Here is a 72089-nt window from a genome sequence, read left to right as displayed (position 1 = left end):
GTCAGTGGTTCAGAAGATAACTTAGAAAGTGTAAGTAAAAGATTAATAAACGGTTTAAATACATATTATTATTCAGACATATAGTAATAGTTACTTAGTGTGTTAGTAAATGCTTTATTAACATGTATTTCTACTGTAATTCAGGGTTAATTCAGGTAGTTATAAAGCATTTAGTAGTGGTTTGTTAACTATTTTTGTGAGCTCATCTAAAGTGAGGACTAGTTATGCTTTGTAAAGCGTTTATAAAGGAGATTTAAAGGCTGTTAAATGTTCTGTATCACTGTGTGTGTTTGTTTCCTTTTTCAGTTTAGAAGATAACTGAGTCTTTACATCTCCTTTATAAACGCTTTACAAAGCATAACTAGACCTCACTTTAGATGAGCTCACAAAAATAGTTAACTGACCACTACTAAATGCTTTATAACTCCCTGAATCTACTACATTTACTTACACTTTCTAAGTGATCTTATTAATCACTGACAACACCTAGTTTGTAAATAATGGTAAATAATGTAACTGGTTTGTAAATAATGCAATACTTCATTTAGAAATGATAAATTGATAATTAATAAAGTATCAAAATACAATTATTAAACACATTATAGATATGCTTATAAATCAAGAATAAAGCATTTATAGCTGTATTTATAAACTGCTTATTAATGTCTATTAATGCTTTATAAATGATGAATTAACTGTTTAGTAATGCTTAACTAATGATTAATAGCGTGCAGTTATTATAAAGTGTTACCATTTTATTTTATTGTTGCAAACTTCTCATTATCCTCATTTTAGATTTCTATTAGTGTAATAAATTTGTTTACTATATTACAGTAAGTATATAGCATATAAAAGTATAATTACTTAGCATAAATTATATTTTTGTAATTCTCATTCTCAATAATGATGATATCTATAACGGTAATACAGTCATTTTTTACCATATTACAGTAAAAAAAAAACATGACTTTTTTATTTATATCATTGTAAGCGAAAGTATTTATTCATTATTTATTAAAAAACAATCTTCTGATTTTGGGGTCGAAATGTTCTTAGCAGGTTTTGTGAGATCCGCTCATAACTCTACATGGAACACATTCGAAGTGTTTGATGACTTGGTTTCACTGCTGCCCTCGGCTCAATTGCCGCCTGCCTGTTAGTAATGGTCAGTAGCCAAAGAAAACATGCTAAACCGAAATAGTGAGTGGGCAAGTGGAAAATGAAGGACACATAAAAGGGGGACCCTGCTCATGCCCGTCAGTGACAATGCTGCAACCCAAGTGGAAAGAGCCACAAAATCGATGACGCCCGCTGCAGCGTGAGCTGCCATGCGTGCAAAGAGTGAAAAGTAAGTGTGTATGACTTGCGCTGAAAAAGCATGAGTGTGACGTTCCATGAATAGAGTCCTCCGGTGCTGAGTGCAGGAGGAAATGCGAGTCCGAGGGACTGGTGTTATTGATTCCAGTCAACAAATGAGTCCATGTAATCCGTCTGCCTTTGTTCCGTTCACTTGGCCGAGCGCTCTCATTAGCCCCCCGTGAACGGTCAACCTGTCAGCAGGTCGGCTCTCCAACCGACTGACCTCTGACTCCGGCTCATTCTTGGACAAATTAAATCTCACAAATGACAAATCCGGGCATGCAGCGCTCCCTGTGCCGCGGACTCGCTCCAGCTCCAGTGCCCATTAGGCAGGGCAGGCAGAAACCCCCTGTCACTGGCACTCGCTGGACCTCTGTGAGCGTTAACGTTCATCCCTCCTGACAGCCAACAGAGGTCTCAGAGAACAAACGCCTGGGCCCGGGAACGTGGCGGCCTGATCTGCTCTGACAGCGTTGCTTTGTGACGGGACTTAGAGCAAGTGCGCTCTGTTTGTTTTTGTCCTGGTGGAGAATGTCACTGCATAACAAAAGGAGCCCTGCCATTGGCGAACGCTTGCTGCTTTTGCGGCATGTTCCTTGCTCTTTAAACTATTGCTATTACTGATGTGCGTAAAGCTACCATATACTCATGGTGAAGTTATTTTCCGTCCTTCGCTTAGGGGTAAAAAGAATCTCGAAATACCTTTGCAGCGACATGCTGTTAGCGAACATCCCGACATCGCCCGCACTGCTGAGAGCAGCTTTTAGGTGAATATGGAAGTAAACACACAACGAAAATGACAGCGGTGAGAAAACAGCAGTTTAGAAAGCATCTGATTATAGTCATGTGGAGGTTTGCACAACCTCTGCAATTGACCGTTCGCAAAGACCGATCATCTCTTCCTTCTACTTAATTTATTGCATCAAATAAACATGAATGAACATTAGAAGGAATGTTGTTTCAACCGCAGAAAGACGTCAGTACACACCGTTTTTCAAGTTCAAGTCCACGGACGTTAATCTACTAACTTTGTCGGACAAAATGGCGGATGGCGGATTATGATTGGTCAGATCGCCTGTCAATCAAACTCCCTGTGAAGGGTGAATACGGCACTGCAGTAAAGTCACGTTTATTTATATACCACTTTGCACAATAGATAGCTTTGTGATTAGGAAGTATAGTATTAAACATGAAAAAGCAGTTTCTCTTTCTCTTGTACTCTTTCGATTAGAAGTACAACTTCAATTTTTACTACAAAGCAGCTCTCCAGTTCATGTTTTTACTCATGGACGTCTGACCTCAACGGACTGAACTGAAAAAATGAACCGTAGAAGATTTCCACCTCAAAGAAGGCGGAGCCTCAGAGCCACACCTACCTATTATGTGATCACCATGGACCAATGGTACTTCAAAGGTGTTTACCAGCCAGAGCAAACTTTTCCAGAATGTTCACTTTGGCAAGATCCAAACAAACATGTTCAAAATTATGTAAAAAAAAAAAAAAAAAGTTCATTCTTTGCTTTCACTTGAAGTATATTGGGGCCTTATTTTGTCCCATGCAGGCATGATACCTCAAATCAAGCAGCTTGTTGAGAAGAGATGTGCTATTACTATTCTAAATGATCTCAATTGTGATTTTCACCTGTATGATGAAGATGATGATGATAAACTGGCAAAAAAAAAAAAAAGCCAGATCTAGAGACCAGTACATCATAATAGCTTTTCAGACTTGAACTAGATAGCCCTTGGTCATTGTAGGGTAAGCAGAATCCTGGGTTATCTTGTTTTGCATTTCACATTGCTTATAATTAACCTGGGGTTAACAATTAATCCTGGGTATTCATGAGATGACATTTCACTCTTTAAGTTCCTAAACCCTGGGTTAGCAAACTCATTTGGATATTTGCAGTATCAGTGTCATTATCAATGTCATTGACTGTACAAACACTGCATGCAACCAGTTTACATGGCTCCAGCATTGCACATCCTCATATTATATATTGCCGAAGCTCCAGCATTGCACATCCTCATATTATATATTGCCGAATGGACTAAAAGGTAAGAATGAAACAAACGGTCTCTTCTTTATTCCAACTAACACGTTTTCCGTCACCATTTTGAAACTACTGTTTATACAACATGCAGTGTTTCAGTGACTGTCCAAAGCTGACCATGGTGGGAAATGTTCCCTTACCCGGGGTTAAAATCGGTGTATAGAACAACAAAAACATGTGGTTAAGCAAAGCCCTTAAGACTTTGAGATGGGCTCTTTTGACTTTGGCCAGTAACCCTAGCAACACCTTGGCAACCACCCACAACACTGTTGTGTTGTCACTGGGTGAGTTTTGCACTAGCCAGTACTGTCGCATTATCTTCAGAAAATATAAAAAATCTTCTCTGTCATAATGCTATTTTAACAGGAGAAGTAATATTAAAAAAGAAGACTTACTTTGTGTTTGGGTGTAAAATGGTGATCTTCTAATCCATACACAAATCAATCGCTTTGTTTTTACTCTGTTTCTGGGACTCCAGGGAGGAAACAGGCAGAGTTTCCTGCAGCAGTAACACTGGTTGTCTGCTATCACTTCTCAGCATAACCCATCTTAATCAGCAACTCTCTGTTATTCTACCACAAGAGGAAGCATTGCTGTTTGCCTGGAAGGTTGTTCTATCACCCGCCAAGGGGTGGAACACTTCAATATGAAACAAATGTATTTTCCAAAAGTGTTTTCTGTATTACTTTGGGATTTTAAGAGCATAGGCCTGCTCATCCTTTGAAATGACAAAAAAGTTCAAAATAAAGTTCATAATTTTAAGAAATTGTTTTAACTACTTTTGTGATGCCTCTAGATTTGTGTTCCAAGACCAAAAGAGGAACTAATGATCTAATTAACAAACAACAGGTGAACTGAATGAAACTGACAGAAACTAGGACACACAGGCAAAACACAATAAAACATAGCATACATGTTACACATATAATCCCAGTTTTATCACCTCTACACTGGTTACCTCTTAAGTTCCGTATCGATTACAAAGTATTGCTACTGACCTATAAGGCCCTGAACGGTTTAGCTCCTGTGTATTTAAAGCTGCCGTCGGCAACATTTTTTTGATCAAATTCAGTGAAATTGACACTATAATCCGACAGAACAACATAAATAAGGTGGTTTTAGAAAAAAACCCGAGCTTCTAACTCCACCTGGAGCGTGTTATTTGTTTTGCAAAAATCCACCGCTCCCGTCTCATCGGGTCCAATCAGCGCAGGGGGGTGTGCGATCTGACTGTCAATCACAGTTCGTGCACACGCCACAGATCCCCCCTCCCTCGCGCAGACGCGCACATTACAATATCACATGCACACGACACGCCTGAAGTTCGCCTGAAGATTGTACGAAGCGTGATGGCGGAGAGAAAATCTACTAACAAGCTTCCAATTCCTCGGTTATTGCTATCTATGGATAGATTAGCCAGGGCAGCCTACCTCCGAGTCCATGGTGTTGATCGATGCTGAAGAGATGTGTCTTTAATCTAGATTTCAACTTGGAGAGCGAGTCTGAGCCCCGAACATTATCAGGAAGGCTATTCCAGAGTTTAGGAGCCAAATGCGATAAAGCTTTCCCTCCTTTAGTGGACTTAAAAATACTAGGTGTTACCAGTCCTACTCGACCCGCTCCAAGTGGGATTCGACCCGGGGTTCACAGAAACGGGGTTCACGACGCGCGCGTTCACAGAAAATCAGGTACACACGCACTGACGATGGGCGGGTGCTCGTTGGTAGTGGGGGAGGGGCATGAGAGTTGTAAACATTCAAAATTTTGGCTAAGTCCACTCAATCTGCCAGACTTGCCGACTGCAGCTTTAACTGATCTTCTATCGCCCTACAATCCATCACACTCTTTAAGGTCACAAAATTCTGGGCTTTTGGTAGTACCTATGTAATGGTCGTATCCCAGTAAGAGCTGTGCGTGTAAACCTCACTCCCCTGACGGCAGACTTGACCCGCTCCGAGTGGTTATATTTGGTTCCATGACCCGGATAGGAGTGAGGTTTAGGGGGGTGAGTGTAATGGACGTAGGCCAGTAAGTGCTGTGCGTGTAAACCTCACTCCCCTGACCTTAAGAGGTGCGCTAGCGACTGATGTAAGCGGCTGCTGTCTTTAGCGTCCTTGTTAGTGCGTACGCCTCCTACGCCGAAGACCCCGGGTCGAATCCCACTTGGAGCGGGTCGAGTAGGACTGGTAACACCTAGTATTTTTAAGTCCACTAAAGGAGGGAAAGCTTTATCGCATTTGGCTCCTAAACTCTGGAATAGCCTTCCAGATAATGTTCGGGGCTCAGACTCGCTCTCCAAGTTGAAATCTAGATTAAAGACACATCTCTTTAGCCAAACATTCACATAATGCATCTCATAACCTTGCACTCCAGTTCTATCAGATCAAATGCACATGATCTGTTGGATCCAGCCTCTTATGAAGACTTCAGATGACCCAACCCCTGTGAGGGCTTCAATGATGCCAACTCTGAATCAACTTACACCACTGCCAAATTTTCTATATATTGTAATCATTATGATCACAACTTGTAATAATTGCTTTAATGAGCTCATTGTTTCTGCCTAAATGAATTGATGATGTTAGCTTACGGCATGATCTGTATTATCTTAGAACTGTGCATTTCTGACATATGGACATTACTTTGACACAGTCACCTCTGATAACAGATTATTCTAAACTGTAATGTAGACACATGCATTTTTGTGTAAAGCTGCTTTGAAATGATATTCAAATAAATGTGATCTGAAATTAATCGAATAGTTCCGATCCCAATCTTTTCCCTTTTCCCATTGCATATCAGCTCAGAGAGGCGTTTATTTTACCTAGAAATGAAGAAAATGTTCCAAAAGTTTAAATAAAGTGCCTTATGGGTATTTAATAGATCTATTATTGAAAATGGATGTGGTGTTCTCGTAAACAAAAACTAGTTGTAGTTATACAAACCGTAAACAAAGCAGCGTACTATTCAATCAATCATGCTGATCACTTTCTTCATTCCAGTCGGCTCATGTTATTATGAAAATTTATGCAGCCTTCTGTCTGTGCCATCTTGACTTATTTACTCGCTTTCATCACTTTCGCTTTTATACTCACGCACTGATTCATTTGCTAAGCTGAACAGCCAATCAGAGTTCTCCAACTCACTGACGGCCAGACGTCGATTCAACATGCTAATTAAAAAAAAACTAATTCGACCGACCCTTAAAACGGCATTTATAGTTACACTGTTGACCTTTCCCTTACCCCTTAACACACCCTTAAACCTAACCAGACCAGAAAACCTGTCCCTAATCTTACTCGTATCCCACCTCAATAGGCAATTCCACATGCAAAAGTGTTCTGAAATACAACAGCAACACAAGAAGTACATCTCTTCAACGCTTTCCTCTGTGAGGTGAGTTGACTAATTGATTGTGCCATTGTGTAATATCAATTCTGCATTAGGAATTCTTGGAAGTAAGACATTATATCTTAGGCTTCATCGCAACATTACACTAAACGCGCAGAGATAAAACGTTTGGCGAACAACTGTAAATATATGTCATTGATTTAATGTGTTTGTGTCTCGTCTAAGTCTATGTTTTCACAATGAAGTCTGTGGGGAGGAGTAGAGATTGGGCCCTGCCCCCCTTTCGCACTTCTGTCTCCCTCTGAGCGGCCTCCTCTCATTCTATTCATATTTAGATGAAAGCAGGCCTTCTCTGTCTGCTTATTTACATACTCGAGAAGTGAGAGAGCTAAGAGCTGCCATCACTGTTGGGGAGGGGGTTGAGGATGAGAAAATGCCAGCACAGGCCAGCAGTTACCAGGGCAAGGACGGTGCAATGCTAGTCATCCCATTATTGTGCGGTGCTCACCATCTGTTCTCTGCGGTGCTGGAGCAGCCTGTAGACCCGAGGCTCGGACTGAGGAGTAGGCAGTCTGGAGCCAAAGCGTTCTGCTTGTTCTTTCACTAGTTGCTCACTAACACATACACAGAGGCTGGGATACCTGGTGACCAAGAGGAAAGGCCTGTGAGCTAACCTGTGTCTTTACACCGCTCTGGAATTCAGTGTAAAGACGCAATGCCGCATAAATTTAGCTGGACTAATTAATCCTAGCTCAAGCCCAAGCATCAACCTCAGGCCCAAGCATCAAAGTATACCATTGCAAGTGCTGTGTAACTGCATTTATAGCACCTCTGAGCAGCAATACGCAGTCTCTGTAAAGACCGCTAAATTCCACATAAGAAGCACTTCTGTGCCAGTTTGCAGTGTAGATTTGGCACTACGACTGCCTTTCTGCATTGTAAGGGAGCATCTTAACTGAAATATAATCTCATGAGTAACAGATTCGAAAGAATATAAACAGGCGGCAACTTTGAGAGACTTCACTCATTGTTGATTTTTTTTAAAGAACTAGCGTTAGCATGTTGCTATGCTAACAGGCAGCATGATACTCTGATTATTAAAAGATACATAACATCCTTCAATATTAAGTAAATATAATTTGAATTTGATTAGATTAATTTATACTATTTTATACATTTTTTATACAGATTTTTTAACTCATAATTAATCACTTTTTAGAGTAACTTAACCAACAAATGTGTGTGTGTTTATATATATATATATATCCTAAATGCCACATATTTAGGAGTCACATATATGATTGGTCAGATATTTTCAAAGAAATTAATAGTTTTATTCTGCAAGTAATGCGTTAAATTGATCAAACGTTATAGCAAATATATTTATATTGTTAAAAAAGATTTCTATTTAAAATAAATGCTGTCCTTTTGAACTTTCTATTGATCAAAGAATCCTGAAAAAACATTTAATAATAAGAAATGTTTATTAGCATTTTAGAATTATTTCTGAAGGATCGTGTGAGACTGAAGACGAGTAATGATGCTGAAAATACAGCTTTGTCATTGCGAGAATAAATTACATTATATTCAAATAGAAAACAGTTATTTTAAATTTGAATAATATCTGTATTTTTTTTATCAAATAAATGCAACCTTGGTGAGCAGAATTTTTTTTTTTTGATTGATTGATTGACTGATTGATTGATTCTATAGAAGTTTATTTTTAATTACCATAGTTTGTTTCTTTCACCATCTTGAATGGATTTTTTCACTAACAATTCATCATAGGATACATGTGAAAGAAGGCATTTTTGTTTCAATAAATGAAATAGCTTAAGTTTCACTGCCCAGATTATACATAAGGTAACAAGACGCCAACCTCCGAAAACAACATTTTATACATATTCTTTTTGTCTAAACTTAAGTTTGTTTAATGCTTTGTGGCCAGGAACCAACCCCCACTCCCATCATTCTCATGTTATGGCTTCTGTCCACTCAAATATTTATTCATAAGCACAAAAAGAATTCAAACAAAGTCTGTAAAGAGGATCACAGCGAGATGTTGCTAAAATGCCATTTTCTGTAAACACAAAGCTTCCACCCATTTCATCCAAGAGTTGTGCAAGAGCCTGTTAGCTGGCTTCCCTCCTTTGTCCCTCGGTCTAAAGAATTGTCATTCATTGTCCTGAAAGTTACAAACCTCAACTTTCCCCATCTGGCATTGGAAATGATTATCATGTGAAGAGAGCACAGCATTCAGTGTTTGCGGTCATTAATCAGGCGTCAGTCCACTTGTCCATTCCCACTGATCACACTTGATGCCGTCTCAAAAGAGCCATGCACCGCTACTCCCCTCTCAACAGCCAATCAGAAGCCACGCATGGACCAACACTTATTGGGAGCCGAAAAGCCAAAGTGCTTCAGTCGTACAGTGGACTTCCTGTGTTTCCATGACACTTGGATGCCATCGGATGAGCTTTGAGAGTTATATGTCGATTGAAGTCTCTTTAAGTCATTATCCAGTGACCTTCACAGGTCACTGATGGTTCTTCTTATTCAAGACCAGCAGCTGCTTATGACTCTCGAGTTTGGTTCACACAGGCCAAATGTCAACAGATAACAACCATAAAGAATAAATAGGTATTAAATCTTTGTGACAACTACATTTCACATGCTCCTAATTTGCATTTTTTGGTGTCTCTGAGCATTTTCTGCATGGCTTTTGTGCTCTTTTTGAAGAATGCATAGCGCAGATGCATATACATATTTTGTGCACTGGTGAATTTATTGAATTGCTCTTCTTAAAGTTATTATTGGGTGGATTCACCTGTATTTGTTTCTTGATGCATGAAAATGTCACCAAGCACTATTGAACATGACCTGGGATTGGTATCAGTTTCTCTCTTCCTGTTTAATATATATGAGCTTTGTTTAGCCAATGTTTGTCATTCTTTAGTTCTGATTTTGACATCTGTTTTTTGTCATTCAATTTTGATTTTGTTTTAGAGGGTTATAATAATAAAAAAAAGAGTTGCACTACACACTCACAACTCAAAAAGAACAAAAACATTATAACCAGACCCATATGGATCACAAGAATGTTTAAAACATTAAATATTACACACTACAGGCAGTGGAATATAATGAAATACAAAAAAAAAAAAAAACATACATACAGGTAAATAAAAATGGATGGATGGATGGATGGATGAATGAATGGATAGATGGATGGAAGGATTGGTGGATGGATGGATGGATGGATGGATGGATGGATTGGTGGATGGATGGATGGATGGATGGATGTATGTATGTATGGATGGATGGATGGATGGATGGATGGATGGATTGGTGGATGTATGTATGGATGGATGGATGATGGATGGATGGATGGAAAGATTGGTGGATGGATGGAAGGAATGAGTGGTGGATGGATGGATGGATGGATGGATGGATGGATGGATGATATATGGATGGATGGATAGATGGATGGAAGGAAAGATTGATGGATGGATGGATGGATGGATGGATGGATGGATGGATGGATGGATGGTTGTTTGGATGGATGGTTGGTTGGATGATGGATGGATGGATGGATGGATGGATGGATGGATGGATGGATTGGTGGATGTATGAATGGATGGATAGATGGATGGAAGGATTGGTGGATGGATGGATGGATGGATGGATGGATGGATGGATGGATGGATGGATGGATGGATGGAAAGTTTGGTGGATGGATGGAAGGAATGATTGGTGGATGGATGGATGGATGGATGGATGGATATATGGATGGATGGATAGATGGATGGAAGGAGAGATTGATGGATGGATGGATGGATGGATGGATGGATGGAAGGAAAGATGGATGGATGGATGGATGGATGGATGGAATGAAAGATTGGTGGATGGATGGATGGATGGATGGATGGATGGATGGATGGAAGGAATGATTGGTGGATGGATGGATGGATGGATGGATGGATGGATGGAAGGAATGATTGGTGGATGGATGGATGGATGGATGGATGGATGGATGGATATATGGATGGATGGATTATTTGATGGATGGAAGGAATGATTGGTGGATGGATGGATGGATGGATGGATGGATGGATATATGGATATATGGATGGATTGGCAGATGGATGGATGAATGGATGGATGGAAGGATGAATGGCATTAACTATCAACGTGATTCATGTGAAGTGTCAGAATACGTTTAATTTTCATCATTTAAAACCTTATTTTTGTGAAATATTTAGCTTGAAATGAGCTTGTGAAATATACTTTAAAAACTGTGTTTGGTTTTTTTGTAATGTAATGCAATGACACTGAGACATTTGTAAGTGTCCAACAACTTGTTGTTTCTACTGAATGACCGCAAATATATGCTAGCGTCACGACAGCAGAAGTTTAACGTCTTGGTGCTCTGAGATGTTCACAAAGAACTTGTAGAACACTCCGAAACAATTATAAGTACACAAACATCAATCCCCACACAATTTACTGCTGTCTCTCTTTTATAGCAGAAACTCCTCTGCTATTATTTGTGTGCGTGTTCCCTTCGCCCCCTACTCTAATTCTTTTCTACGCTGGGCTCGGGGATGTGTGCTCGACTCGTCCTGCCTGAATGCTGGCTTTAGAGGCATCTGTCGCTTATAGTCTTCACAACATCTGCTGCTATTGCTCCTCTTTCCCAGCATGCCATGGGATATGGTTTCTCCCAAAGGTGGCCTTTGTATGCACCATTGTGAATTCAATCATTGTCTTCTTCGGGCAGTTCCCACGATGCAGAGGAAGTTATTGCCATGCCTACAGACCTGTTGCCACACAGCAACCGTCTTATCATGGAGGCCTAATCTGCTTTTCAATATCATCATATTATTACTATTTTTGATGCTGTAGATTAATGCGATGCTGTGTGAAATAATGCTTGAATGCAGCTGAATTTGTTATTATCATTGGCTCATGCCTTGCCATCAGCATCATGTATGTTTGTTTTATGATGACACTTCCAGGAGTCTCTTATAAGAAAGAGAAGCACGGGGGGCTAAAAGACACTTTGACCTTTATCTTCTGACAATGTTCACAATGCTCCAGTCACTATGTGAAGACGCGGCAGATGTTAATAATAAACTTTGCTAATAATAAACTTCATGAGCGCTGGTCACTCTTTAAGAGCTTATGAAGACTTTATCATAAGTGTTCCCAGACCACTTGTTAAATAAATAAATAAATAAATAGATGAATGAATGAATGAATGAAAATAATAAAAACAAACAAATAAAAAAAAAAAATAGATGTATGTATGGATGGATGGGCGGATTTATTTATTTATTCATTCATTCATTCATTCACTTTTTTACTAAAAAAGTTTAAAATAATTACGAAATTTTATGCTCACCAAGGCTGCATATATTTGATCACGAGTACAGTAAAAACAGTAAATATTGTCAAATATTATTACAGTTTAAAATAACTGTTTTCTATATGAATATATATCAAAATGTATTTTATTCTTGTGATCAAAGCTGAATTTCAGCATCATTACTCCAGTCTTCAGTGTCACATGATCCTTCAGAAATCATTCTAATATGCTGATTTGCTGCTCAGTTATTAATAATGGTTCTTATCTTATCTTGTCTTGTCAATGTTGAAAACGATGTTTGCTGCTTAATATTTTCATGGAAACCATGATAAAAAAAATAAAAATCAAGATTCTTTGATTAATAGCATTTATTGGAAATGTATCTTTTGCATTATAATTTTTAATGTGCCCTAGCTTTCTGAATAAAAGTAATAACCCCAAACTTTTAAATGGTACAGTGTACCAGAGTTTCCACAAAAATATTAAGCAGCAAAAACTGTTTTGAACATTGATAATAATAAGAAAGGTTTCTTGAGCAGCAAATCAGCATATTAGAATGAAGAAACGCCGGCCGGTGGCACTTATTTATTTAGTCTAGTAATTATCAGAAAGTGTCTGCTTTGAAAGCGTGAATAAGCTTGTGAGGTTGGCGAACGCACCCTCGGCTGCTTTATCCTTCAGCTGTGACAAGCATAAGGCCCTTCTGTATGTTTTAAAAACAAAGACGCCACCCTCTCCAGATCAGTGGCTCTGTTTTGGAATAGGGTTCACATCAGTCAAGAGGTCTTTAGGTCCTCATCGAGAGCGAGAGTGATTGATGATCTCCAGGGCTGAGGTGCACTGTCTTCTCCTGGCTGGGTGGTCTGACTCTCCTGGGCAATGTCAAGGGGCACTTTCAGGACAGAATGGAGAAGGTCATGAAGTGTCCTCGAAACCTTACCTGGGTAGCGTTTAAGATAAATAAATCCTTTGGCCAAACACTGTGTGGCCTTTGAAAACACCTCAAACCAGTTTGAATGTTTGAAATAGTTGTGCTAATTGCAGAAGTGTAAATCACAGGTCCATTTGGCTAAACGTGTGTCAATGGATAAGTCAGATGCTGTGGTCTGAGACCTCCTGATGTCATCAATGGGACCACCACATGTTTGAAGTGAACGCATTCCTCAAGATGTTCAAGCTTGGAGTGACTCGGACACATGTAATGAGGAATGGGATTATGTCAATGTTCTGAATTTTATAACAGTCAATACTTTCATTAGCTTATTCTGTTCTTTAACCTACCATATACTATATATAGCGTAGCATTTGATGGTAGAAATGTGTCAGTGTGGAATGTGATGTGAAAATCAGAGTAGGACGTGTCCCAAACAAAAGTCAAGATATAAGGAAAGGGCTATTAAGGCATCAAATCAAATTGACACTATATACTTTTTTAATGCACCTTTCTGGATTTATTTTGCATGATATTTTGGTGCATGTTATTTCAAATCTTCATATTCATTTACACTCTTGTGAAAGAGAAGTACACTTTAGCGAATTTTTTAAAATAATATACACTCACCTAAAGGATTAGGAACACCATACTAATACTGTGTTTGACCCCCTTTCGCCTTCAGAACTGCCTTAATTCTACGTGGCATTGATTCAACAAGGTGCTGAAAGCATTCTTTAGAAATGTTGGCCCATATTGATAGGATAGCATCTTGCAGTTGATGGAGATTTGTGGGATGCACATCCAGGGCATGAAGCTCCCGTTCCACCACATCCCAAAGATGCTCTATTGGGTTGAGATCTGGTGACTGTGGGGGCCATTTTAGTACAGTGAACTCATTGTCATGTTCAAGAAACCAATTTGAAATGATTCGAGCTTTGTGACATGGTGCATTATCCTGCTGGAAGTAGCCATCAGAGGATGGGTACATGGTGGTCATAAAGGGATGGACATGGTCAGAAACAATGCTCAGGTAGGCCGTGGCATTTAAACGATGCCCAACTGGCACTAAGGGGCCTAAAGTGTGCCAAGAAAACATCCCCCACACCATTACACCACCACCAGCCTGCACAGTGGTAACAAGGCATGATGGATCCATGTTCTCATTCTGTTTTTCGCCAAATTCTGACTCTACCATCTGAATGTCTCAACAGAAATCGAGACTCATCAGACCAGGCAACATTTTTCCAGTCTTCAACTGTCCAATTTTGGTGAGCTCGTGCAAATTGTAGCCTCTTTTTCCTATTTGTAGTGGAGATGAGTGGTACCCGGTGGGGTCTTCTGCTGTTGTAGCCCATCCGCCTCAAGGTTGTGCGTGTTGTGGCTTCACAAATGCTTTGCTGCATACCTCGGTTGTAACGAGTGGTTATTTCAGTCAAAGTTGCTCTTCTATCAGCTTGAATCAGTCGGCCCATTCTCCTCTGATCTCTAGCATCAACAAGGCATTTTCGCCCACAGGACTGCCGCATACTGGATGTTTTTCCCTTTTCACACCATTCTTTGTAAACCCTAGAAATGGTTGTGCGTGAAAATCCCAGTAACTGAGCAGATTGTGAAATACTCAGACCGGCCCGTCTGCCACCAACAACCATGCCACGCTCAAAATTGCTTAAATCACCTTTCTTTCCCATTCTGACATTCAGTTTGGAGTTCAGGAGATTGTCTTGACCAGGACCCCACCCCTAAATGCATTGAAGCAACTGCCATGTGATTGGTTGATTAGATAATTGCATTAATGAGAAATTGAACAAGTGTTCCTAATAATCCTTTAGGTGAGTGTACTTTAATGTACAAACTAAATGTAATGTTTTCGGACATTGAATGTTAAATACATTTTAATGAAAATTTTAAATTTATATTAAATGCAGGTAGCTTGAACTTTAGAGTGCTTTTTTGACCCACTTAAGTAGGACTTGTTGTCTTATCTGTTGTCTATTTTGTTGACTACTGACAAGCATTTATGGTAAACTAAAATATACTTTAATGATATTTCTGACACTGAAACTTTAAATGACATTTGAATGATTTTTGGTGGATAAAATAAGTGTACAAATAAAACTAATTAAAACAGTTATTTAAAATGTAATTTACAGTAAAGCGTCTAATATGACTATTAGAAAATGCACTAAAGTCTGTTAAGAAAGAGTCATGAAAGTGTAAATATACTTTTTAAGTATACTTAAGATGCCTTTTATTTCATTAATATTGTCTGCAATAAAAAAAAAGTTAAATATAGGCCTACTTTTAATAAACATTGTTAAAAACATTTTTTTGTTTTACTATAGGAAATCAGAATGTAACCGTATTAAAAAGTCAGAATCTGTTTTAGAATGATCAATTTGATTAATTTATTCTGAACTCAAGTTTGAAGCTGAGTTATCATTAATTTGTTATGAATAACATTTATCTTTTCTTTTTTTTTCATCAAGCTCTAAATAAAATGAGAAAACCATCAAAGATGTAGAAAGACGAAGTGCATATTGTCTTCACATAAAAAGAAAAAATGACCATACCCTGTGTGTTTAAACCCTGAGTTCTGTCAGTTTATGTTGTACGTGGTTGTTTCCTAAGAGTATAATTTCTTGTGATCACCTGCGTTGTCCGAGTTGGATTTGTTATTAAAGCCTGTTTTGTTTTGTTCAAGTAAGGTGTACATTTTCAAAACTCTTAGTACAAAAATCCAAACTAATCACACAGCTAGTCATTCTTTCAAACCCTGATCCCATGCTTTCATTACAGTTATACACATTTCAGTCCACATAACCATTGTTTCAAGCACAAGATTATTGTAATTATGAGAACATTTGCTTTAATCACAGAAACACAACAGTATGATCTTCTTTCAATTTAGTACTTTTAACAACCAGTTCATTCAACAGCAAACAATGCAAGATACACGTTTCAAATCACTCTTGTTGCTGAAATGATTACAGCAATACAGGCTACAGTTGCCACACTTGCATTACCTAACTTATGTAATTGAATCCATAATGTTTGTTATAGTATCTATCTAGTGTGTTATCAAAAGGTGTGATGAAGTATGACACAGCCATGAGGTTCAGTGCTAGATCAGAGTTTGCTGGCAATACAGTAAATGATTTCACTGTGCCATATGACTGAATCTATACTGTAGTTGACCTTTACAGATGAAGGTTGAGTTACAGTAATGTGGCAGTCTCCACCATGGTAATCTGTTTACAGTATCACATGGCATACATACTGCAATGTAAAATGCTGTATTTGATGCCATCTGTCTCCCTTCTACTGAAGCATTTGATGTTTTACTGTTGAAAAATTTGACTGTTTCCTCTCCCTTATACTCTATTCTGCTTTATGTTCATAAATGGCAAATTTCTCTCTCTCTCTCTCTCTCTCTCTCTCTCTCTCTCTCTCTCTCTCTCTCTCTCTCTCTCTCTCTCTCTCTCTCACACACACACACACATGCATGTGCACACACTTTGAACAGTGGTGGTTATTATCTATAAATCACTTATGTAAAAATAATTCATTACATTTGGTTATCCATATCGGAAATTTCAAACAACCTCTATAGAAACTGTATATAGAATCAATATCTATAGAAATCATTATTCATTATTCAAATTATTCATTATTAACCATTAAGATCAGTTGGATTAAATAATAGACCATTGTATTAAACTGAACAAGAAGAGATGTAAATCAAAAGTTTGATAGTAAGAACTTTCTGAAAGGTAGTTACTGTGAATGAAACACTTATTTTGTGTTGTGAAAAGGATACCTTGTGATTTTGTGTATTGTACTGACACAATTGAAAACATGATGAAATGTTTGAAAAAAGTGCACTTTTGATGATCTGTTGTGACTTTAGCACTAAGAGTTTTGAAAATGTACTTACTTGTGAAAATAGTACCAAAGCGAATAAAAAAAAAACTGTATGCTGGTTTGATCACACTGAAATGCCTGAGCCAATGTCTGTCATCAAAATGATTTGGTATAATGACATCCTAGAAGTACTATCTCACATGATTGTGTTCCAAACACCAGCATCCACATCCAAACCCAAGACAACATGACAGCGTTTACATTTACATTTATTCATTTAGCTGACGCTTTTATCCAAAGCGACTTACAATTGCTATATATGTCAGAGGTCGCACGCCTCTGGAGCAACTAGGGGTTAAGTGTCTTGCTCAGGGACACATTGGTGTCGCACAGTGGATTCGAACCCAGGTCTCTCACACCAAAGGCATGTGTCTTATCCACTGCGCCACACCACACCAGCGTTTATTGCGTTTCGTCTGAAATGCAAGTCATTTATGTGGTGTGAAAAGAACCACTGTGGCATCACAGATTCAAGAAACTTCCATTTTTATTACAGATATTTTGCACCATTTTCCCCAGGAAGTGTCGATTATGTTCTTTTGATCTTTTTGCAAATGTTTTATGCGACATTCCAGTTTTGCGCATAAGTTAAGTTCGCAACTTTGGATGGAAACGCAGCTACTGTTGATAGTAGAAGATGAAAGTTTTCCTCCAGTTCCAGATGTCACATTGGTCCATTTTCCTGACATTCTGTGTATAACAGCAGCTCTTCCACCCACTGACTTCTTTTTGTTTGCTCTCAATTGCCCTGGATGAAACCGTTTTGTTCCCTGAAACTTCCCTTGCAGGACTCTGAATCGCTTCTCTACCAAAGCAAATGAGATCTAAGGGCCCAGGTTGCAACAGTTGAAAGGGGACGGCTCTGCATTGTGAGGACTGACAGGTGACCACTACGCCTGAACAAAGGGTGGGTCATCGCTGTGGCGAAATCCCTTTACTGATGCTCGTGTTCCCCTCTCACCACAATCTGTCAAAATTTAACTTGCCATTGAAGGGATTGGCAGCAGAACATAGCTTTATAAGGACTACGCCAAGCAGAAGTAAGGTTGCACATACAGGCTGATTCCGAGGCATGGCGTACACTACTATCACTCATCGCTTCCCTGAACAAAGAAGAAAGACGGCGACTATACGACAGAAAAAGGGGGCTATAATCTGTGACGAGATCTGCCCGTGAAGTGGAAACACTTAAACAACCAAGCTCAGCTGAAATTCTTCTCTTGTCATGTAAATGTACTTCACCATGAAACGTCTTGTTTCGTCATGGTAGCGTCCTGCAGATAAAAGACATAATAACCTGAAGAGAACAAAGCTTCTAGTTAAACAGCACATGGAAACCCTATAACATATTATATGGCCTGAAAAACAAGAAAAACAAGCCAACAAATTGGCTAAAATCACGATCAGGTTTTCTTTGAATATTACTTGTCTTCACTAAGAACAAAAATTCTGCGTTACACTTTATTTAAAGGTGTATTTGTTACACTGTAATTAAACATACTGAGTAATATGAATTGACAACAAAGGGTTTGGTTTATGGGTTGCACTTTATTTTACAGTACTTGCACTTACGTGTACTTACATTGTATTGTCCTACTGTAATGGAACTATATGGGTTAAAGTTAGGTTTAGGTTCAGGGTTTGTACCTATTTATTACCCAGTTATTGTAACTACTATAATAAGTACATAGTATGTATGTACAAGGGGAACAGGATTGTAAAATAAAGTGCTACCAGTTTAACGTTAGACTTATTACTATAGTAACTACATGTTATAAGGACACTGTAAAATAAAGTGTTACCAAATTCTGCATAACGTACCACAGTCAGGATTAACTCTTTCCAAGCCACTGACGGAATTTTCCGGCAATCCCTGTTTTCACTGTTATATGGTAGGGGGCGCTATTATGCATCTTCTGAAAGAGTATAATCTCCAGATCAAAACACAGGCGAAGAAGAAGCAGAGAGAAATCGATAAAAGCATTGATTTTGCATTTTGTAATCATTGACAAAAACGCAATTTTTTTAATCAATTTAAGTGTTGAGTTTTAAAACAAGTAATAAAAACTCAGTGAGTGTTTTAGCGCAATTTTCTGACGTCATGGGATCACAACACTAAGAGATAGTAAATCTTTTCCTGGATTTTTTTTGTGCGTTCCCGAGATTAGACCTTCCTTAACATAATGCCGAAAACCCGAAGTCTCTAGGTGGTCTGGTTGAGGAGTAGATAGAAGTGCAAGATTGGTGCGCACAGACAGAACAGAAATCATGAGTTAACAATCGCAATTTTGTCCGGTGGAAAATTGCGCTAAAAAGTAAGAACTCTTTATGATATATGGCATGTTTAGATATTCATACATCAAAATACTCTGGGGGACATGAACATTTTGTGAAAATATGATCAAAAATGCTGGCGATGTCTGGCAATTAAAAAAAAAAGCTGGAGGGGAAAGAGTTAATATACAGTACCAATGAGATTTCACTGTGGGCGGAGCTATTCACTGTAACACCTGGTTAGAACGCATTATGAGTATTTTACCTCATCTAGCCCTTCACATTTTATCATTAAGATCAAAATACTGTTCAAAAAGAACTGTACACTGAAACCATGTTTTATACATTGTTCATTAGGTCGCATATCTACAAATCTCTCAATAGACCCTATACTTTGAATAATAGAACAATACTTTGTGTTATATCACCTTGGCATTACATTTCAGAAAACCAGTTAAAGCTGCATAAGTGTTTGTAGCCGAGGGAGTGATGGCAAATTTGCTATCTATCTTTCTCTTTTGTGACCACCGTAATCAATCTCTTAATATTTTTTTCCTTTTCGTAGAAACGCTATTTTTTGCCTTTGAAGCAAATGGGAATGCAGACCTTATATTTGTTGCAGTATCTATTCACCACAACTATGATGAGTTCTGCTTCTGAGAACCCTAGAAATGTGAAAAGTGTCCATTGCATCACATCTTTTGGTCTTTATTGAACAGGACAAACTAATGAGGAACACAATATGGATTTGGACTGCTGTGAACAACAGCAAACTATACAAAAACTGTTTACACTATAGCTTACCACAAATGTTGGAGAAATGCTTAAGCACGACTTGCAAACATTTTCACCCTGAGCCTGATTAGACTATTAAGAACATTCTGAATTTTCTTTTTTGTTTTAAAATAAGATTATAGCAGAAGTATTTTGCTAATGAATCACACACCAAACACAATGTTGAAAACCCACACAACTGAAAAAGATCTAATAGAAGATATTTGCCGCAGTGCGTCAGGCCTACACTGAATGAAGAAACAAAAGAACTGCTTTAGGCCTGTCTCCTGTTATTTTCCAACTCAGCGAAATCCTATTGTGCGAGTGAAAAAAGTTAAGTTAAAAGCTTAGCGTGGTATGTGAAAGCAACTGTCCAACAGTTGGCTAATACCAGTGAATACTTTTCACTGTATCCTCCCTGAACCCACAACCAAAGACTCTACAAGTTCTACAGAGCTCAAGTCACTTCTCATTTTTACAGTTATTGATCTAAAGGAAAGATTGGACTGTATAATTACTTTCCATATTGAAATAACCTGAGCAATCATTATTCACTTTTATACCATTGTACTCTCCTTCACCTGCTATATATCAAACATTTCACAAATACATTATTCAAATTTATATCTCACTTCTTTGAGTTGACAGAAGTTACAAAAGTGTTTAATAGGTGTACTGTAGAAAAACCGTTGGGCGATGATTTTTTTTTTTAAAGCATAATGATATAATGTAATGCTCTTATGCTCTGAATACCCATAAAATGTCTTTCCTTAAATACAGTTTAATAGGTTGAAAAGTCACATCACCAGAAGGACTTCAATAGTTCTAGTCAGTGGTCTGCTCGAATAAGTGAGCATATGTTAACCCTTAAATATATATGCTTGCAGATTGTTTTGACTGATAAAAAAAGAAAATACTGCATGTTTAATACATCTTAAAGTGCTAAGGGAGTTCTCCTTTAGCTTTATAAAAGTCACATAATGAGCTTGGCTACAGCTTTGACATAAAACGTTCCACCAAACAGAAACTTCACCCAAACCATTTGCAAAAAGTGGTTTTGATGTTTTTGTCAAAGAGCTCTTGCATCCCAAAAATACCCTGCCATCAAGATCAAGGCTGTAATTTGTCTTTACCGGGTGTGTCTTTGTCTTACTCAGTGAGGTTAAAAGGGAAAACATGCTACATTTGCCACATAAATCTGGCAAAATTAACAAAATGATTTAAAGATGGCAAACTCGGTACAATAACTCAGTAATACCTGACCAATTTTGTGATATTTCATACAGGATTTATTTGGAAAAATATTAAGGTGATTTTTTTTTTTCATGGGCAACAGTCATAAAAACAATTCCTGTAAGTTTTGACAGCGTGTTTAAATACATTTACATCAGAAAAGTCACATCGACCCGAAGTGCCTTATTTACAATAGACAAATTTGCAAAATGAAAAAGATTTTAAATTACATCAAACTTCACGCACACGAAAAAAGAAACCACAAACACATCGATCACAAATAACATTTAAATAAAAGAAATACAAGCTTTCCAAAAACAAAATCAGTAACAAACATATTTGATGGCAGTGTTTTTCCTCAACTGATCTATGTAACGATCAGAGAACTTCCAGATACACACTGCAGTCAGTGCATATGCATACACAGTATTCGATTCAAATGTGTGTTAAATACATTAAAAATACAACCCATCATAGTGCAATGAGGTAAAACCGTCCCTACAGGAAGTGCAGCGAGTCCACTTGGCACGTTCCTGGGAAACAAACTTTGAGAGTCCGAGCCAGTATGGCCCAACGTCCTTTCCTGCAGTCACTGTGTTTACTTCAGTTGAGAACCAGCTCATTCTGAATATCACCTTCAACATAAGTTTCACAGCAGCAGTCACATGAAGGAAACCTTCCCTCTGGTTTGAGCAGCATTACTGGAGTAAAACCTCCTGTAGAACAAGATGAGCTACAGCTCCGTTGTGGCGTTACACCTGGAACAAGAAGAAATGGCATACATTTAGCGTTCAGAAATCTAGATTTGCAGACTAACGTCTCAAGACTGCAAACAATAGAAAGCCTCTGGACTTACCTCGGTTGCAATAATACATTCATCCTTCTCCTCTGATAAAACAAAGACTGACTGGTACTTTGTGTCTTTGCACAAAGAATCTGTATGTTTCCTCTCTGTAGAATCACTGAAAATGAAAAGAATCAGCTTTAGTACTGCATAACAACACCTCGTCTAAAGTAACCAAAATCCACACACAACAATATTTACCTTTTTAAATGATTTCTGTGTTTCTCCTCTGAGTCGGACTCGAAATCCTCGCATTTTGTTGCTTCGCTCTTCTCAGAGTCCTCTCTACCCAAGTCCTCTGGCTTTAGCTCATGAACAAGATTGTAATCCACTAGAGAGTAACGAGATTTGAATCCGTTTTTTTCTCCGCCTGTGGCGTCGCTCTGAAAGTCCACTTTCTTGTTGATGTTCTTTACTTGCGTGGTTCCGATGACGCTTACGGACAAGTCCTTGTCTCGGCTGCAGTTGTTGGTCAGGTTGTTCATGGTCTCGATCTCACTATGGCTGTCGACTTGCTGGCTCCTCTGCTGCAGCTTAAGACGGATGTAGACGACCAAGATGGTGCCTCCGATCAGGACTAAAAGCACTAAAATAATCCCAGCACAAACCGCCGTCCAAGGAAAGGCTCCATCGTCCTCGGCGTAAGAATATCTTTTGTCGGCTTCCTCAACAACGGCTTGTCCCTGTGAGTTCTCCGGGAGCAAGAACTGACAGTTACGTCCTCCGTAACCCGGGATGCAAGCACACACATAGCGTCCGTCCCTCTCGTGACAAGTGGCACCGTTGTGGCACGGGTTGTGGAGGCACTTGTTGGCCGTGGAGGTGCAGTTCTTCCCGTTGTATCCAGGTGGGCATGTGCAGGTGTAGTCGTTGAGTCCGTCTTGGCACGTGCCGCCGTTCTGACAGGGATAGGCGGCACACTCATCGATGTTGTCTTCACAGTGCGTTCCAGTGAAACCCTCAGGACACTGACAAAGATAGGAGTCCACAAGATCTAGACATTGGGCACCTGCAGAATAAGAGTAAGATAGAAGACATGAGACAACTGATTCAAGCACTCCCTCTTCAGCATGTCAGGGATTTGAATGGGAGCAATCAATGTACCATTCGAGCAAGGGTTGGAGCTGCAGTGATCAATCTTCTTTTCACAGTTGAAACCAGCGTAGCTCGTGGGACACTGACAGAAGTATCCTCCATCAGGGTTGTCAGCGCAGCGTCCACCGTTGAAGCAGGGGCCGTCGGCGCAAGTCATGGCGCTCAGCTCGCAGTTTCTTCCGTAGAAACCAGGAGGACATGTGCAGCTGTACGTGTTTTCAAGATCCTGTGAAATCCGAGGAACGATTGAGAAGAAGTTAGGGCACTGAACAAAACTCAAGTCCTATACAACACATAAAACAGAGATTGAATTGACTCGCATATTTATTAAAACTCACAGTGCAACTTCCTCCATTTCTGCACGGGCTGCCAGAGCATTCGTTGACCTCAATCTCACAGCTGTCTCCGGTGAAGCCAGGTCTGCATGAGCAGGTGTAGCTTCCCTGGCCAGTATTGGTGCAAGTGGCCCCATTCTGGCACGGTTTGTGATGTGTGCAGTAATTAAGATCTGCAACACAAAATAAAACATGTAGGTTAGTCTTCTCTGCTGCGTACAGAGTCAATGGACAACTCTAAACCAACAACTTGTTCAACTACTCAGTTTACGATGTCAAAAGGCTCACCTTGGTTACAGAAGAGGCCTCCCCAACCCTCTTGGCAGTTGCATTGCCATGGCTGTTGGCAGGTGCCATGCAAGCAGCCCGGATAGCGGATGCAGTCGTCACAGTACTTTCCATTAAATCCCACTCTGCATCTAAAAACACCACAGAGGACCAGTTAGTATGTTGTTAACTTCCACAGCAATGAAGGTTGAGAGTTAAAAATCTCCATCGCACTTACTTGCATTCACCGGGTTTGTCGCAATACCCATGGTCTTCGTCGCATCCCGGAAGACAGATTGCTATAAAGAGAAATATTTATTTATTATTACCAGTTCCTTTCTGACAGACTCCATTATTATTATTCTGGCACAGCTTTACCAAGCTGCTCACTCGTACTTTGTGAGTAACAACAACGACAAAAAAAAGTTCTCCTCACAACCATTGGAAGGACACTCTGGTTAACACAGTTGCACTCATACAAAAGCTTCCTAAACAAAAGCCCCTTTTTTCTCTAACTGTGGGTCAGAAGTCCCCTTTTTCACTCTGTTCATCCAACCCCCTCCCCATAATGTCCCAGAGTCGGCGCAGATAAGGGTGGACAGCTGGTGTACATGGTGCCAGTGCAGGACAGCTGCTCTATTGTCTACCTTCACTCTGCAGCTGCCCCCTTCCAACAATACCTCACCGCTCAGAGCCAATCAGCGCCCAGCGCTCTGCCAAGTAACCAATCAGGCGTTACATTTAATCTATGGCACGCGTGCCATTATTTGGCCAACGTCCCTCATTTGAATCACACAAACGCCTGTTGCTTGCTACCATAGCGACGAAGTTTGTTATTGTTGTTTTTCCTCGCGAAATACCGAAGCATGCATGCGCACTAAAAACTTTCAAAACACAGGTGCAAAATATAGTTTATACTTACGTTCTGTGCAGTAATGCCCTTTCCAACCGGAGTTGCAGATGATTTCTCCGCGCTCTCCGCAGGTAAAGTGGCCGAAAGTGTCGTCGCGGGGACGGCAGAAGACAGAGCAACCCTCGCCGTAGTAATGCTCATCACAGACGAATCTGTACGAGTACTTCAGCTCTGTCCTCCCACCGACCTGTAGATCTTGGGACCATTCCTCGCCCACTGTCAGGTGCCTTTGGGTGGTCACACGACTGATCAGACGTTCTGGGTTTTCTGTGGACGTTTTAAATTGCGCGTTAGCTCATTGCCGCACCATGATGAATAAAAGCGTAACTTCTGTTAAATGCATTTCGCGTTACCTGTCGACAGATCATCGTTGGCATCGGTGTGCAACGCTTCGATAATCAGCGAAAATGTTCCCTGAAACATAGAAAATTACATGTTAATATAAGTTGAAATGTTAAGATTAGACTAGAAACGCATTCCTCCACACTTCCCTGCTGATTTACATATAACGGAAGATGTGAATGGCTTGAGGTGTGATCGCACTGGGGATTCGAGCTTCATTTTTCCGATTTCACACTTACTTACTGCAGTAAAATGAAAGGTTTCGGAATTTCACACTGAGCTGACAATTATATTTCAACCCAGGGGATGTGACTTTTCCCACCCGCTAAAGCGTCTAAATACCCACATCCTGAGTCATTATAAATCATTATGCTGTAATAAACCACATCAAAACGGACAAATGTAGGCTATCAAGATATACAGTAGCCTACAATGTAAAAAAAAAAAAAAAAAAAAAACCCGCAAACTACTCACCGGCCATGTGAATCCAAAAGAGAACTGAATGGGATTGGTGAACGAGCTGTCAGGAAAGCTCTCGGGAACTTGGAAGGAGTTTGATCCGAGCACTGGGGTAACGGACCCACCGTAAGTGCACGGAGGATCTGGAGACACATTGGCTTGGTAATGTTTCAGGCAAATCCTAAAAAAGGTTTTGCATTCACACTGCTGAGCCTCTGGCGCGGATCCTTTGCAGCAGTTTGCGTTGCCTGTCACCCCTTTCTTGTTAAGAAACTCCTGCAACTTTAGCTCGAAAACCCCAGAACAAAACCCCTGAAAAGACATGCAAATAGAATCAATTACTAAAAGTTGCCATCATAATGTGAGATCATTGCTCACTACAGTAAATCAGACGTTGACTTTAATTACCTGGCTTATCACGACACACAGCAAAGCCGCTATCATAAGTCGTCCCATGGTGGAGATGATCTGAACTGTGTTAAGCTTCCACGGGCCAGGCGATTGTATGAGACCGTGTCTCAATAAATCATTGAGGCTCGAAGTTCTCCACTCAGTGGGAGGCAGATGCTCTGTTGCGTTCACTTTATCTGCTCATGCAAGCCCATGAAAGTCTCCCTTGAAAAAAAAAAATCAAGCAATTAAATCCCAAATACGAATATAAAGAGGAAACCCCGATGCGCAAAAAATGGGGACGAAGAAATTCCCTCAGAAGGCGAATACTCCAAGTTGTCAAAAGTTTGCAGTCCACTTAGTTTAGGAAGCAGGGGAAAAAATGCAGAAAACCTAGGAACAGGGTTCTTCTTATCTTATTTTCCGTTTATACAATTGGCGTGGAAATGATCCAAACTTTCCTCCCGTGTACTCTTGTTTCCATGTGAGAGACTGACTGGATTGTGCGTGTTTAGTGTCCCAGTCCTCCTGCGGCCGGTTATATACAGGCAGAGACTGCTAGGGTAATGAGATGCAAATGAGCTACTCCCCAATCTGGCTCTGGTTGTCACAAAGGGACACTTTTCAATCCACACCATCCCCAACCCCCCCAAGAAAAGAAGAAAAAAAATCGGCAAATGGTCACTGAGCTGTAAAATGTGCAACTCTTTGCCACTGGGAGAGAGTGTGCGTGTTTGTGTGTGTGTGTGTGTGTGTGAGAGAGAGAGAGAGAGAGAGAGAGAGAGAGAGAGAGAGAGAGAGAGAGAGAGAGAGAGAGAGAGAGAGAGAGAGAGAGAGAGAGAGAGAGAGAGAGAGAGTAAAAAAAATAATTTACATGCAGGAAAATAAGCAACCTTGAGAATCCTGTACATCCCACTCTGACCTAAAACCACAAATGACATCACACATTGCAGGAATGTCGCATTCCTGATAACGGGACAAATAAGTATAGCCTACAGCGGGGTGTTTCTGGGCTGTTCATTGCAATATGACTGAAAACTCTGTGGATCTGTGTGTTGTCTTTTATTAGTCATTAAAAATAGGCTACAGGCTATACATTACATGTGTGCTTACATTTATTTTATAATTAGTTCGTTAAAAGGTGATTGTAATGTTCATCACTGTAAAAAAAAAAAAAACATTTTCACGATTTATCACAACTTTTTATCTTGTCCAATCAACTTAATTAATGTGGTTCAGATAACATAATATTTTGAGTTTCTACCTTTTAAGGCAACCAGGTAACTTACTTTTTAAAGTTAACCCAAAAATAAGTATTGCATATTTGAGCTAGTAAAAGGTTTGTTCTTGTAAAACATTATAATAACAACAGAATATCATCCCATGATTCTTTTCAATTTTAACAAAACTTTTTTTTTTTTTTATCATAGTTAACCTTGCGATCATTTTCCCCATAAATTAAAGCAATATAGGCTATATTTGTTGCTTATGCTAACCAATTTTTACCGTGGCATTTTACTTCCGTTCAGATGACAACATTTTTACAAGTCGAATTAGGGCCTATAGCTCCTCGCATAATCAGGTCATGCAAAGTGAACATGTTTATGAAACTTCTGCGCTTTTTTTAACAACACAACTTTCATTTCAGTGGTTTGAGTTTTGGTGACTCTGTAAGTTCGAGTTTCCATCTGGATTGTAAACGCTGAACTGGTGTGTGTCGTTCGCGTGGCTGTCATTAAGGCACTTTGTTATTGTGTGTGAGGGGAGAATAAGTTTTCTCTCTCTCTCTCTCTCTCTCTCTCTCTCTCTCTCTCTGTGCTCTCAGCTGTATGGTAATTCACACAGCACCTGCTCCCCTCACAATGAGAATGAGCTCCCCTCTCTACACGTCATCCCTCACAAAAGTACCTAGCAGCTTCTGTTGTTTTGGTGTTTTATCAATTATTTTGCGTTTAATTTGACGAGGAAGTTTCCAGTGCGTTTTTTAATCGTTCATATTGTTAAATGAATCGCGCTTGCCCTCTTTTCGCTCTGTCTCGTGAGCGTTTGTTTGTGTGTGTGTGTGTGTGTGTGTGAGAGAGAGAGAGAGGGTGGTCTTCATTAGTGCGTTAATTAAAAGCGCTCGCGGTTTTCAAATCCAGTGGAATGCAACAATACGTGCATCGGTGACACAGTTACGCGTTGTAGGGAGCCAGATAAGCAGATCTGATGAATGATGAAAGTAATGCGTTTAGAAAATACTTCAGTCCTACTCTAAGCATGCATTGTTGTTTAATCGAACGCGTTTGCTGATGCGATGGGATGTTATCGCGCGACAGGTGTCATTGCATCACACTCCGGAGCGAGTTATTGAACCGCTGGCCGTAAATAAGAGCGGAACCGTGTCACCCAGCTATCATCACACTATTCTTTGCCCTGACGTTGCACACATTTCCCGATTAGCCCAGCAAAGCATCACTGAAAAGCATGCTGAAAACCCTCAGATTTATGCCCACTTCGCTTATTCTTTTCAAGCATAATTTATGCCACGCGATTCTGTCCTGGTTAAATCAAGCAGAAAGCTCCTTTCTCGCATTCCTCCTCTTTTCTGAAGGTGGACTATGGGGAGACTGTTTAACTTAAGTGTTTCTATAGGGGGCTGTTGTACTTTAACTCCTGCCCACCAGTAGCTCTGACAAACAAAGCCGGGACTCGAGCTCTGACTCTTCATCTTTCTTTGCGCTTTAATTTTCATTGATTCTGAATACAAGGGGAGCCCTCGGGGACTCTCTCTGAAGACGCGGACAGCCCCCTCCCCAAGCCAACCATCTGCTACCAACCAAATGGCGTTTTTTCACATCACAACTGCATGTCTCCACTGCCTCTCTGGACAGTGCGCGCGCACGCGGGCTTCCTCCGTATGAGACTGGAAGCATGTAAAGAAGCAGCACATGAATGCCGCTGATGGGCCATATGGTTAGGGAAGCTGCTGGAAGTGGCCGTGGGAACGCAGAGTAACGGCTTGTGGGAGAGTGTCTGCGAATCGCCGCAGATCCGTCAAAAATTAAGTAGAGCGCAAATGTTTGATTTTTTTTTTCTCTCTCTGAATGAGACGGCGCAGTCCTATATGAAAGTGTTGTGGCATCAAGCACGTGAATACGTTTTAACCTTATTTTGTGTTCGGGAAAAGGACAATACAATATAGTGATAGTAGATTCCCCCATCGTGACGCAGCAAGGACTCGCGCTGATTAAAATAACAAAGGATGTGTCGCGTGCATGGCTCGGGTGGCGCGCTCATTATGAAAAAAACAAAACAAAACAAGAAGAAACAATAAAACGCACTGTGAATCAACTGCATCCGGTCTTGGAAGTTACTTTTTCTTTTTAATTACTTGAATCAAATTCTATTTTGAGAGAGAGAGAGAGAGAGAGAGAGAGAGAGAGAGAGAGAGAGAGAGAGAGAGAGAGAGAGAGAGAGAGAGAGAGAGGTAGGTGAATTCTTCAACAGGCTCGAGGACTGTCGCGTGCCGTCGTCCTTTAGGGAACATCTGCCCCTTTCCCTGGGGTGGTTTTGTTTCTGTGAGAAACTTTGGTTCAAAGAGGAAGAAAAATCAATAGTTCACCCGAAACAGAAAAACTTGTGCTTCTCAACATTGAATTCCTGCTTCTGCCAAATGTGACAACACATCTGTTGTTTCTATTATATTATTAATAGCTTTAATAGCTGAAGAGTTGAGAGGAAGAAATATAAATACATAGTTTATTTCATTCTTGTTACGTTTTCCCTCTCAGTTTGTGAAACTCATACAATACATGACAATACTGGAGAGGTCCGCTGCCCTAATTTAGTGCAAAGTTTTATGTAATGGGGGAAGATGCTTTTTCAAGATTACTTTTCAATTGTAACATATTTTAGATATAAGTTTAGCATGCATGTGCAGGATAATGTGTTATTATCTGAAATAAATGGGACACATTTGCTAATTTTGTTGTTAGCACAAAGTGTGACCCCCCCCCCCCCCATAAATTACTTTTTACATAATTATTATTAATATTTAGACATTTTTTTCAAAGTGTCAGTAATGTAAAATACTAAAAAACTAAATAAAATAAAAAAAATGTACTTTGACAATTTAGTTGATAATAGTTAAAAACGCAATGACAGACAAACCAGAATCCCTGTAAAAGAGACTCGTCTGAAAGGTAAAATGATTCTATGACTTATTGCAGGCATATGAATATTTACTTATTTAATTGCCCATCTTTTAATTGAAAAATATGTCATAATAGTAACACTATGAATGCAAATTTTCACTTAGCCTATCTAACTAGATTTTAATGAAAGTGAAGATGTCTTAAATGTACATCTATGGAAATACTGAATAATAACCCCACTAATTATTAAATTAAAAAAATATTTACACTAGTAACAACTTGCCACTTGAGGCCTTCTGTGACAATTCTCCACACATCTAAAAACATGAAGGTGTCCACAAATCCCTCATTAACAGACACATTAAAAACTTTGATATTCAACATAATACACTGTCATAGATCACTATTTTCCAGAGACACAACATTAGATCAATTGAGCCCAAAACTGTTTCAGCTGTCTAAATCTCACAAAAAAAAAAAAAAAAAAAAAGATCAGATGAAATGACAAATTTAAAAATAGCATAGCCATTTATCATAAGTGCTGAGATGAAATTTAAAGAAAAAAATTAAGATGGGGGCATCTTTCGCCAACCTACCCTATTTTTATCCTTATTACTAATTTTTGATAGTGTCCATTCATTCATGGTCGGCTTATTTTTGTATTTAAAATATGTATTTTGCACAACATACAGAGGAAAAAATGCCTACTAAATACGGGGAGATATTTTGGGTGTTTTTTCATACAATAGTAAGTCTTTACATAATAACATTTCTTTATTAACAAACACAGTTCTCACATTTAAATTAAATAACTTACTAATCTAGTAAGGATAGGTCAATTTAAAAGAATTTATCAAAATGTGTAACTGGCCACTAAGTGCCAGAGTATTCAGCGATTCCTAATCGATGGTTTAGTTTTTTATTTCGGATCATTAAAGGAGTGTGCTGATTGGCTGCTGAGATCGGCGGAACAGGAAGTGAGCGCAACATTGTAAACAAACACTCCAGTCGCTTCATGTAGCAGCCGTTCGCCAGAGAGTGTTCAACGCGAACTAACCAGTCAATTCTAGTCATATTATGCGTGACGCCCCAACGAATAGTGAGTCAGCTTTTGTTTCTTTAGCAGCATTAGGTTAAATATCTGTGACATTAAGTGATAAAATATACTAGTTGTCCATATCCTTACTGGCAACGACGCAGCATTAATGGCGAAATTCCCAGCATTCACACACACAGGTGGTCACAGTAAAGGGTTTCATTCAAATTACCTGAGAAATGTTTCTCAGGATTCAAAATGATTATAATGTGTGAAGAAAAATAAAATAATTAATGCCTACTAAGAAAGATTATAAACTCCTTAAACTGTCCGCAGGTTACTGATTGACGAGACATGGACCATAATGTGTTGTCAATATTGGAAAATCTAGCTTTCCCTTCAATGAATGAACGGATTGAGACTACAGGATGGGTTCAAACTGATTTTAGCATGGTCTACTTAATCGTCCCTTGTCGATTCAGACTAAAAATCTTGTGTTGATAACATAAACATATAATTTATTAAATGCATTAGCTATTTTAATTTTGAGGTAATAATAGTAACTACGTAAAACGAGGGAACGTATTTAAAAATCCTCTAAAACTCTCAGTAAAAATGTTATGGCTTGATGTTGAAGTCCTAGCAGGTGAAATATTGAAAGGACCCTCTGGATGAAGACATTTCATATATATTGAATAAATGAATATTGATATTAATAATTTTATAAATATCTGACCGTGTGAAGTACTAAATCTAGTAATGTTTCTTTACAAATTCACATGCACATTTTATGTCTAAAGTTTAATGTATATTTTCATCTATATACATTATTGGTTGACTTAGCAGGTGCACTGAGATTTTACATTGTCATAAGAGAGAAAATCTAAAGAAAGGGTGCATTAATGTTCATGTACTTATTTTTATGTTTCATTTTAGGCGCATGACCTTGCAGATGACCTTTTTGCGCAGCTGAACATGGGTGTGAAGGGATTGCAGTACTTCATGGAGACATGTTGCCCAGACGCATGTGTGCCAGTGGGCCTGAAACAGATGGCATTGAATCATGCCAAAGCCCATCCGGACAGCGCCGCCACGCTCGTAGTGGATGGAATGGCCTGTTTAAGGTACTGGTATCGCTGTCAAGCTTGGGTTCATGGTGGTCAGTGGCAAGAGTATATGCATATCCTCCAAGAATTTGTCGATGCATTCACGGCTGCGGGCATACGCTTAGTCTTTTTCTTCGACGGAACGGTCGAGGAGCAAAAGCGGGCAGAATGGGTGAAGAGGCGTCTGAGAGTCAACCAAGACATAGCAAGAATATTTCAGCACATTAAGACTCACGGTGAGCAGCCAAACAGCAGAGACCTTTTCTGCCTGCCCTCTGGACTCGCAACCTTCTCCAGATTTGCCCTCAAAAGCCTTGGTCAAGACACAAGGTGCTCGGTCCGAGAAGGAGATTATGAGATATCCGACTATGCTTTGTCTCACGACTGCATGGGCATCCTTGGGCAAGATACAGACTTTGTTATCTACAACACAGCCCCATACTTGTCCATCAGTAAACTCAATTTAAACAATATGACAACAGTGCTGTTGTCCAGAGAGAGGTTATGCCAAGTTTTGAAGCTTCATATGACTGACCTTCCTCTCTTGTCCTGTCTGTTGGGTAATGACATAGTGCCAGAGCATCAAATGCAGCGTCTTCGCAACAGTGCTTTGGCGTCATATCGAAAGAAACACATGCAAGTTCAGGGAGACAAGGTCTACGCTGTTGCAGAGTTCATTACTGCTCATCATCCCGGCAGGGAGGAGACACTGATGTTAGTTGAAGCAGAGGAAGAAGCTTTAGAAAAGGGAATACGCATATATTTACTTCCAGGGCAAACGTCCCCTTGGTTAAAGTGCTGCCGTCCCTTTCCTGAGTCTGTGCGTTCGATGGACAAGTATGTACCCGGTGAAATATTACAGGTAAGAAGGAAAAATGCAGTGTTTGAGACCATATTGAAAATATGGCATTTAAAATAAACTTGTTAATGTTTAGAAGTTTTTACTCTGATAATATGATTTGTATTCAGAAACATTGAACATGGAAACCTTTTCACTGAGACTTGTATTGAACAAACACACCAGACCCACCAGAAGTAACATGACTTTGTTTCTGTTCTTACTAAGTGTTTCCATGTCTCAGGCAGCGATGGAGAAGCACACGCGGGCAGAGTGTTTCCTGGTCTATAACGTGTTGTATGATGGAGTCGTGGACTGCAGTAACTCATTGGAGGATGAGGATGAGGTCGAGTTACCACCGCAGGCCGTCTTATATCTGCCTGTCCGAGAACGCATCTATGGCCTGATACTGCCAGTCCAGCCAGGTGCGTTTCGTCTCTGTATTTACTTAGAATTTATGGAAAATCTTTTCTGTTGAGTTGTATGCAACTGTGAAGAGGAAGCCGACTAAATGAAGAAGAGCATCTTCAATAACATCATCTCATTATTTGTACCATGTGCCGAAGCCGAATACTATGTTCGGAAAGGAAATTATGGATTCTACGGAGCGCCTACAGGGACATGGCGATGGAAAAAAATATGAGATGGGAGGAGAAAATATATTTCAATGCTTTTGGGTTCTCTCACAATTATATAGTTGGGTAATTATAATTTGCGGCATCATGGCCGCTATCAGTATGCTATCGAATTCGCGTACTCTGTGTATAGGGAACCGTGGTACTGACCACACATTTAACAAGTCTTCTTGCTCCGCCGCTTTTATCGAGGATGCATCAGGGGAGGTGAACTTGTGTGAACTTGAGACAGACAGGTATCCCAGAATGAGTCTCGCACCAACCAGCAAGCATCACTGGCCTAGGAGAAAACCTATATAATTAAAAAAAAAAACTACTGCTATCGTGTCACAAAATGTAGTTTTACAGGAGTTTTTTCAGGCGACAATGTAGTTTCTCTAATCTGTGGCCTATTTGAAAATTTGATCTGATGTTGTGAGATCCAGGCAATCACCGGGCGCATATATATTCACATATTGCCTGAACCACATTATTATGTTTCATATTTTTTAGGGCTGTCAAACGATTAATCGCGATTAATCGCATCCAAAATAAAAGTTTGTGTTTACATAATATATGTGTGTGTATGGAGTATAATTATTTTCTATATATAAATAATACACACACATGCATATCTATTTAAGAAAAAATGTGTTATTTATATATAAAATATTTATATATAATATAAATTATATATAATATAAATATATATACACAGTATATACATGCTAATATTTCTTAAATATATACATGCATGTGTGTGTATTTATATATAGAAAATAATTATACACCGTACACACATATATTATGTAAAAACAAACTTTTATTTTGGATGCGATTAATCGTTTGACAGCCCTAATATTTTTACAATGAAAACCAAAAGAGGCAGGGTGGTTTTTATATCATATTTTGTTTTATTGTTAAAGGAGTGGTTGATTTTAATTTCACTTTTTTAACTTTAGTTAGTGTGTAATGTTGCTGTTTGAGCATAAACAACATCTGCAAAGTTATGAAGCTCAAAGTTCAAAGCAAAGGGAGATATTTGCTTTTAAAGAAATCGTTTTATAAGGACTACAACAAACGGCTGGTTGGGACTACACGACATCACTAACCCTAAAATTTACATAAACTCCGCCCCCAGAACGCGATTTATAGATTATCATGACAGAATATGCTAATCAATGACTAGAAGATAACTACACATCAGCTTCATAAATTCATCAACTAACCATTCAGAAATGTCTTGTTGCATTCTACATGTTGTCACTTCTTCTTGAGTCTCTCCATCATTGTCTGACTCCGGTTTGAACATAAACATTGACATTTTCAGTGCATGTCTGTGTGAGGTAAAATGACACAAGCTCTTGAAGCTCCGCCCCCTGTGCTGAGAGCAGCAGCTCATTTGCATTTAAAGGGACAGACACAAAAACGGTGCATTTTTGCTCACCCTCAAAAAGTGATAACTTTAACATGCTATATAAAAATATCTGTGGGGTATTTGGAGCTAAAACTTCACATCACTTGTGAAAAAGGGCATTATACCACCCCTTTAATATTCAGTGAGGATAACCGGAGTAGCAAGGCGAGGTGAGTGATGTATCAAGTACGCCGCTGTTCCATTTGCAGAATTACCAATCTTTCGTCCTCCGGTCCTCAGAGTTTGTACTCCTGAGTCAAGTGAGTCCTGGCTCCCACCAGTGTTTGCTGTTAACTAAAACTAAAACTATTAAACTATTAAAATTGTTTTGTTAATTGAAATAAAGCTGAAATATATAAATATTAGATGAAAATTAGAAATGTTGCCTGGCAACTAACGGAAATAAAATAAGTTGAAGTACTAAAATTACTAAATCTAATACTGAAATAAAAATAAAAGTCAAATTATTTTAAAAAAGTAGTTTAGTAGTTTAGAGCTTTTGATCTCCATGGGGCAATTCATTTAAACTGTCATGGTGCAACACTTAACACATACATTCAAATACTCAAAACTACACAAAATACATAAAAATAATTTGTAGAACATCTGATTGTCCTTAAACGTCGCCACAGGGGCATCCACTCAAAGTCCCAGTGCAACGGGTGTGTGCTGTCTCCTATTATTTTGTGAGCCATCCTCAACATTTGCTGTTCATAATAAGATGTAAGACTTCTTAAAGGAGAACTCCGGTCAATTTTAACATTGAGCTCATTTTTTTGTAAATTTGGAGTGCTGTCAGTACAGAGAACAACGACAAAAATCGGTGTTGCCTACACCGTGTTATCCTCTTTTTAAAATTTGCACCCTGTTGACTTCAATGGGGCAAGTTTTAAACCTGCTTTTAGGCTCTTAACAACCTTGATGTGTCATTACAAGTGTGATACAAGTGTGTATTTACTTCCTGTTTTCGGTCGAAGTCCACAGTAGTCGATTGTCGAGTTCACGCGCGTGATCATAGGTAACTAAACCTATGCGCGTGAACTCGACAATCGACTACTGTGGACTTCGACCGAAAACAGGAAGTAAATACAGGTATGTGCGCTGGCTGAAATAACATCATTTTTATTCATATCTTGCAGTCAGATTCACCGTGTTCACTCTGAAGGAATCACTCACATGGCTGGGCACTTGTAATGACACATCAAGGATGTTAAGAGGCTAAAAGCAGGTTTAAAACTTGCCCCATTGAAGTCAACAGGGTGCAAATTTTAAAAAGAGGATAACACGGTGTAGGCAACACCGATTTTTGTCGTTGTTCTCTGTACTGACAGCACTCCAAATGTACAAAAAAATGAGCTCAATGTTAAAATTGACCGGAGTTCTCCTTTAAGCGAAAACCCATAACTTTAGAGCACATGTTAACAATACCTGCAAACGATTTTTGTTCTTTGTAGATGGTGTTGAAAACCAACAAATAAAAGAGAAAGACAAGATACTTTCAACAAACGAATTGTAAAATGACCTGAGACCAACTCTCTGTACATTGAAAGAATTAAGCTTCCTCAGCACAAACAATCTTTGGTGTGACTTTTTAATAATGGCATCAGAATTTTGGTCGAACTTTAACCTGTTATCAAAAGCATTAATGACCACAGGTTGAAGTGCCAGTGTTCTCCTACTAAAATTAATGATCGTCTCTTTAGTTTGTGACACATTTAGATCTAGTTTCATACAACTACACCAAGAAATAAAATGTACAAAACCGAACCATGTTCCTGATCTGAATGTGAAAGCAAAGAAAGCAACACAGTGTCATCTGCATATTTTACCAAATAACTATTATCTTGTGAACTCTGACAATCATTTGTATATAATATAAACAAAATCGGAGAAAGCGCACATCCTTGTGGTGTACCTGTGTTAGTATTTACTATATCCGATAAAACCCCATTAACCCTAACCCTCTGTTGCCTATTCGTTAAAAAAAAAAGGGTAATAAAAATGACAATCACATAAAATTACAAAAACATAAGATATAATTAAAATGAAAACTAAAAATATAAAAATAAAAGCTAATTCAAAATATAAATAAATACTATAAAAGTATATAAATAATACTAAAATAACACTGGTTACCAGCGTCATGGAAAACTTGGAAATATGAGGATTTTAATTTCTAAGCATGAAAAAGTTAAAATCTTAGAAACATTACTTGGTCAGTAAATGTTGTTCAAATTATGTGTGACTTGTAAATAATATTTTCAAAATAATTTTTGTCATTTTTATTCGTTGGTCAAAGTAAAAAAAATTGTCACATTTTGAAGAAATCTAGACTGTTGGACTGAAGTTTTTTTATGTAGTGATCTTAGGATAAGCATATTTTAATTTAAATATTATTTGTGTTTTATCTTTCTTAACATCTAGATGTTTTGTTGAAGTATAGACATTTAGGTTGTACTCTTACTCTGTTGTTTACAGAAAATAAATCTCCATTGCTCTATAAGATTCTGGGAATTGTCTCATGTCTGTCCAATATTTGTGGTGTGGGCAAATATGTGGTGAATGTGCTGTTGAAAAGAAGGGCCAGACCAAAGGGGACAAAACATATCAGATTTCAAACTGTGAGGACTACACTGTAATTTTGGAAAGGCTCTGTCAATCATATTATTTCATAACATACAAGCTGATTGCACAAATTCCCTTTGTGTGCCAATTTTAAAGGACTTTAAGATGCTTTCAAGATGTTTTTTTCTTGCATTATTTTTGCTCTCAATGTGCATTAACTTTTCTCTCTCCTTTATAGATTGTTACGGTCACACTGTGTCAGTCAAGGAATGGTTCGTCTTCCCAGGAAATCCACTTCAGGAGCCTACCAGAGTCACTCCAAAACCCCTCAACTATATAAGTACATAATTCAGTAGTTATGTTTCACATAATCATATACACTTGTCGTAATGAAGTACCTCACATAGGCCCGGTTTCACAGACAGGGCTTAGATTAAGCCAGGATTCAGCCTTAGTTCAATTAGGACATTTAAGTAGCTTTTATAAACATGCCTTAGAAAAACACATTACTGATGTGTATCTTGAGACAAAGCAATGGAACTGACATATTTTAAGATTTGTCAGTGCAAGTTGCTTTTACTTAAGACAACTCAAACATGCATTTTAGTCTGGGACTAGCTTAAAGGTGCTCTAAGCGATGTCACACGTTTTTTAGGCCGAATTTTTTTTTGTCACATACAGCAAACATCTCCTCACTATCCGTTAGCTGCCTGTCCCCTGAACACACTGTAAAAAACGCAGTCTCTCTAGACAGCCCAGGCTCCACAAATGGCAACAAAAACAAACTGGCCCAGCCTGGACCACGAAACATAACAAACAGTGTTCCAGCCAATAACCGACAAGAATGATTTGGGGATGGGGGTTGGGGTGGGGGGGTTAGTGCGCGTGCACATGAAGGGGGGTGCGGGGGAGTGGAGGAGAGAGAAGCATGAAGAGGGAGGTTAGCTAGAGGAGAGATGTCCTAACCAACGACAACGACTAACGTTAGAATTATATTCTCTTGAATTTTGATATGGCCGACACACGACCAAAGAGACGACGTTCAGATGAACAAATAACAAAGAAGAGGGAAAAGGAGAAAAAGCGCACAAAGTCCTGAATTTACACCGGAAAAGCCTTCGACTCGTTCATGACTGTTTCAGGAAGCACTGAAAGGGAGGGAGGGGGGTGGGGAGACGGGATGAGGAGGAGGAAGGGTCGAACTAGCCTCCGTTTTGTTGGACAATACTTTGAACGTCAACAAGAAGTGACGTCACCCAACATCACTTAGAGCACCTTAAAGGGTTAGTTCACCCAAAAATGAAAATTCTGTCAGTAATTACTCACCCTCATGTTGTTCCAACCACGTAAGACATTCGTTCATCTTCGGAACACAAATTAAGATATTTTTGATTAAATCTGAGAGTTGTCTCACTCCTCCATAGGCTTCTAAGGGACTGAAACTTGCTGGCCCAGAAAATGTATTAAAGACATCGTTAATATAGTCCAAGTGACTCCAGTGGCTCAATCTTAAGTTTATAAAGCGACGAGAATACTTTTTGTGCGCAAAAACAAACAAAAATAACGACTTTATTCCACTTTTCATTTCCTTCTCTCTGAGCCTCGGGTCTTTTCACGTAGTGTTTAAGCGTAGCGCGTCTGTGTTGCACAGAATGTTGTTTGTTTTTGCGCACAAAAAGTATTCTCGTCGCTTTATAAACTTAAGATTGAGCCACTGGAGTCACTTGGACTATATTAACGATGTCTTTAATACATTTTCTGGGCCAGCAAGTTTCAGTCCCTTAGAAGCCTATGGAGGAGTGAGACAACTCTCAGATTTAATCAAAAATATCTTAATTTGTGTTCCGAAGATGAACGAAGGTCTTACGGGGTTGGAACAACATGAGGGTGAGTAATTACTGACAGAATTTTCATTTTTGGGTGAACTATCCCTTTAAAGCCTTGTCTGTGAAACCGGGGGATAGAGTACCTCAAAGATCCTTGGACTTTGTCTTGCATGCAAAGCATCACACACTACCTCGTCTGATGCTGCTAAGTAATCCTGTGATAATCGCAAGAGATCTATGTTCAGTTGTTAGTGTACATGATTCTCTTTGTTTGCCTTTTTGTGTTTCCTCGTATCAGTGATTACACGACACAGCAAAATGTGATAAAAACAAAAAGACCATCTGGTTTGATAGGTGTATTTCGCACACTGCAAATTTCATCACTGCATTACAGGGCTCCCAACCTGGCAATATTAGGGAATTTTGAAATTGATTTCTAAGCCTGCAGAAGACCGATACTGCGTCCGAATATGCCTACTTTCCTACTATATAGTATGCGAAAAACAGTACGTGAGCTGAGTAGTATGTCCGAACTGGAGAAAAGTACATGGAAGACCTACTACTTCCGGCGAGATTCTGAAGTGTGCTTACGATGGACACTTTACTATCCCTGAGGGGCCACTAGAGAGGAGTTGTGAATGGAAGTGAAGCTGCAAATTGACACTGACAACATGGCAAATGTAGTACGTCCAAATTTAAGTCATAATACTCACATAGAACATACTTTTTAAACGGTTGTGAAGTAATTTTCAAACCAAATGTAGTACCTACTATATAATATTCCATTTTGGATGCAGTAAGAGTAATTTCTTAATAACGTTTTCTAGTTATGCTCAGCTAATATCCATCAGCTAGATTTGTGAGTACAATCATTTTTCAAATGATTTAAATCTTTGCCAAAATATATGGAACTGTATTAGAACTGTTATTCAATCATTAATTTACTCTCACACACGCCAACCCCCACAAAGTTAAATTTGTGGTCAATTTGTGATCAACAGAAGGGCCCCCTGATCTGATGGCCCTGTGGTTTAGGACAGACCCAGAGGTGAAAACAATCCAAGCATCAACACTCCTGGATGTCTTTGACCTGTATGAGTTTACTGAAGAGCTGAAGCAGTTTGACAGCCCTATGATTGCTGTGATTTGTCTTGTAACCTACATTGCCATTCAGGTTTGTTTAACTTTTCATCGTTGATGCCATGGACCACTGAGGTTTTCACTTGAATGTAAACAAATGGCTTTGTTTGGGTCCATTCGCACCACGTACGCTCTGTTAGCCTTTATTTATTAATGATGTGAACTCATTGCATGTCAAAAGAGTTCACCGGTGTCGTTTCAACACTGTTTATTGTGTGTAGCCCTTATCAGACAACTCCGATACCCTTGCATTGTGTATAGATGTGTGTGTGGTGACGCTTGATGCTTGTTGTGTATACTTGAATAAAAACACTGTTTGCTCTTGCATCTAGACGAGACAGCTTTCTCTGGAAGACGTAGATGCATATCTAAGCCAAGCTGTTTGTGTCAGATTCAAATCCTTCACAGAAATGCAACAGCTCAGGGTGAGTCATTTGAGCTACCTCTGCTTTTCTAAAAACATTGTTTTTACACTCACTTGCAGCTCACCCATTATAACTGGGCTTGGTTTGGAGTCTTTTACAAAACAACTGTGGTCATGCTTGTTATTTTGTAACATAGAGAAAAAAAAAAAAAAAGGACTGGCCGGTTTCACATTTGGTGCGATTACTAGGTCCAAACTTTTTCTGTGCTCCCGTAAGTGAGGCAGTCAAGATGCAGTCTCAGTTGTTCAGCGATTTTTCTGTGTCGAAGTCCAGTCATTTTAATAGAAATCACAATTATCTGTAATTTTGTGTGATGGCGAAGTATTTTCCTTAGATTTCCTACCTAGTTTACTACTGTTGTTTTAATCCGTCTCTTTTGTCCACTTTCAACCACTTCTATCCTGATTTCTTTGAGGGCAGGGTCTATGGGTGGGTAAATGTTTGGGATTTTTCAGATCTTTCGATCTACTGGACGAAATAAGCTCAACCAATTGTATACAGAGAGCAGCAGCTTTAGTTTCGGCTCTGACAGCCACAAGACCACCTGAACACTGTGAGTGTGATAGAAATCAGGAATGGTGAGAGAACATTGTGCTTGGTACATTTTTCATCTTCAAACTAAACTTGGGTCTTCAGCCGACAAAGTTTAAATCCCATCTGGCTAGTGCGCTTCCCATAATGTTTAAACATTAGATCTCTAGGCGGAGAGTCTTTTGTGGCTGTTTGAACACATTCATCCACATGAGCGTTTACACTACGAAAGCAATCTGGAAAATGCGTTTTCGACTACCTCTGGAAGTGGTTGAAAAGTGGACAAGCTCAAACCGTTTTAGACCCTGTTTACACCTGTATTTAACGTCATCCACTTGTGATCGGATTGACAGAAATGCTTCTTAATATCAGGGTTAAACAGGGCCTATGTGAACTGCACTTCATTCTGTGTGAATTCACTATTCACAATAGACAAATTGTTTGCCTGTGAAATTTAGCTATTGTTGACCACACATTCATATCATGAGAAGTACTAACAATAAACCTTAGTCAGGGTAGCTGTGAGGGATAGAAGTACAGTGCCTTTATTGTACTGTTTCCATCTTTCAAAAAAAAAAAAAAAAGTAGACAAAAACTCCATAAAGCAGTTTGTGAAAAATATGTGATCTAGGATCTTAATACAGTGCATTGTAAAGGCCAATGATTCCCTCACAGCCTCGCTTTCTTCCGCGTTAAATTCAATATGGCGTCTAACCTGATTAAGGCCCTATACCAAGTTTCAAACAATGTCCAAAACGGTGAAGGCTACAACAGAAAGGGATTTATGAAAGAAAAATAGATGTTTTTAAATAATAATCAGTCTCAGCAGAATGCAGTTAAGTGCTTTTCGTTTCTTGAAAACTGCGAGAGATACGTCTGTCCAAGTAGGATTGGGATCATTCCACCAGGGGAATTCCAGCGGGATAGTTTACCTGAAAATAAAAAAAAATGCATTATTTATTTGTTTCCTAATTAAATTATCTTTGGACACCATTGAGTTTCATTGTATGGACAAAAAAAGCATTGAGACTGTTCGAAAAAAGAAAGTCATACAGGTTCGAACAACATGAGGGTGAGTAAATTATGACAGAATATTCATTTTTGGGTGAACTCTTCAACATTGGATTATAAAGCCATGGTTTTATGTGAACTTTCAAGTAGGGATGCAGCGAAATTTCGGCTGCGGAAAATTATTGGCCGAAAATGGCATTTTCAGTTTTTGGCCGAAAGAAAATAAACAGCTGAAAATATACGCACAAAATGATGTCAAAATACCCGTCTCTGCAAGTATTCTTGTAAACACAGTCGGTTATGTCTTAAGTGAGCGTAAAAGAGTTGAGAAAGAAATCGGATGTGTATCATTATATTGGATCCGTGCATTCGGTCTTAGTGACTGCAACCTATAAATACCTGCTGTTATGTCATGTTAATCAAACAACAAAACACAGCTTTAACAAATAATAATCTATATTTAATTTGTAATCTGAAAACTCTACAGTTAGACCCTACTTTATTTGTAACTTTGTTATACTGTATTTATCTATGCTTGTAATTAGTGTATTTGATCTCACCCCCAAAATGTACAAATATACAAGCTAATTTTAAATAAGAAACGAATCATTTTTAAAGAGCATTTTGGGTTTCGGTTTTTGGTCAAGAGCATCCAGAATTTTTGCTTTTTGGTGCATCCCTACTTTCAAGTGTTGTTGATCTCATTAGTTATGACTTAAGCTACAGTAGATCACAAACTCTGTGCCTCCATGTCAAAATGGCACAGCAACATGGAGTTGCAACAAATCATGGCCTTTTTCTTAAAGGATATATCAGATTCTTTTGCTATTTGAAAAAGAAAAAAAATGAGGATAGAGACTGGAGGGATAATTTCTGGTTGCTTTGCGACATTCCTCCCAAAAACTACTCTAATTGTGGTCTGAACCTGAGAGTGATGCTCTGGTGACGGGCTCCGCGTCGTCCCCGCCGGCGACCACAGGGCTATTTCAGCTCCCACCCTAATTTAAACCTCCTATCCGTGCTATTTCAGACACGGCCAAGGGCGGCCTGTGGTTTTGCAGTGCTTGCTTGGATTGAGAGTCCTCCCCACAGCACAGATAATGGATGATAGAGGGCCAAATTAGAGCCTCTTGGGAGATATCCAAGAAGCCACCTCCTAATTTACGGATCCTCCTGTGTCTACGGCTGTCCTCTTTGCGTCTGGTGTGAATCCCTCCAGTCTGTTGTATTCAGATGCTGATGCATATCTCACACTTGACTCATGTAACGTCAAGCTGTTGACAATACAAATGAACTGTTAAGTTGTATTTATATTTTTACAGATCGTATGTTTAATTATGTTTGCTAATGTGGTTCCAAAGCAAAGAATTTCAATGACTTTTAGACAATTACTGGCTCTGTATCTTTTATGCCCCGTAATGGTTGTTTATTGTGAACTTGGCTGCGGTATTTATTTGTATATGGTCCCGCGTGTTTACGTTTTGGCTCAAGTGAAGTGATATGGCTCGGTTTATGTTGCCCACAATATGTTAGGTGATGAATGATAGCGTTGAGGGATTGTGTGTTTAGAAGGCGTGCACGGCAACAGGTGTTGGATTGCTGCCTGACCCAGAGACGCGTGTGTGTTCAAGGCACAGTGGCGACAGCCTGCCGCTGGCCAGATGAAAGTGTGTAAAGCTCCTCTGCCATGGGGTGGTGCGAGCACCTGTTACATGCACCATTGTTGTCTCCCATTGGGAGTTACACTGTCACATCTGCCTGAAATGGGGGGGGGGGGGGGGGGTATTAGGAGGCAGAAGAGCCAGACAGATGGCAAGAGAGTCTCCAGGGGCGTCCTGATTACCCCCGTCTAATCAGTTTCCCCCTGTGTTGCTTTGTCGTAGTAAGGGAATGTAAATGCAAGCTAAGGATGCCACTACATTGCATCTGTTATTGATGAGAATCATGTGTTTGAAACAAATTCATACTTTTATTCAGCAAGGATGCATTAAATTTACTTTTTTTTTTTCAAAAGATTTCTAATTTAAATAAATGCTGTTTTTTTTTTTTTTACTTTCTGTTCATCAAAGAATCCTGAAAAAATATATCTCCGTTTCCACAAAAATATTAAGCTGCACAACTGTTTTCATTGTTTCATTGATGATATTGAGAAATGTTTCTTGAGCAGCAAATCAGCATATTAGAATGATTTCTGAAGGATCATGTGACACTGAAGACTGGAGTAATGATATTCAAATAAAAAAATTGTAATACTATTTCACAATATTGATCAAATAAATTCAACCTTGGTGAGCATAGGAGACATAAAAAAATTAAATAAAATAAAAAACATTTAAAAATTTTAAACGGTAGTGCTATAATTTGTTGTCATTTATTACAACAGTAATTGTCATTGATTCAAACTGATTCATACTGACAACGCATGAATTTAAGACTTTTTGATCAGTTAAACTGGTTTAAGAACCAGTTCAGAAACACTCGAGGGTGTTCCGTTAACGGTTCCACACTACAAACACAGTAGTAGTTCAACTCGTGAACAAATGATTCTTATGAGTCACATCTTTTAAAGGAATCAAAAAGATGCACAAATCAAAGTTTCGAGCAGTTCAGAAACATTAAATTCCTTATGATTAAAAAAACAACTAAAGCAAATCTTTGTGCATTGTGCTTGAGGTGATCGGAATTTGGTGCATTGGTGGATGAATGTAGTCATTCAAAAACCATAAACAGAACTAAATCATTCACCTCCAATATGTTTAAGTTCTTGACTCTCAACACTTTAACTGAACAAGCCTGGCTATACAGCCCAGAGCCCACTATGTTTATTAAGTAAATGTAAAATTGAAAGTTCATTCAAATACCACACAAGATTCAGACAAGCCTTGTCTTGTCATGCATTCATGTTTACAGTAGTAACATTGAGCAGATGTGCATTAAGGTATGGCACAGGTGCGGAGCCTGACACAAGGCTGTAGTTGGCCATTAATGCTGATCTGCGTGTCCTCAGGGGGTCCAGCGGTCCTTCGGGCATCTGGAGCAGCTCTCATTGTTCACTGCTGAAATGCTTGCAGAGCAGCTGCTGTTCTGGTTTGTTGTCCCTCTCTATACCTTTACAGCAGCAGGGTGGCATCAGCTTTGTCCCGGGGCCTATTGACTTCCACGCTGAGCAATTAGTGGCTTTAAAGGTGCTAAGACTTTTACGTGTCTTTTTAAGCGGTTTAATCAAAGCCGGTCTACTTCATCCCACTCTCTAAACCTTATGCATAACAGTGAATGTGATTAAATGCTCTCATTTTACTGAAGAGGCATGGTTTCAAAGAGGAAGTCAGGCCAGAGTAAACAGCGTAATATTTCAAATGACGGCCTGGCTCTCAATCTGTGCGCCTGGAAGGCTTGGGCAGTGGGTTGCTGCTGTCACTTCGGCTTTATCTCCAGGCTCCCTTTTGTTTGCTTTAGTCTAAGCTGTGTTTGAGAGCGGAGCAGGTGGCAAGCCAATTTCACATTTTCATGTCACGAAAGCTAATCAGCCCCTCTCTTATCTCCTGTGGGTGGGGGACCAGGTGACCAGCGGACAGTCTGGTGGGGGGTGGGGGACTCTTTGTAAACATCCCCTTATCCACACTGCCACTTCAGGTGAGCTCTACGGGTCACACCCTGCCTCCCTCCCGTTGAAACACACAATAGGTAATAACAGCATGATGAATTTGAAACCAAGTTGCTGTAAAAGTGCTGTCATTTAAAGGAACAGTTCAACTAAAAATAAACATTCTGTAATCTTTAACTTGCATTGTTTCCAACCTGTATGACTTTCTTTCAGAAGTTTAGCTTAATGTTCCACACAACTTCAGGGATAGCTAGGAATGCACAGTTTTGGGAGGGAATCTAATTGCAATATAAACTTTTTTGCTGTGCTTGTTTGTAGGGCTGTACAGTTTGCCTAAAATGTTGTGATTAGATATCAGTATGACTATAAAATAATAATAATAATAACAATGATCAATAATAATAATTATTATTATTATTATTACTAAATGAAAATATAAAAAATGCTAAAAATGCTAAATATTTCTATTGTAATATTTCACTGTAAAAAAAATCAAGTATTTAAGAAAAATAATATAATTTTAATTTACAATACAACTAAAATTTCAATACTAAAATTTCTGGCTATCTTAAAAAGGTTAAACCATCAAACTTTTATTTTGACAGAAAATGCTTTCCAAAATGCATGTTATAAGTGTCCCAAACTCAAAGCAGATGCAGAGATTTGGAGCATTTTCTGCAAAAAGCGGTGGATCATGAGCTGTTTATGATCCGGGCTTTACTCTGAAACACGCAGCACATGAATTTATTTAATTTAATTTAATTGTAGACTTTGCAATTTAAGTCATATTGCTATTCCAGTTTTATTTTGATTAATCCTGCAATAGTGTAGCGATGCTTGAAGCACAGCTCACTCAGAAGTCACTTTCAAACCAAACTGTGCCCCGTTTCGAACTAAACTTCCAGTGTGAAAGCACCCTTAGGCTACGTTTACACGACAACGATATGCTAAAAACAGAAACGTTATTTCTTTGTACAGATGACAATGTTATCAAAACGATTCCCATTCACACGAGTCCGCGAAAATTACTAATAACACTGCATTATGCATGGCAGACAAGTAGTTGGCGATGTCACTTCGTAAAGAAAGACTACGTGCCTGCGCACATACGCATTATTTTACTACAGTGCACTCGAGCCGAACGCTCATGCCTATAGACAATTTACATAATCTATTGTTGTACGAATTTCATTCTAAGAATGTTAATCTTGATAATACTGTAATATTATATAATATTATTCATATTTACAAAGCCAGAAACATTCATATAAAGTCCCTTTTACTTCCTTTAAGAAAATGTCAAAACCTTTGAACACAATAGGCTTCGAAAACATATATCATCCTTGACTCTGTTGTAAGGAACCTTTAATTTTTCATTATGACAAAATGGTATATTGTGTTGATTTGTGTAATTCTTATAACCACTCGTAAAGATGTCCATAGGCCCCCCCTTATTTCTTACTGTTAATATCTGTATCCTTTCATTTGCAAAAAAAAAAAAAAAGCTGATAGACTAAACACGTAAGACGCATGTGCATGACGTCACCGTTTTCACAGATTCGCATTTTTGTAGTTTACACGGAGATGATAAGGGTGTCGTTTTCAAAAATTTGCACTTTGAAACCTGTTTTCAAAAGTTTACGTTTTTGGGCCACCAAAATGCCGTTATCGTGTAAATGAAAAGAACTACCTAAATTTAAACTACCTAAAACATAAAAATGATTTGTAATGGAATTTTTTAGTTTGGCTTACGTCCCATGGGATTACATGAAGAGGCGGGGTTTATGACCTATGCTGCGGCCAGCCACCATGGGGCGATCAAAATGTTTTGGCTTTACTTTTCAGGACGTGTTCGGCACACTTGGTCAACACAGAAAACTTCTATGTCATCAAAATCTATGTTGGAAAATATTTTGCCCTCACCAAAACTCTCGTGCAGATTCCTATTGAAATGCCTGGGTTTTGTTTGGATAATTTCGCAGAGCAACTGTAAATGTGACCGCTCCTTTGCAAACTATTTAATTTTGTTCTTTATTTCTTATACCATGTAATCCCTCCCCCATGCAGACCCCTGTTGTAGACCCTAGGGCCGTCCAGCTCGGCTCTCTCTTTGTGCGTGGTCTGACCTACCTCATCGCAGCCAACAGTGCATGTGGTCTCCCTTTCCCAATGGGTGAGCTCATGCCGTGGAAGACCTTTGACGGCCTGCTCTTCCATTCGAAGTATCTGCAAGCCCACTCAGGCAGTCCAAAAGAGGAGCTTCTCGAAGGCAATGTAAGTACAGAAAAATGCCATTGGCCCTGTTTACACTTGGTATTAACATCCGGCTTGGATGATCCGATCACAAGTGGTCATTTGAGACCGATACATACATTTCAGTCTCACCACAAACATGACATTTCAAAGCCACACGGAATCCTTGTTTTAGCAAAATGGTTGATTGACAGGTGAGTGGGCGGCCTTTTACTGTTGACTTGGATGCATCTGAACGGATTGGTATTTACACTACAAATGCAGTGTGGTTGCAATCTTCAAATGTGGTTTGATTAATAAAATCACAAAATGTTTTTAGCCCTGACAACCTAATATCAGATGTAAACAGGACCTAGCATGATCCTTTTTTATATATATATGTTGTCATGACTATGCAGCTCTATCGAGGCCTGCTGACATGCTGGAAATCAGGGCAAAGGAAACAAATGATAATCAGTTCATTGTATGGCCCACACATATTTTGTTTACTGGATTTTGTTTAATTTTTGTTTACATGTCTTTGGTTTACTGCAAAACAGATACAGAATCTCTTTTGTTTTTGATTTCTGTAATGTTTTTTTTCCGGAGCCAAGGGACAAAAACGTCTAAATAATTTTTTAACCCACACATATAAACATGGGTTTATAATTATAAATGGAGTCAGGAACTAACTCAGACTGCATGGTCACCTCTTGTCTTCATGGAGGTCTCTGTACAAACAGAGTACGTCTCAATCAGTTGTGAATCAGTATATCATTTACACAAATTCGGGCACTGGTAAGGACAGTAAGGACCCCTGGCTCACTAAACATTGGGACACTGATGGTGACATGACAACAGGTTCGTCATTGTCAACGTCACTACTCATATTTATGAACAACAGCAGAACTGATATTTCTTTCGGCAACATTTCAGCCATAATTTAATTCTAAGGGCCCTATTTTAACAATCTAAGCACATGGTCTAAAGCGCACGGTGCAAAGGCACTTAGGGCGTGTCTGAATCCACTTTTGCTAGTTTAACTATGGGAAAAATGGTCGGCGTACCCGGCGCATGGTATAAAAGGGTTGTCCCTATTCTTTTAATTAGTAATGGGTGTGTTTTGGCCGTTACGTGCAATAAACCAATCAGAGCCTCATCTCCCATTCCCTTTAAAAGCCAGTTGCGCTTGCACCATGGCAGATTCGCTATTTACATGACGGAATTTGCAAGCAGAAAAACTGAACGCTTCTCTAGCGAGGAAACGGATCTGCTCGTGCGCGAGGTTAAAGCGCTAGCAGACTTTGGGATGAAGTGTATGCTCGTTGTGGACCCGCCTATAGGCGCACATTACTAACGCGCTCTTTAAATAACTAAAAAAATCGTTGATATTTTGAGGCAACTGAAACCTGGTCTAAAGTCAATGGCGCAATATTTCAGTTGCCTCAAAATAGCAACGCGCCAACAATGTGCCTGAACACACCTCATTTTCAGACCAGCAGCCTATGGGCGAACAGATGGGCGCAAATGCATTTGCTATTTAAAGAACGTGGCGCAGTACGTGAAAATGATAACTGCGTCAGGCTGAAACTAGCAAAAAAAAACTTGCATTGCGCCGGGTGAATGGCAGGGCCCTATATGTATTATGTTCATTACCTGTCTAGCAATGTATCTTCATGCTAAAATGTAATTAAATTAAATCAAATTTAGGTTTCTTTTATTTTGAGTTGTATTGAGTTGGCTCGCACGATTTGTTTCGTGCTTTAGAACTTCAGTTAAGGAAACACAGTGAGCATCGATGCTCCCTGGTTTTCACAGTGCATTTTGGGACTTTTTAGGGTGCAAACGTTTCAGTGCATTGGAAAGATTTTGCGATTGAGACAGCCCTTAAAATGGCCGACTCCCTGATCAGTGCCCTGATTACTGAACTAGGGAGCTGATTGAGACACACCCTTTGACAGTTGCCCCAAAACGTACTTGTAACAAACATCAAACCAAGTGACATCTGCAAACAAATAGTGCAGGACCTTTTCTCAGAACTAACTTTTCTTTTTTAAAATGAATGCCATTAGGTCTGACACACTTTTTTGTTTACATTTTTTTTTTTTTTTAATATGAGTGTTCAAATACCTATGGATTTAATCAATTATAGATGCACATTTGGATTGAGATTTTTAAGTTTATTGTGTATGCATGGTGCAGTAAGCGATTTCTGAGAAAAACTGTTGAAAGTTAAAATCAGCACCTAATCAAACAAATTTGTGAATATTTGCTAGATGTCTGTTTTGTATGTGTGCTGAAAAAAATGATGATGTTTGTACATAGTCCTGGCTGTTTAAATAGGAGAAGAAAAACAAAGTGGATCAGACTGATCCACGGAGCACCAAAACACTATTGTAGGCAATCAGCAATAAGGGGCGTGTCCACTCATGAAGGGGGAGGATAGCTAGTGAGCAAGAGGGAGATTAGAAGAAAGACTAAATAGAGAGATGACAGATATTACCAAAGAGGGTTACGATCAGGCAAGAACTTTAGGACCCGCAGGAAGTCCTGAAAACAGACACCTAGATTGCTTTGTTTCTGCTCGATATGTGAATAACATTGCCTTTTTGCTGTTTCACGGAAGATATGCTGTTGTTGAATCACAGCTGATTCATCCATACTTGCTCGTGCTGTCAACATACATACATGGTTACCTGTGTTGCTTAGCATGTTCGTTATGAAGGGAGGGGTGTGTTTTTTTGGGTGTCGATTTCAAATATCAACAGTGTTTCTCATAAATCGCTTACCGTACCTTTAAATATCTAATTTGTCTATTGTCTTTTAGCCCTCCTGGATATCTTTGTTCTTGTCTGTCAGAGAGCTGGTGCTGGGAGCCTGCAGGAGACGCGGCACCCCCGTCCAGAGCCGACCACGCAGACTACAGTACAGAGATGGTGCGGATCACTCTACATTTCCTTATCCATCACTTTACTTGATAGAAATTCATTTTCATACTAACTTTCTGGGAAAATATATGGAATTCTACTAAATGGATTTAAATATAGTAAATTGTTGTAATGCAGCTAAGAGTACTCAGATTATCCAGAATTATTTTAACAATTAAACAGACAAATTGCGGTGCATTTGTATTTGTTTTGAATGATGGATATTTGATTTCTGTGGGCTTCTAATGATTTTTTTTTTTTTTTTTTGTGGACCTGGTTGAGACTCAAACAAATGGAATACATGCAGAAACGTCCAGGTTACTTGCACATAAACAATACCCAGCCGTCTTTAATAAAACCCTCCATCTGGTCTGTGACAGTGGAAACAATCTGTTTGGAACACAGTATTTTAGATAGAGGGGATGCTTTGTCATAACAAGAATAATTCTGGGTTACTTTTTATAGGTGGCGATCTATATTAAGTAACATAACAAGACAGCAAAATTATAACGTGGTGGCTGTTACAAACTCCTTGAGCCCCTTTTGCTTTTTACCACCATCCAGAGTTTTGTGGTTCTGTCCTAAGATTAAAAGAGACCTTATGGTGAAATTGTCTCCATCTGGTTTGCCTCTTGATGTCGACCAGCTCATGAACTGCTCATGTTGTGTCTTAGAGGCAAATAGACTGTTTATTGTCATCAGATATTTTAGTCAGATTATGGCAGACCGGCCATGTTTCGAATACTTATCCTTCTCAAGACTTATCCTGTTAGATTGATGTTCTTTTTTTTAATACCGTGGTTGTCTGCAATTCCAGCTTGTTTATTTTGTCATATGCCATTCTTAGAGCATCTGTTGTGCACAACATGTTTTTTTGTAACTTCATAACAATCTGAAAAACAATGCTTGTTGGACTTTCCATGAATCCAGTACAGAACCTGGTCAGAAACTCCAAATTTTACTTTCTTCAACAATTGGTCTGTAAAAAGAGACACTAAAATTTGGGCCATGTTTAAATGCATTGATTTTTGTAATTTGAAGGTATCGTAGTTACATTGTACTTAAATAAGTACTGACTAATATTAATTACTTGTACATACTATAGAGTTAGGGTTTGGTTTAGGGTCAGTTACTCGTAATTATGATTAATTTACTGTTATTACTATAGGAAGTACATGTAGTAACCGTCACCTTAAAATAAAGCGTTACCTAATTAATTTCTAACAAAGATCATTAAATATCATTTTTTTATATACAACATTTTTTTTTATAAAAAATGTAAATAAATACCACAGTTGGTAAAAGGGTTGCAAGTAACAGCATTTGTCACTCATTAGGAGCCAGTTTGAGACCAAATGTCTGTAGTTACTGATAAATATATTTATATATTAATTAAAGATTTTTTAGCAATAACTGGTAAATGGATTAAATTATTCGGTAACAAGAAGTGATGTGTGTTAACTTTCTAACATATCATTCTTACAACAAAAAAGTAATGGAATTTGAGTTTCTAATGCTTAAAATCAATGGAACATCAAAGTCTAAAGAGTTAAAAATCCACAGCAGAAACAAAATCCTATCATCCCACAATTGCCCTGAAAACCAAAACGAGTTTATATTTCAGTGTGGTGATTCTGACGGTTTGTCATTTGTTCTCATTTCTTTTCCTAAACTTGGCCTCTGTTGCCTGATGTTAATTCACCCCATTATTTTTGTCTTAGAGGATTGTTTTGAATCTCAGATGGTCTAAAGTGTCAATTGCAAGATGCTGTCGGGCTAGACGTATAAAAAGTCTGTTTTTAATTTATGTGCGTTTGAGGCAGTAATCATTGCCTCAGACTTTTGGGGACGTGGTGGTGAAGTTCAGCTTCAGAATTGTACGTTTTATGTTTCCAGTGATGCTCCACTGCAAATACTAATTGTGAGAGAGTCAAACCTCCAGTTAAATCTGCATTTAAATGCTTGTTTTATTGGCTCAGCGTGGCCTGTGGAGGTGGATGATCTGCGTGGAGAAAGACGACCCCAGCTCCATCACACCACACAGCAGCCCGCAGCTTCAGCACACTACCAGCAAGGTACAACACAGTACACAAGACTAACACTTTCACGGGCATAAACACAATTAAGGCTTACAAGAACAAAGCTGGTACAGGTCATATTTAATGAGTTTAATATTAAGAAGTTCATTTGGTATTAAAGATCAATAATAAGTGTAATGTCTTCCATAGGTTATAGACCAAGACCAAGGCATCCAAAGAGAGGAAGGTATCAGCTTGCACCAAGGTGAGATCTATCTATCTATCTATCTATCTATCTATCTATCTATCTATCTATCTATCTATCTATCTATCTATCTATCTATCTATCTATCTATCTATCTATCTATCTATCGTTTAATGATGTATGTACCAATATCAAAGTTTGTCCTGACTAACTGTACTTTTGTAATTTCCTGCATGCCATTGGTAGTAGAATCAGCAATCTACCTCTAATCTGCATTGATAACTGAAATTACTTTTTTTTCCCCTTTATTTTGTTATAGATGGCCAAATTCTCAAAACACAGACTGATGAAAAAGAAATTACTCTTGTGGAAACAATTGTCACCCCCTGAACGAAGCACTAATAAATTGCATTCTCAGATATGAATGTTCATGTCCATGTTTTTGGACGCCTTTTTTAGATTTTTTCCCTTTTGTTTTGACTTCAGATAATCAGTGACAGATGTCTTTGCAGTATCAGTGCATCACTCAAAAACATGATATTTTACTTGAATGTGCAGTTTTACTGGCAGAGAGGGATAACCCTGTGTTATCTCTGAACACAGATAATTCTGTGTTCAGTGATATCCTGAAAAGCCCTCAGAATTATATCTTATAGTGAGATTACAGTCTTTTTTCTTTTTCTTTTCCATGTGGATGATATGAATCAGTGACCAAAATGGAAGCTTCCTAAACTGTGTGCCAAACCCATTCATTCAGCTCAGATGCTAATTAGTCTCAGATGATCTCTTACCTTTCAACTGCTGGTTTGACATTGACTCCAGTTGTTCGCAGTTAAAACGATATTTTTTTGTCTCCCTCAACACATTTAGATTCTAGACTTTCAAGCAGCCATTCTGTAAAAAATTGTTAATAATAATGCGTGTCATAGCGTTGAAAGTCGCGGTTAATGTGATCCAAAGCAGCCGGATAGAGAGATGTTTGGACAGAATCGTGGTTTTGGCATATCACGACCAAAATGCTCCCACTTCAACCTCATATTCTGTTGATACTCTGTTTCATGACCATCATGTCTGCATGTTCTAGTATTGCAAACTTTTTGTGTGCTCATGCACTATTTTATGTCATGCAAACATTAAAAACAACCTGAAATATTCACTACCGCTCAAAAGTTTGAAATAATTAAGATTTTTAATGTTTTTGAAGAAGCCTCTTCTTCTCACCAAGGCTACATTTATTTGATCAGAAATACAGTAAAACAGTAATACTGTGAAATGTTACAATTCAAAATAACTGTGTTCATGTATTTTATAATGTAATGTATTCAATTGTAATGTAATGAAGTATCAAGTGACACTGAAGACTGTAGTAATGGTAACTTCTTTCAGAAACTTTAATAAATCTTAATTATCCCAGTTTTAAACGGTTGAAACTCACGTCAGTACAAAAATTCAGTGAATTTATTTATTACTTTAGTGATAATGAGCTTTTTTTGGTCTGTTTTCTCTTTGCCCATAAGGCTGTGAATCAGTCCCTCTGCTAGGTGTTGTTAAACACCCCAGAGCGGAAATAGGATATGGAGAAAGTTCCATAGCTTAAGTGGTCAAAGCACAGCTCTTCCCCTTATCTACAGAGAATGAAAGCCACAGGAATGAAAAACAGTACTAGACAAACACGTGACTTGGCGAGAAAGGGCCAGAGCATATAGGCACAGCAGGAAATGGAGGCGACAGATTTATTCATGCAAAAACAAGAGCAGATTGACGAACCTTTGGCAGTTGAAAAGACTCAAGTGTTTGAAATTGACAGTAGGGGATCATTGGAAATTGAAAACCATGAAACTATCATTGCAGTCCATTTGGAAATCAAATAAAAGTCTGAAAGGAAGAGAACAATGGAACTGAAATGGTGCTCTGGTGAAGTATGAAATATGAACAGTAACTGGTAATACAAATTGTGACATTAATACATTAATTTCACAATTAGCTCTTTCAAATCCATCTGTACAGTCCTAAAATAAAGTGTTTAGAGTATATGAAGAGTGTTAAGACTTTAAATAGCAACAGAGCACAAGCCAAACCAACATTATAAACTTATATACAACAAAGGTAGTTTAAATTGTAAGAATATTTCACAATATAACAGTTTTTACTGTATTTTTGATCAAATAAATGCCCCAACCCCAAACTTTTGAATATATATTTATATTTTGAATATACTTTTTTTATACTTTTGTATAAGCACACACACACACACACGTATACCAACTCCATTATGCTATTGGCATTTCTAAACAAAGATGGCTGGTCGTTGTTTAGTTCTTTTGTGATTCATTTCCTTCCCATGGCTCTATTGAATAGGTTTATATGTTATTGCTAAACATCGGTTTTCTTTATGGACAAAACGAGAATAAATTTTTTTTCCCCCACCCGGAACCCAACAGTTGCACTTCAATGGAAAGGGCTGGCATGTTTCTTATGCAAATGTCGCATTGAATGAAGTTATTTTTAAGTGTACAGGATAATTTCCTGTGCAGCGTTTTGCTTTGATTCTAAATCTGTTTGTTCAGACTGCCCCGTCCTGGCACGGGCCGGGTGCCGATTGTGCATCCAGCCCTTTTTTAAACTAAATAAATAAAACCACTAGATTAGCAACACTACAACACATTGTCCTTTTCATCTGTTTAATTATAGCATATGTTTGAATGTGTGCACTAATGGTAAATATAGCCTGTGTTCTCATGGCAGTGTGGTCACAGCTCAGAGTTAGCGTGAGGGTGGGCGGCAGTCGGCGTTTGTTCTGCATCAGGCACTGGAGGGTGGAGGTGGGGACACACGCTGCCACAAGAAGCCAGACTTTGGCACGCTGTCATCACTGTTTCCTTCACAGAGCACGAGAGAGACGGAGGGAGGGAAAGCGGGCATGATGGAGCCAACAATTATCTGGCGCTTGCATATTCTTTTACTCCTTGTGAAATTGAGGACAGGAGGGGCTGCTCTTTAGAGTCTGGGGTCTCTACTGGGAAAAGATGTCTCGGGTATGACGGAGAAGAGAGATTGTGGGCATTTTTGAGAAACAATTTAGTCCCCAAAACAGCAGCCACAGCAACATTCTACTTCCTGTGACCTATAATAGTTATATTAACCTATAAGGTTGATTCTGCTCAGTGTGTGAATAATAAAATTACTCAGTCAACTTTTTTTTTTTTTTTTAAGGAGTTTCTATAGGTGCTTTTAATGCTGCAATTATGGGTTTTAGCATCCCGAACACAGTTAGCCAAACGTCAGCTCTTCAAAACTAGATTTTTTTTAATGTACTTTTAATTAAGTGCTAGAGACCGTATTTTTGGTGATACCGTTTGGTACTACTTATCATAACAGAAACCACTTGAGCATTGTACTGTTGTATTGTATCTCTCTCAGACGATCAGAATGTTAGTTTATTTATCTGATTGGCTACTGTAATAAAGTTTGGAACGTTATTGTAATGTGTAACAAAGTTAAAGGTTCAGGGATGGCGGAACCTGCAAATGTTCAACATAACTTTAATAATAAACATAAACATAAACAACTAAATGAAAGTAAAGCGGCACCCCCACATGGATGGCTGCCGCATAGACTAAGGCCTTGTCCACACTAATACGTTTTCGTTTGAAAAGGCATCTTGTTCTCTCCGTTTTGGCCTTCCGTCCACAATGAGATGCCGTTTTTATTAATGAAACGCTCTCCAAAGTGGATAAATTTGAAAACGTCATTTTCGTGTTGTAGTGTGGACCGTGAAAACGGAGGCATTTGAAAATGATGATGCATGTTTAGTCATGTGACGCATATTGTGCCGCTATATATGAAAGGGGCGATGAACTGAGAAATCAAATTTTCCTTGAGCTTTTGACATATAAGAGGTCATCATTCTATAAGTATATCCTGTAAGTTTCAGAACTGAAAACTTCCTTGTTTGTCCAATAGAAGCTTTTATTGACACCAGGCACAGCGAACGACAGGTGACGTTAAAGTGACGTCAAAGGGTATCAAACACCACCTCCGCAGAAGAAGATCAACGCCTACTTCAACACTGCCGGTTTAGCCTCGCCCACCGATTCGCGCATTACATGAAACTCATTATAATATGCAAAACTGTTATCCAATCATAGCAGTGGGCGTTTACTTCCAAGTCTTCAATGTGGCACGCCCATAAAAACCGAGCGTTTCAGGAGCTAGGCTCAAAACCAGGGTAGAAAATAGCCTATTACTTATTCATTTCGATGTTTTTAAATGTAAAAACTAAGTATCATAAGTTGACCTCAGAAAACAATATAAAAAATTAAAAAAGCCAGTTCATGACCCTTTTAACGTTTATACCGGTATTGTGCATGTTATGTGCTATTCACTTTCTCACAGTTTCTAAAATATGTTACTTTGCACTTCATATCACAGTCCTGCTAAGATGACAGATAATTTACTCGCATTTGCTGTCCTGCAGCAAAACATGAGAGCAGTTGCGTTTTAGACCAAACATATAATGGTGAGTGAGTGTGACCTGGATGCATCAGTGAATGGTGAGATATTTTGTTAAAAAATAAAATGATCCAGCCAGAAGAATTTTGAGAAATGTCTGTATCATCTCAGTGAGCTTTTGTACGCATGCGCTGTAAAGTGAAAACGCTAGTGTGGACGGAGAGTGTTTTTAAACAAAAACGGCGTTTTCAAATATATCTGGATTAATGTCGACATAGCCTAAAACACAAAACCAACGAAAAAGTCCAGGCCTGGTCTTCTTTCGTCCTTCACTGTCGTCACTCCTCCTTTTATCCTTCCGGAGTTCCTCCGTGGGACTCGAGGCCGGTGTGTCGCACAGAGGTGACTCGCTCCTTTCCCACTTCATTTTTTTGTGGACACTGATAAAAAAAATTCAGGATTCTTTAATGAGTAGAATGTTGAAATAAACTGCATTAATTTGAAATACAATTTTTTTGTAACAATGTAAAAGTCTTTTCTGTCATGTGCCCTTGCTAAATAAAAGGATACATTTCTTTAAAAAGTATAAATAAAAATTTGAAAGGTACTTTATAACAAGTGTACTTCTTATGACACACTAAATCTTTTGTTTTGACTCAAAGTTTGAGTTTGCCCCCCCCCTTCAAAAACAAAACTGTCATGTTTGATGATAATAATGTAATCGTACACCATGAGGACACGGACATGTTTGCTTGATAATGGTGGTGGTAATGATGATAATTATAGATTGCTGGATCTGTTTTCTGTAATAACCAACCTCCCGCGACTTGACTTTTGGGTTTTTGAGTCGAAACACAAAGTCGTTCTGTAGTTAAAAATGACCCACTGTCAATGTCTCGGAAGACCTGTAATTGCTTCCTGACCGAAATAAAAACGGCCGTCTAATATGACTGTAGCATCAGATAGTGTGTTATGAATAACTGTGGAGATTTATCTCTCTTTTGAGACCACTGCTTAAAATGCACAAAATGGCTTCTAAAAATACTGAAGTATAGGCTACTGAATACATATTTAGCCACTGATATTTACGGCAGTAGCTATGAATAGAGACCTGTAAAACTCAGGAACCGGCCACAGATTTACTCTCGCTGTAATTGTATGTGGACTCACACCAAGATTCAAACCAACAAAAGAAAAATAGACAACTAGTGAAAAAAATAACTCAGTGCCTTGGGCTTGTTAGTTTTTGTTTTGGATTTTTGGACCAGGGATGTGCAATTCACTTGACTAATGCTTACAAACTGTCATAGAACTTAGTTTCTGTGCTAATATATATCTGATATAGACATGCCAGTGTAGAGAATATGGAAGTAAAAAAGTTACTGTGATTTCTTCAGATATTTTCTTTATTAAAATGTAAATGTATAATTAATTTTTATAATATAATTGTTTTTGCCAATATACCATCCAATACTGATCCTAGCAGAAACCGCTCAAGCAGCGAACTGTTGCTACAGTAAAAGTGCGACCACATTCACAAAATCCAGGAATTTTAATAGGAATCAGACATTTCACATGAGGGCGAAAGATTTCCTCACATAGATTCCACAACAATTTTGCCAAAATTTAACTGTGACTGCACTGTAATGAGCATCATTTTGTTAAATTGTCCTATTTGGACTGAAGACATTGTTAGAAATTTCTATTGAAATAGTTGTCATGTAATTTATTGAACTGCAAAAGGAAAAGTACTTCTTAAAACCCGTTCACCCCAAGGACGATAATTATAACGATAAAGATAAAAGAAATATAAAAGAATAATCTATGGAAATCTTGTTTCCGCAACAGAATAAAACATTTTAAAAGATAATTGCGACTTTTTTCTTAGAATTGTGACTTTTATATCTCACAAATTTTGACTTTCTTTCAAAGAATTGTGAGTTTAAAAGTCAGAATTGTGAGATAAGTCGCAATTACCCTTTTTATTTTTTATTCTATGGCAGGAACGCGCTTCCATAATAGCTGAGTTCACACAAAAACTATAACAATAACAGCACAGAGAAACAATATCGTTGAACGAATTTTTTTTATTTTATCGTTGAACGATATAAACATTGACAGCCAATCAGAATCCTTCCTGCTTTAAAGAGCTCAAGCATTTTAAGTGACAGACGACAAAACTGCAGCGCTCTTATAATAAACAATATGATATCGTCCACTGGCGTGGACACAGTTATCGTTATAGTTATCTTTATAATTATCATTCTTGGTGTGAACGGGCCTTATTATTACCTATAATTCTAAGATACCTATAACTCTAGATTCACCAATCAAAGAAGCCACAGTTATCATGGAAACAATTAGTTTGATTTGATAGCTTTGGAACAATTTGAAATTTAGGTTAATTATGTTAATTATAATCTCATTCTCCATATTGCATATCAACAGCTTCCTGTTAAGTTAATGACACATTTTGAATCTAAACTCCAATGAGATTTCAGAGATTCTGCACAAAGATTCTGTTCCAACTTAAAAATAACAGCACAAAAGTTTGGAGCCATGTGAACGGGACAGTTCGCCCCAAAAATTAAATTTGTGTCCTCATTTACCTTCATGTTGTTCCAAACTTGCATGGTTTTCTTCATTGGAGCAAACAAGAAGATATTTTGAGAAATGTATCAGTGTTTTGTTTAGTTCTTTGTCCATAAAATGGAAAACCAACCAACCAACCTTCTTCAAAATATCTTTTTTTGTGTGTTCAACAATTTTTGGGTGTATTATCCCTTTAAGAAAGTATATAGGGTCAGTTTAGATGTCATTGATTTGAAACTTTGGGGTTTGTTTGGATCCCTCATCATTTCTGCGCAGTGACCTGTTGCTGTCTGTGGAGGCTTGTCAAGTCATGACATGCAGAATCATCCCCACCTCCTCAGAAGTGGCATAAAATCCCTCAAGGAGAACAAGAGAGCTGTATATCAGTCATTGAGAACAGTCCCAGACCCCCAAGTGAAATACGGCCCTTCCGCCTAGCTTGGTTAAGTAAAGTGTGTGGAGAAATGCGAGGGACTCTTAGTAATTTGCCTTTAAAGAGATTTTGCGCTGCTATTCACCGCTTCGGGCTAATCTCTCTTTGTGATACGTAACAATGCGGTGCCAAATGAGGAGGAAATGTCAGGTTATGTTTCAGAGCCGGCCTCCTTCCCACCCTCCATCTGTAGTAATGGCCTCGGCTCATTGGAACATATGTTGCCTGTTGCACACACACCATCTGTTCACCTCGACTGATGAAGTGATCCTGTTGCCACGGCGATCGGGCCATTCAGTGAACGGACCCTGGAAAGAGTTTCCTTTTCCCCCTCTTCATGTGTGTGTGTGCAGAGGAACGCGTCTCACAAGGTCATGTAAAGGTCTGTTGTTGTTGACCTGTGTGTTTTGCGCCGATCGAACTGACCCCTTTTGAGTCACTGACGACTGCGAGCAGCACTTGAGGCAACCAAACAAACATCCTCATCAAAAAAATTGTAGATTTTTTACTGCTTAAAATGATTCTTGTGTAATGCTGCGGTGATGCTTCACGTAGGAATTTTGAGATGTACTGGGAGAAGTTTATATCCTCAGACTAAATTTGTTTATTAATATTATTATTACAGTAAAAGACTTGTGGGAACACTTTAAAAATCATTATTTGTGTCATTCCAACCCTGTTACGTATTTTCTTCTAATAAAGAAGAATGTTTCAACTGGTTTTGTCCGTCTATTGAAAGTCACAACAATGACCCCCTTGACTCTCATTGTTTTGAAAAAAACATTGAGACATTTTTTTTCAAAATAACTTCTTTTGTGTCTTATGAGTTGTCTTATGAGTTTGGTACAACATGAGTGTGAGTAACTATACCTTTCACCTCAATATGTTCTGGTAAAAATATTGGAGAAAAAGGAAAGTGTGCCAATATACTTACAAAAACGAATAAAAAAAAAAAATGATATGATCAAAAAGTCATGGCAGCGAGTGTTTTTACATTAACTCAGCAAAATAATTTAAGCAATTTAAACTTTTTTTAATGTTATGCTAGACAATGTTATGCTAGTTATGCTAGATTCAACTCTTTTTTTTGTAGTCAGTTTTGTATAATTAAAGTTGAAATGACTTGTACAGCCAATTTGATTGTAATTATAAAATGTAGGCAGCAACTAAAAATTTTAAGTTGAAAATGGGTGAAAATATTTTACAGTGTAAATGTAATAATTATATGAATGTTGGTACCTAACTACCTTTAACTCTTGAGGCTGCAGCCATTTTGGTTGTTACATGACAATCAAGTGATGAAAAGTAAAAACTTTTATAAATTTGCGAGTTTCAGTTTGTCTGTAAACTGTAAATGTTTTTTGCTTGTTGAAACCCATAATTTATAATATAAGTAAATAATCTTGTTGAGCACTAAAACAATTATAAATGGATGTTGCAAAATCAAAACATTTGATGTTTGTATACAAATTTGATGCACACTTTCTTACTAGTCGTAAATTCGGATTCAAGCAAACAAATAAAGCCATTAGCACACAGCTCTCTGGAAGACTTGACTCTTGATTGGTTAATTGCAGCATTCTGCAATCTATTTTATTTATTTATTTTATATTAATTGTTTAAAAAAGTGATTTTCTTCCAGTCAAAAGAATCATAATTTCAACAAAATAGACCTTGTAACCAAGTATTGAAACAGTTTAATGCAAAATACAGTAAAAAATCTACTTAAAATTAATTACGGCATACTTTTCAAGAATATAATATAACTTAATATAAGAAAGAATCATTTTCAATTATACAATCCAATGTGAAAAATAACTAATAATTTACAACATTTACCTTCATATATATTTACAAAACATTTTAATAAATGAAAAGGGAATTGCAATGGGTGTACTGATTCACAAAAATCCATCAAACTCTTAAAGGGTTAGTTCACCCAAAAATGAAAATTGTGTCATCATTTACTCGCCCTCATGTTGTTCCAAACCTGAATGAGTTTCTTTATTCTGAGAATATTTGTAACCAAACAGTTGATATAGACCCCATTAGCTTCCTTTTTTTTCCACTACTGTCAACTTTTTGGTTCCCAACATTCTTCAAAAGATCTTCTTTTGCGTTCAACAGAAGAAAGAAACTCATACAGGGTTGGAACAACTTTGAGGGTGAGTAAATGACAAAATGTTGATCTTTGAGTGATTTTTAATGTCAAGTTTAAGGAAATAATGACAATTCTGCTATAAATTGTAAATCTTAACATTCTCATGCAGTCTAATGCATCCAATTTCCTACATAACTGAGTTACTTTTGTCGCAACAATCCGTGCTCAGTTTCTTCCCACATAATTTCACCTCACACCAATGTTTCGTGTCCATTTATTTGCTAAATAACATTGGCTTTATTTTGGGGATAATGACCGGCGGACTGTGCAACGATCCTGCCAACAGTCATAACAGTCCTCCAAGAAGTTCTCGTTCATCAGAGCGTCGTTCAGCATCTGTGGTGTTACTGCTTGAATTTTATGACCTCACTTTGCACTCCCAGGTGCATAGACCAACGGCCTACCATTGTAAAGAAAGCTGTCCTCAATGAGGAGCTCTTTGTAATGCTACTGTCTACAGCACAGACGCTGACGGTGTCTGATGACGCTACGCTACACAAACCCACACAAAAGAGCCGAGAAAGAAGTCAGTGAGCTCTGAAACAGAACCTCAGTGACTTTACAACTCAACTGTATCTAACTGATAACACTCCAACAGCAGCGGCGCACACGTACGCAGGACTGTTGGAGGACCTGTTAGCCATATGTCGGACTTCAACCATTAATAGCGATACTAAAGCTGTACGAGTCTACTGGGAAATGTTTTCAAAAGTTTATCAGTATAATCAGGACTCAACGGCTCAACTGCAATGGTTCTCTGGGGCATCTGAAATGGGAACCTGAGACTGTAAACAAGTTCTCTAGTTGTATTGCATTAGTCATTTATCCAGTCGTGAGGAACATGCTAACTGAAGGCAGCTGTCAGTAGCTATGTTTCCATCCAAAGCTGTGAATTTAACTCAAAACATTTGCAAACGAAGTATCGTTTCCGTCCCATGTGTTCAAGATACGGGATGGAAATGGTACTTCATTTGCAAATGTTTTGATTTTGGATGGAAACATAGCTACTTTTTTTTTTACTTTTTTTTAAATTTTCGTTTAATCATCCCATGTGTTCAAGAGAACAATATTGTCACTTCCTGGGAAGTTGCCGCAAAATATCTGTAATATCAATGGAAGTTGCTGTAATCTGGGAAGCCATTTGCAGCATTAATGATTTGCGTCTCAGAGCGGCAGATGAAACGCAGTAAACGCTGTCATGTTCTCTTGCGTTCGGATGCTGGTGTTTGGGAACGTAATAAGACGCTTCTGGGAGGGAATCAAATCAAATCATTTTGATGACAGACTTTGGCTCATACATTTCAGAACAACCAATCAGCATTTTGAGATGCTGTGGTTGGTCCATTGGTTAGTCTAATTATCCAATCACATCCACCGTTGAAGCAAAGTCTCGTGAGTTTTTGTTGCACATCGAGGGATTTATTCAGGTAAATGTGTTTCCAAAATAGTTTATGCACATGTTTTCTTATCGGATAAGAACTTTATCCGACTCAATTGAGCGCATACATTTTGAGCGCATTTTTTTAATTTATGCGCATCTTGCCGTTTTCATCCAGCGTCTTTTTTATGCATTATTCCATAATGCACATAAAAATAGGTGGATGGAAACATGGCTAATGACAGAGTGGGACAAGAAAAAAGTTTGAACAGACTTGTTTTGTTGAATTACAAATCTCATAATTACAGTAAACAATAGACGGCAACCTGTGACATTCTACCCTGAGCTGTTAACGTCCTCAGACTCGGATTTATGAGTTTCTGTGTCAACACTATCAATGTCGAAATGAATCTGCAGGCGGCAGGTGGTACAACTAGAGCTCTGTAAGTTGTTTACGTTCATTATTATTGTAATGTTATGTGCTTTGAGACATGAGGTAGTTTAACGCCGTCTCTCGTGGCTCTTTTGTTTGCTCCCTGCTGTACGCGTTCATGTGTTTTGAAGGAGGCGCTCTGATGGGACGGTGGGATCTTATGCTTTCAAAGCTAGCTCGCTATTTGCTAGCCTCTCCGAAATTGCCTACCCTACCTTTAATGGCCAAACAAAGTGTATTAAAATAATCACAATAGCTAGGCTATGTTTACATGCAACCAAATAATCCATTAGTAATCAGACTGAAAAGCCTTCATGCAAATGCTTAAGTCAATCCGATTGAGCTTGATATGAATAAAATTTATATCGGATTTAAAGAGGCTATGTAGACCTGAAATAATCCGATCAATCTGAAAACATAAGCATGTAAAAGCTCAAATTCGACTATTTTCTTAATCCGATTAAAAAATAACTCGCACAAATACGCAGTGCAGTGATACGCTGTTTGCATATTTACGTACGATTTACAAACATGCATGTGTTTATTAATTGAATATTCCATTTACTAAAAAGCACTTGATGCGGCACTAATGCAAAATATGCTCACGTATAGCTCGGATGACATTATCACGATGGCTTTCTCCAGTTCTCAACGCGACAACACTGCACATGTGCTGATGTAATGCACAATGTAAATCAATGTGTTAATCTACTGCACAATTTTTAATCAGATTGATGACAAATAGTGCATGTAAACATACCAAATGTTACTTAATTTTCACCAGAAAACATATTGCCAGCAAAATCATTGTAAATCAGGCAGTGTCCCCGGGGTTAATGGAGATGGATTGAGCAAGTGGAAGTAGAGAGGGAAGGGTGGCCACTCTCATGTAGAGCCACAGTGGAAAGTGGAATGACAGGTTTGGTTTAATCCTGCTAAATGAACTAGTTGCATCAATTTATATCAAATAGGTGTTGGCCTTAACAGTGACGTGTGCGCTTACTTTATGAACATGTGAAAAATAAGAATGGGTCAATTAAATGGTCTTTTCCTGTCTAAACGGCCATCAGTTGGCCAGAATAAGCTGCAATGTGGCACAGACACTATGCCACAAGTCAAAAGTCTGGTTACGAGAGACTATTTAAGGGTGTTAAATGCACATCTCAAACTAAACTCCTTAAATAACCCACTAGCATCTCTAGTTCTTCATTCTAGATGCATTAGCAATAGCTACAGACGTGCAGAACAACGGACCTCATGCAGGAGGGACGGGTCATTTTGCTGTCGGGTATTTCATTGGCAACATTTAAAATCTGGGGTAGCTTGTTAAGTAATGTTGATAACCCTTGTGAAAAAGAAGTGTGCATAATTGTATTGAAAATGCACAGGTAGTGTACTTCAAATCTTTGAAGTACAGTATATATATTTTAAAAAACACTACATGCAGATAATATCATTTTAATGAAATAAAAAGCCATTTTCATTAGAGTACACTTTCATGACTGTTTTTTTTAACACACTTAAGTACTTAAGTATGGATGCTTGTTTCCGCCACAGAATAAAAAATAGGTAATTGCGACTTTTTATATCACAATTCTGACTTTGTTCTCACAATTACGTGATATAAAGTCGCAATTGTGAGAAAGAAACTCACAATTCTGACTTTATAACACACAATTGGAAGATATAAAGTCAGAATTGCATGATATAAAGTCACAATAGCGTGTTATAAAGTCAGAATTGTGAGATATAATCAGACTTTAATTGAGACTTTATAACACGCTATTGCGACTTTATATCACGCAATTCTGACGTTATATGATAAAAAGTCGCAATTATCTTTTAAAATGTTTTATTCTGTGGCGGAAACAAACTTCCATAATTAAGTGCACTTTGTTATAATGTCAAATTGAAAGTTTTACTTTAAAGTACATTTTAAATCATTACGTTTTTAATAATCTTTTGTTATGCCTTAATGTACTTATTTTGACTATTATACTAAAGCACATGTAAATACTTGATCATAATTGCAACTGTATTGTGTTACTTCATATAACAATCAAAGTTAATACATTGTATGCAACTTCATAACATACAAATCGCAATATAAATATATAATATAAATATAAAAATATGAATTTATTTTAGTTTACCATAAATGCTTGTCAGTACATTCGGCAGTACACTTTAACTATATTTCAAAGACGAAATTATATAAAAAGTCCTACTTAAGTGGGTCAACAAAAGAAAAAAACCTGTAATACATTTTGATTTAATTGTAAAATCATGCATTTAAGTGCACTGAAACATTACATTCAGTTCACACTTAAACATTTCATTTTAAAGGATATTATTTTCATAATAAGTACTCTTTTTAAAGGTATGCTAAAGTGTACTTCTTTTCACAAGGGAATGTATGTTAATTTCTTGTGATTTTATTTTTGTTCCAGTCAGAGATATTAGATTTTTCAAGTATTATTATTATTAATGATCAAGTGTGTAATGTATATTTTCCTTAAATTCCTGAGAATCAGTCCCAGATTTGTCTGGCACACACACACTGTTGTGTGTTCATGTTTTATGGGGACTTATACATAATTATAATTATACTGTAACAACTGTATATTCAATCCTCTTACACTAAACCTACACATCACAGAAAAATATGCATTTTTAATTTGCAAAAAACATCAGTTAGTTTGATTTATAAGCTGTCTTCCTCATGGGAACCAAAAAATGTCCCCACAAGGACAAGGATTTAGGATAGTGCCATCTTTGTGGGGTCCCCATAATGTAGGGTTTACCAAGACCCCACACACACACACACACACACATGTGTTCAGTCAACTGGAAACATGATGCACAGACAGTAGTAGCTCTGCTTTAATACTCCAGCGTTCTCTCTCTCTCTCTCTTATTTTTTTTTCCCCCTTTAGGAAAACAATCTTACTCCAGCACACATACGTCCCCAGACAAACGAAGAATTAAATTTAGTTCAGTTGTGATTTACTGGAGCCTGTCCGTCCAGTCGTTGCTGGAAAACCTCATCTTACAAAACAAAAGAAGGAGAACAAAACCCCACAGATTGCATGCGGTGGTCAACCCCTCCCCAGTGTCCACCAGCAAACACATCTAAACCAGCTTTATTTTACCCCACATTTGAGCAACTTTGTTGGTGATGAGTCAAATGTATTTCAATGTGAGACCAATGGCGCAATAAAGGACAATAAAAGAGGACAAAGCACTGCAGAGCCCTTAGACAACCTCTTATTATCGTTTCTTTTCAGCAACACCCCTCTTGATATTTGGGGAGCTTTGTTCCGAAAGACTCTGGAACAAACTCAAACCCCTGTTGCTTTAAATAAGCATTACTGTTTAAAGATTGTTTCTTGCAGAAAATGGTTTACTTTGCAGCTCTGTTTTATAAACAGGCTCTTGCTGTTTTCTCCTTTTCCATGCACACGAGGTTAGGCCATCGCTGCCGACTATAGCTTACATGAAACTTTGATATGAATATCTGATCAGGGGAGTAGGAACCATAGACTATATACATAGATTCCTCATCAATGTCTGTTTTTATGGGCCGCTATATGTAAGCCGTCTGCCATGTTGGAATGGTCAAGTCTGGACTGTGACACTCGAGAGCGAGTTGACTGTATGTGCAACCTAGTCATTTACATGTATGAATGTCTATATCTGCAATAGACATTAGATTTTCACAGCATTTAGTTTATCATTAATGTGATTGCTCGGCATGTGGATCATGCATATTGAGTTAAACACGCAAACCAGCACATTCTCGTTATCCTATTTCGTCTGGAATGTACAGCTCAGTGGTTTTTAAAGCCATAGGCTGCTCAATGCTTTGACATTTTCAATGAAAATTAATTTATTTGTTAGTGTTCGGCTGCGTCTGAAAACGTAGGCAGCTGACTTGTTGCCTTAATGCTTTACCAGGCAGTGACTTTGCAGGCAGCATTTGCGCACAAAGGCATATGACCCAGGAAAAAAGCACATGGATTCCCGATATTTTAAGATCGGTTTCAGGCCTCATTCATACGTTGAAATAAGTCTGATATTATTTGGATATGGACATTTGCAACTGCCATGTAAGCGGACAGATCAGATATTTCCTTGTCAGTGCAAGTAGTGCATCATTGAAAATGGTGGCGAATGACATCAAATCTGGTGGACACCAACCGTGATCACATGACTCTTTTCAATGGTGCAATGGAGGATGAAGACTCAACCTAATGTTCTGCTGAACCTGATGGTGCGGAAAGCAAAAGCTTGTATTACCATTTTATCTGCGTCCATTGTAAATCGCGCCATTTCGACCTAAGCTTTTCTGGATCTGAATGTCTACTTTGTGTTGTTCCGCCAAATGTATAATGTAAATGCAGATATCGGATATGGGTCACTTTTAAAAGATGGTCGTCAGAAAGCAGATATATCGGATATAGACAACAAATCGGACAACTGGGCATCAAGACCTGCAGTGTAAATGCGGCCAAGATAGCATCAAAAGTGGAAAATGTTGGTCAAAAAAGCACATTCACACATAAACTGACCACCAACCACAACTTTCAGAAAGCATCTTTATTTTTTAGCTCAACTGTTACAGAATGAAACGCACAGGATTGTAGGATATCACAGGCAGTGAAGGATACATCAATGCTGCCTTCAAAAATCCATCGGATGAAGGTCTCTCAGGAGTCAGGAAGTGAAGCTATCTTTGGATTCGGACGTGCCTTGATGCCTTCTACCTTGGAGTGCATCCTCCTAAGGCATCGTTTTTGATGCAGCCTATGTATACATATGGTAGAAACCATCTGAAAAGTGGCTCATGAATATTAATTATTTGATAGGATGTTTGCCCAGCAGTCTTAACTTATTTGCCGAAATGCAGGCAAGTGGGCACAAGTCATTGCAGGATTATTGCATGTCATTTGGGCATCATCATTGTCATGCTGTAAGTTGTCAAAGGCTTCTGATTGGTCTTAAAGGGATAGCTCACCTAAAAATTAAAACACATTTACACAGGGCCTAAAATTAACACTCGCCAAGCACCAAATGCTAGTAAAAATCGGTGTTGGCGAGTACTTGAAATGTTGTCAATCAGCAGTTGGCCGGTAAAATGTTTATGAATTCTAACAAACATGAATGACGCTCGGATTGACGGACCAGCGCTGCTTCGTCACGAATGTTTAAGCCTTGCCAATTTAAATATTCAAGCGCAAGAAGACACAAAGGGGGACCCAATTCGTTACTCGCTGTGTGGGAAGTTTACTGTGTGCAAACATCTGAAGCATGCCCAGAAATCTCGAAAACTGAATTGAACTCTTTCACATCTTCTTGTGCTTAAAAATGCCCGTATTGGCAAGTATCCTCATAAACATGGTCAGTTATGTCTTAAGTGAACATAAACAGTTGAGAAAGAAAGCACGTGTAACAGTATATTGGATCTGTGCATTAACTCTGCAAGTAACAGCAGCCTAATAAACCTGCTGACATCTTTATGTTAATCAAACAATGAAAGACTGAAAAAATACAAATACAACCAACAAAAATCTCTCACTGTTCTTGACTGAATAACTTTTGTAACTTTAATAAGGAAATATAAATATATTTAATTTATACAGTGAAGACTATGCAGTGTTATTTAACATTTGATTACTTTATGAAATTTCTGTACCTGAAAATTGTGAGTTTTCCCTGGTGTCTAAAATTTTGGTGTCATAACTGTCTGTTTTTTCATGGCTGGTAAAAAGTGTTTATGCCCGGTACATTTTCTGAAGTCACCGGCCATTGACAGGTGTGGCAAAATGTTAGCTTTAGGCCCTACATTTACACAACCTGTATGGCTTTCTTTTTTCTTATTTTTCTTATTTAATGCAATAAAAGTCAACGGGTCCAATGTTGTTTTGTTCAAGTTAAAACAATCCATCTGATTGTGTGTTTTTTGCAGAAGAAAGAAAAGTGAGACGGTTGTGGAACAACATGAGGGTAAGTAAATAAGGACAGAATTTCCATTTTTGGGTGAACTATCTCTTTAAAGTCTTTGTTTTACATGGCCCAATACCTCTCTCTGCAACAGCCAAACAAAACAAAGCTCTTAAAAATAACACGCATTTCTAAAGAAAAACACAGAAATAAAAATAAATAATGAAATAAATAAAAAAGATAATTATATAATGAAATATGATTTATATATATATATATATATATATATATATATATATAATAAAAGTGGGGAAGGGTGAATTTAGACATTTCTAAAAGTGAGGGTGATGTTATAATGGTTGCTGTCCTCCTGTATGTGTCAGTGTAATCGCATTGAATAGTGAATGCAGATATGCAAATTTCTAAGCCAATGTTGTCAAGACAGTCCAAGTTTGTTGTCTTGTCTGATTTGTGCAGAACATATCTTACTAGTTATCACAGAATAAACATTCAGAACGCTTTCACTTAGGCAAAGGTCAGTAAACTCGATAAAACACAAAACTTACAAAACATTTTAACTGAGACTAGGAATGTGACCTCTCTTCTACCCTGAAGCCCCAATTACCCATAATGACATAGGGCGAATGATAAAATCCTGGTGCTTTCATCTGCCAAAGATTTATGCAATTCAAAATAGGGATTGGTGGTCTTTTCCCTCAATCGTTACCCCTTATTATGTTTCTCGCAAGTATGTTTTGGGCCGTTAGGAAGTGCGGCGCGTTCATTGCGACATCTGGAGCGGGCCAGAACCGTCGCGGGTGAACCCTAAACTGTGATCATTTAGCAGGATCTGCGAGACGGGACCCAGAGCACAGGGCTTTGTAGTCGGCACAGGAGTCACCCCCTCCTGGGCCGCGTCGCGATCGGACCCGTCGAGTTTAATAACTGCAAATTACATGTGTGTTTTAAAAGCCAGCGCTTCCTAATGCTCCAAACATGTTTTCGCACCCTAAACCTCCCCAACCCCTTGACGCCCCCGATGGAAATTTCTCCAAGTGACACTTCGCTGCGAATGCTTTAATTCCACACAGATGGCAGCTTGAACAGCCACGCTCTTCCTGTGATGTTATGTCAATCACATGCATGAATCCCG

General features: G+C 38.4%; 2 protein-coding genes across 2 annotated transcripts; one reads left to right on the top strand and one right to left on the bottom strand.

Moving 5' to 3' along the window:
* Positions 1–21305: 21305 nt before the first annotated feature.
* dldh (dihydrolipoamide dehydrogenase) lies at positions 21306–26449 on the bottom strand. The gene is made up of 11 exons (XM_079855795.1): positions 25932–26449; positions 25539–25835; positions 25076–25136; positions 24732–24989; positions 24048–24108; positions 23831–23961; positions 23546–23715; positions 23217–23433; positions 22314–23121; positions 22125–22230; positions 21306–22026 (listed from the first exon to the last, which is right to left on the bottom strand). Exons 1-11 carry the CDS (start codon positions 25977–25979, stop codon positions 22021–22023), a joined length of 2163 nt encoding a protein of 720 aa, XP_079711921.1. The 5' UTR covers positions 25980–26449; the 3' UTR covers positions 21306–22020.
* Positions 26450–31009: 4560 nt separating this feature from the next.
* fam120b (family with sequence similarity 120 member B) lies at positions 31010–56202 on the top strand. Its single transcript, XM_079856219.1, has 11 exons — positions 31010–31148; positions 32022–33053; positions 33274–33454; positions 37864–37965; positions 40453–40625; positions 40924–41016; positions 48230–48436; positions 51222–51330; positions 53301–53396; positions 53550–53604; positions 53864–56202. Exons 2-11 carry the CDS (start codon positions 32061–32063, stop codon positions 53889–53891), a joined length of 2037 nt encoding a protein of 678 aa, XP_079712345.1. The 5' UTR covers positions 31010–31148; positions 32022–32060; the 3' UTR covers positions 53892–56202.
* Positions 56203–72089: the final 15887 nt, after the last annotated feature.

The sequence above is a fragment of the Squalius cephalus genome (assembly GCF_949319135.1).
Source record: "Squalius cephalus genome assembly, chromosome: 21".
NCBI lineage: Eukaryota > Metazoa > Chordata > Actinopteri > Cypriniformes > Leuciscidae > Squalius > Squalius cephalus.
This window is presented reverse-complemented; position numbering and strand designations above follow the sequence as displayed.

Coding starts and splice junctions, on each gene's coding strand:
- fam120b (XM_079856219.1), top strand. CDS start 32,061: ATGGGTGTGAAGGGATTGCAGTACTTCATGGAGACATGTTGCCCAGAC. Junction 51,331..53,300: donor CAGACTACAGTACAGAGATG/GTGCGGATCACT, acceptor TTATTGGCTCAG/CGTGGCCTGTGGAGGTGGAT. Junction 53,605..53,863: donor AGGTATCAGCTTGCACCAAG/GTGAGATCTATC, acceptor ATTTTGTTATAG/ATGGCCAAATTCTCAAAACA.
- dldh (XM_079855795.1), bottom strand. CDS start 25,979: ATGGGACGACTTATGATAGCGGCTTTGCTGTGTGTCGTGATAAGCCAG. Junction 25,137..25,538: donor CTTTTGGATTCACATGGCCG/GTGAGTAGTTTG, acceptor TCTATGTTTCAG/GGAACATTTTCGCTGATTAT. Junction 23,716..23,830: donor AGGCCTCTTCTGTAACCAAG/GTGAGCCTTTTG, acceptor TTTGTGTTGCAG/ATCTTAATTACTGCACACAT.